Source organism: Dreissena polymorpha, chromosome 6 (genome assembly GCF_020536995.1).
Source record: "Dreissena polymorpha isolate Duluth1 chromosome 6, UMN_Dpol_1.0, whole genome shotgun sequence".
NCBI classification, from domain to species: Eukaryota; Metazoa; Mollusca; class Bivalvia; order Myida; family Dreissenidae; genus Dreissena; species Dreissena polymorpha.
The window spans coordinates 32,715,545-32,787,633 of NC_068360.1; the positions used below are offsets into that span (position 1 = coordinate 32,715,545).

At 33.5% G+C, this 72,089-nt stretch overlaps 4 protein-coding genes across 5 annotated transcripts; 1 reads left to right on the plus strand and 3 right to left on the minus strand.

Annotated features, from left to right (window-relative positions):
- Positions 1-408: 408 nt before the first annotated feature.
- Positions 409-22,660, minus strand: LOC127834707 (COMM domain-containing protein 10-like). 2 transcript variants are annotated; one of them, XM_052360729.1, is made up of 7 exons: positions 22,594-22,660; positions 10,993-11,083; positions 9,503-9,613; positions 8,159-8,230; positions 6,711-6,794; positions 4,826-4,973; positions 409-2,180 (listed from the first exon to the last, which is right to left on the minus strand). In XM_052360729.1, exons 1-7 carry the CDS (start codon positions 22,623-22,625, stop codon positions 2,119-2,121), a joined length of 600 nt encoding a protein of 199 aa, XP_052216689.1. In that variant the 5' UTR covers positions 22,626-22,660; the 3' UTR covers positions 409-2,118. The 2 variants fall into 2 exon arrangements, with proteins under 2 accessions (XP_052216689.1, XP_052216688.1); XM_052360728.1 differs by having other exon boundaries at positions 4,800-4,973; positions 22,594-22,659.
- On the minus strand, positions 17,203-21,296 carry LOC127834708 (uncharacterized). Its single transcript, XM_052360730.1, has 5 exons — positions 21,142-21,296; positions 20,036-20,105; positions 18,785-18,844; positions 18,401-18,454; positions 17,203-17,641 (listed from the first exon to the last, which is right to left on the minus strand). Exons 1-5 carry the CDS (start codon positions 21,160-21,162, stop codon positions 17,511-17,513), a joined length of 336 nt encoding a protein of 111 aa, XP_052216690.1. The 5' UTR covers positions 21,163-21,296; the 3' UTR covers positions 17,203-17,510.
- A 4,751-nt stretch (positions 22,661-27,411) lies between the features above and the next one.
- On the plus strand, positions 27,412-46,455 carry LOC127836590 (fibropellin-1-like). Its single transcript, XM_052363249.1, has 16 exons — positions 27,412-27,932; positions 31,280-31,437; positions 31,798-31,928; positions 32,262-32,418; positions 32,704-32,875; positions 35,561-35,703; positions 35,905-36,019; positions 36,151-36,305; positions 37,598-37,713; positions 38,996-39,250; positions 39,509-40,903; positions 41,816-43,507; positions 43,649-43,766; positions 44,070-44,220; positions 44,857-44,954; positions 45,288-46,455. The coding sequence occupies exons 3-16, from the start codon at positions 31,898-31,900 to the stop codon at positions 45,535-45,537; spliced, it is 4,848 nt and encodes a 1,615-aa protein (XP_052219209.1). The 5' UTR covers positions 27,412-27,932; positions 31,280-31,437; positions 31,798-31,897; the 3' UTR covers positions 45,538-46,455.
- Positions 46,456-52,265: 5,810 nt separating this feature from the next.
- Positions 52,266-54,595, minus strand: LOC127835567 (heat shock 70 kDa protein 12B-like). Its single transcript, XM_052362002.1, has 3 exons — positions 54,333-54,595; positions 54,035-54,152; positions 52,266-52,753 (listed from the first exon to the last, which is right to left on the minus strand). Exons 1-3 carry the CDS (start codon positions 54,480-54,482, stop codon positions 52,266-52,268), a joined length of 756 nt encoding a protein of 251 aa, XP_052217962.1. The 5' UTR covers positions 54,483-54,595.
- Between the last annotated feature and the right edge of the window lie 17,494 nt (positions 54,596-72,089).

Genomic DNA, 72,089 nt, shown 5'->3' on the forward strand with positions numbered 1-72,089 from the left:
CGAGCTAAAAAGGCAAACAAAACAAATATCCAGTCAAGGTGGTAAGTGCCATCCCTGATTAGCCTGTCCAGATTGCACAGGCTAATCTGGGACTACACATTACAACATGCATTAAGCCCAATTTTTCCCAGAACGAAACACAATTAGTTTTCAGTCTGTATACTTCTTTTCAACTAAGGTCGCAGTGGCATACTAGAGGTGATGATGGGCCTTAAGACAGGAGGACCGGGGTTCAAATCCCACCTCGTTCTCAAGAACTTCGCATGAGATACCGAACACTGGTTCTTTCCTGGAAACAGACTCTAGTGACTAAATACATGTACATTCTGGGCTTTCATTGCAGTCTAGGTTAAATAAATACGCTTAAATTAAATGAACGTGAGTGGGAAACATGCTCGCACAAAAAGAAACACAATGTACTTTTATTTGTGATAAAAACAATACAAAATCAAATTTAGGAAATTATTGCACTGTAAGCATATGCACACTTGTTCAGCTAAATTAAGTGATACCAAATATCAAATAAAAACAAGAGCTGTCTCCATAAGATGACATATCCCCCAAAAAAACGCTTTGATAGAAGTTATGAGCATTTTTCGAAACCTTAATGCAGATTTCCAAACCTAAACGCGGACCCTAAGTTCAAGGTCAAAGTGAAAGGGGTCAAAATGCCTGTGCGTATGGAAAGGCCTTGTCCATTTACACATGCATACCAAATATGAAGGTTACATCTGAAGCAACATAGAAGTTATGAGCATTTTTTGAAACATAAACGCAGATTTCGAAACCTTAACACGGACCCTAAGTTCAAGGCCATGGTCAAAGGGGTAATTATTTCTGTGCGTATGGAAAGGCCATGTCCATATACACATGTAAACCAAATATGGAGGTTACATCTGAAGCGACATAGAAGTTATGAGAATTTTTGAAACCTAAACGCAGATTTCGAAACCTAAACGCGGACCCTAACTTTAAGATCAAGGTCAAAGGGGGCAAAAGTATGTGCGTATGGAAAGGCCTTGTCCATATACACATGCATATCAAATATGAAGGTTACATCTGAAGCGACATAGAAGTTACATGTATGAGCATTTTTTGAAACCTAAACGCAGATTTTGAAACCTAAACGCGGACCATAACTTAAAGGTCAAGGTGAAAGGTTTCAAAATTTGTGTGTGTAGGGAAATGCTTGTCAATATAAACATGCATACCAACTTTGAAGGTGACATCTGAAGCGACATAGAAGTTATGAGCATTTTTCGAAACCTAAATGTAAAGTGTGACAGAATGACGGACAGACAGACGGACGGTCCGATCACTATTTCCCCATCTTTGGGGGCATAAAAACAATGGGAAATAAAATATAAACAGCATATATAAACTCTGAGAAATCAAACTTTAAATTTTTGTAAGAAAAGTTAAAGATAGCGTAACACTTGGTCACATAAATTTGTGTAAAAAATCTAATGATGAACTGACCATTCACAATATGATATCTATATTAAAAGGGAAATAATATTGCAAGTGAACCAGTTTAAGTATAAAATTTAATAAACTTATGATCTGGGTCAGATAACAAAAGTTTTTCTTTGAACTACACGGTCTAGTATTACCTAGTAGTGAATTGTTTCAAGTGTTGTTATTGATAACAGACCATCAAAACATCCTAGAAATGGTTAATTTCCGAGAAATGTGTCAAGTGGTAATTAACTTACTTACATGTTAATTAAACAGAATTATTCATCAAATTCAGACATTAATAGAACACTGTCAAATAATAGAATTGCATGCAAAAATTATAATATTACAATATTATCATTTAGAAAATTCTACATTAAAAATAAAACATTTGAATCAAGTCATGAAACATCAGTAAAGAGTCCATAAATTTTCCTGATTTAAAATCTTTTCATTTACACCCCTTCGAATTTTAAAACAGAACAATGCCATGTAATACTGTATTTTTCAATAATTTAACTTTTTCAAGAAAGCAACAATTATGATGCTACCATATCAGAATCCTACATCCATTTAACACCATTTAATAACATTATACAGTAATGACTGGCAGCAGTCTATTTGTCCCTGATTATGGTCCATGAAGCACCCGGTCCTTGATCAAAGATGTCCTAGTGCTTTCATCAGCTTAGACCATCCAACTGCTTTTGTATCATCTCTAACTAGAATCAAGAAAGATAAAACTTTTAGGCCGGTAATGGTAACATTTATGTACAATTTGATAACACTGTCTTTCATGAAACTGATTGTATATGTATTTTATTACATTGAATTGATACTGGGAAAACATTGAATAACAAAAACAAGAGGGCCAAGATGGCCCTAATTCGCTCACCTGAGAGGAGTCGGTTCATTCAATCTTTGTCAAAAAAATGACCTAGTGATTAAGTGTTTGAGCCAGATGAGTCAGATACGATTATTACTTTGATTTGCATCAAGAAAATCATTATCTTAAAATACTCAAGTATTAGGTGAACAAGCTGTGTTTGTGAAACACTATGTCCCCCATATATTTGACATTTGACCTTGAAGGATGACCTTGACCTTTCACCACTCAAAATGTGCAGTTCCATGAGATACAAATGCATGCCAAATATCAAGTTTCTATCTTCTTGCAAAAGTGATGGCCAATGGTCAAGTTTCATCATTATTGAACCAAAACTCTGGCGTATGTAGTGTTTACAAGGTTTTTGTAAGATTTGACCTGGTGACCTATATTTTGACCCCTCATGACCAAACATCAAACTTTGCTTACAAAAATACATATTAAGATCAAGATTAATAAAATCTGAAACAAAATTGTGACCTCTAGAGTGTTTACAAGGATTTTGTATAATATAATGAAAATTTGACAATCTAAGGGAAATAATTCTGGCATTTATTATGCGATTTTGCTCATTATCAAACTTGACTGAGACCTTGTGGCCATATAGCTTCTCAGCATATTTGATAAAGAATGCTTGAGAAATGTGAATGCGAATGCTAGAGTGTTTACAAACCAAATGAGGATGCACGACGGACAAAGACCAATCCTAAAAACCTCTCCTGAGCAATCAGGTGAGCTAAAAAGTGTGTATTTTTTTCACCGATCTGAGACATTTTCCAACTTATCCGAGATATCAATAAAATTAATGTCTTGACTATGTTTCACGATGATTAGACAAAATATGTAACTCCTAGAGTGTTCACAAGGTTTCTCTATAGTCATATAAGGAAAACTACCCCACCCCTCCCGGCGGCCATGTTTTTTTACCAATCAGGACCATTTTCAAACTCATATAAGATATACATTTGTAAAGACAACCAATGTTTTGACCAAGTCTTATGATGATTGGGCAAAAATTTGACTTCTAGAGTGTTCACAAGCCTTTTTTATTATATAAATATAAGAAAAATGCCGCCCTCCCCGTGTTTTTCAACGGACCAGAACCATTTTCAAACTCAACTTTCGTATCTAGGAAACAATCTAGGAAACAAACGCTCTCACCAAATTTCATAAAAATTGGCCAACAATGTGACTTTTAGAGTGTTCACATGTTTTCACTACATACATATAGAGAAAACTGCCCCGCCCACTGGCGGCCATGTTTGTTCATTTGTTCGTCCGATATTTTAATAAAACCAATGTTTTGACCAAGTTTCATGATGATTGGGCACAAAATGTGACTTCTTGACTGTTCACAAGCCTTTTTTAATATACAAATACATGTATAAGGAAAACTAAGCCAGTCCACCTGGCAGCCTTGTTTTTCAACAGACCGAAACACAACCAAATACATTTTTCACTATCACAGATGTAACATATCCATACTAATAATATACAATTATATACAATCTTGATGTTTGTTATTTCAATATACTTATCTGGTTTAAAAAAAAATAAATATACAAAAATGGTTTCTTTTAACAATGTGTAAATTAGATTTATGTCAAGACAAGGTTTTTTAGAGTGGTAAATGATTCTGATTTTATACTTTCTTAATATAGACACTGATTACTAGGTAGGTGTTGCAAAATATTAAACACTTAATTCTAAACAAGAGCTGTCTCCATAGGATGACATATGCTCCCGAAAAACGCTTTGATAGAAGTTATGAGCATTTTTCGAAACCTAAACGCAGATTTTGAAACTTAAATGCGGACCCAAAGTTCAAGGTCAAGGTCACAGGGGTCAAAATTTGTATGGTGTGCCTTGTCCATATACACATGCATACCAAATATGAAGGTTGCATCTGAAGCGACATAGAAGTTATGAGCATTTTTCGAAACCTAAACGCAAAGTGTGACGGACAGACAGACGGACAGTGCGATCACTATATGCCTTCCTTCTGTGGCATACAAAAATATTATAGACACATAATTTGATATAATTTTATAATATCAAAATAAAATTTAGATTTTATACTAAAATTCATACAATTACAAGACAAATTTGAAACATATTTTTTCTACTTTTATACTACTAGCATACAAACTAAATATTATACCAATAACATATCAAACTTTTTGTACTAGCCCTACACAAACCATGTTCTAAACCAATAATATTAGCCTCATTCCAGGAAAACTTGGCTTAAAGCTTGTGAGTAAAGTGTTGTGGTAGATTAGCCTGTGCAGTCCACACTAAGTCTCTAATAAACGAAAATCCATTTTAGGCGGAAAGTACATCCCTGATTGGCCTGTACAGACTTCACAGGCTAATCTGTTACGACACTTAAAGCACATGCCCAGTTTTTCCAGGCTCATGTATCAACCTTAAATCAAACTAACTTTACACAAACCTGATTATAGAACTGGTAGAGCTCACTGTGAGTGAACTCCACGCGTATCTTCTTCTTCCCCACCCCCTCCTCACTGTCCCTCACACCAAGTTCAAACATGGCATTGGGGAGCTTCTGTTTGCTCACGCTGGACTGGGCAATCTGCAGGTTGAGCCTCCAGTTGATATCTTCCAGCTGGGCGAAATATAAGACAATATGAGTCACATTCTGGGAAAACAGGGCTTAATGCAAGTGCGTAAAGTGTCTTCCCAGACTTTTTAAAAAGAAAAATACCATGAAAGTGGAAAGTGTTCCACTGATTAGCCAGGGCAGATTTCACAATCTGTGGGCCAACACTTTATGCACCTGCATTAAGCCCACTTATTGCAGAAGAAGGCTAAAATATCTACATGTAAGACGAGGCCATCCTTATACAGATCATCTTATACTCACAGTTTCCTTATACAACTTCTTTAATTTAACTTCCAACTGGTTTCAACCCAATTGTATGATTCATATTATAATCATATAAAACAAAAGTTATAACCGACCACTTGATATTTTGGGAGTCAAACTCTGCAAATGTGCTTAGCAAAAACAAATTATACCAAATACTTAAACATTTTATTATCACCATTTGTACAAGTATATCAAGTATATACAAGTATTTGGTATAATTTGTTTTTGCTTTATTATAACATTTAAAAAAATATATATTTCTTTATTGAAAATAATTGATTGAAATTAGAAAAATAATAAAGTGTTTGTAACACTTTTCATCCATAATTTAGCAACAACGCTCCTTACCGAGACATGTGTTTAAATGCAAACGCCTATAATTGGAAAAATACGAAAGCATTGCATTGCTTTTATAAGTTATTTAGCAAAAGCATGTAATACCAAGTTTGAGTTACCTTTGAAATGCAAAAGCCAGCATAGATAGTGGTAAAGGGTTAGCTTTTTCTTTTAGAGGTCCCTCAGCTAGCAGCTTTAAAACCCAGGATCAGCTCTTTTTTTATTTTAATATTTTCCTCTTGATTTTATTATTTTAAGCTATTCTGAATAATGCAGTTTTGATAGTTAATTAATTCAATTACTTTTTTCTATCATTCAAAAAACTGTAAACAAGCCCCTTAAATCAGAGATGTTTGTAAAACATGTTGCCTGAATGCCCAAACTAAGACAAATTATAAATGGTTTTGATTCCCCAAAATTAAACCATCGTCTAACCAGGCTGACATAAATAACTAAGCAATTTCATGTTACAAGCCCCCGACAGGCAAACTTATTTACTTACATGACACTTTTTCACATAAAACAGATTCTATCACAAGGCACATGTGACCTTGACTGTTGAACTACCGGTATGAATCAATTCCTTTTCTTTCCAAATAAATCGTTACTACTTTGGATGACAGTAAATCTAAATGGGTTAATAGCCTGTGCAGAAACAAAACGATCTGACTGACCAACCGACAAATAGGTGCACTTCTTCCACTGTCTTCTACCCCCACTTCTTTCACACACAACAATCCCATGAAGGTTCATGTTTAAATCTGTTATGGAATCTGAGATATAACCATGAAATAACTTTTTTTAAGAACACGTTGGGTTATGGTATTTCTGCATGGCACTTTTCCTCATTGATATAACCCGAAAAAGTTACATCATATGAAAACAACAGAGGGAAAAAACTCTGACTTTAGAAACTGTAGGGTTATGGTTCTTGTGTATGCAAATTCTTTTTTAATCTCTACAAACCCATGAAGTTTTATGTTGAAATCTTATAAAGTTTCTGAGATAAAGCCCTGAACAATATTTGACTGATGGACAAACTGACGGAAAACGCCAATTGTATATCCATCTGCCTTTTGCGGGGAAAAATAGTGTAATACCAACCACATAATTATGCTGTATGTCATAAGCCAATACCTGACTAGGGTGCAAGGTCTGTTGTCTGAGCTTTTGAAGGACATCTCGGCCATTTGTCGTCCATACAGAAACAATAGCCTCCACCTAGCCAACAGCAAACAATTTAATACATAAGTTATGTTATAAATTCATCAAAAAAGGTTTGCAATACTGTCTTTTCAGAATATTGAAGTAAAAATTGATTACATTTTACACATTGTGTTTACCATATATTTTGTATGCATTGTTTCCAGCTTTTTTACAGTTAGAAATAAAGTCTTTACAATGACTTAGGAGGTTTTATATGAATTGTTTTGTTTAAAAAAAAGTAATTACATGCATTCTGCAACTAGTTTTAAAGTGTTTTTTTTTTAAATGCTTTTTTTATTTCTATTATATTTTCCTATGTCTCTTAAGCTTTGTTCATCAAAGGAGGGGATATAGTTTCGACTTGAATTAGTCTCCTTACAATTCTGTTGCTCTTACCATTAAGTAGTTTAATGGTAATTAAATTTGAAATATACTCTGTTTTATTGTTTTTAATTTGAATTGTTATGCTATGTGGTTATTTCTTTTTTAATTTAAATGTTTCCTTTATAACTCTAGGCATCAAAACATTAAAGCGTTTTTGTTATGACAGTGCTTATTCTGTGAACCCAGATTTATTCATTGTTGTCAGCATCTTTACCAGGATATTCATGCTTGTCAGTTAAGTATTTTAAATGTATTCATTGTGTTTATGTGCCATTGAAGGGAATAGCCCTTGGCCAAGTGTGAGGTTTTGAGCTCCATTAAACCCAATTAAAAGGTTTGCATTGACTGTTCAAAGGTAGTGATGCCAGTTTTATTTATTTTTGTGCCTTTGTGGTGTACTTGTAAGTCATATGTATAGCATCCGTTGCGTGTCATAGTCTTTGCAATTGGTTTTTGCTACAAATAAAGGACCACATGCTATTTTAAGATTTCTTTCCAACTACAATGTAATTGAGCTTAAGATTCACTATATACATAATTTAATCATTAAATATTCAGACATTTATTAAAACACATAAAAACAAAACATAGGTCCAATCATTTACTAAAACAGTTTTCAAAAGATTATCATAGCTTCAAAAGAATTAAAATCGTATAAGCTATTGTTAAGCACATAAAACAAGAGGCCACATTACAACATAAACAAAACAACATAACATGAAAAAAAATGTCGAAATTGCAGTAACCCAGTACCACTCAGAATTGTATTTAATGCGTTTGTAGTCTTTCAAAAAATCTATTCAAATAAAAAATATTCCTTAACATTTGAAGTTTTAAAGGCTACATTTCCAACCCTAAGATATTGATGAGCCACAAACAGCATAAAACCTAAACAGACTGTGAGTTACCTGCAGGCTGTTCTGGTTTAATGCTGGTTGCATATAGCCATTTTGCTTCTGAGCGGGCAAGGGGATACACAACACTATACAGCCTACCTTTGCCTGCTCCAACTCCAGCTGAGTAAGCTGTTGAGACAGAACAGCAGGCTTAGCAGCATGGTATGCGGCCTGGAAAAACATATTTAATGTTAGGAATACAAATAAGCCTTGCATATGCATGTGTGTAAAGTGATGTCCCACATTAGCCTGTGCAGTCAGAACAAGCTAATCAGGGACAAAACTATCCACTTAAACTGGATTTTAACTAAGAAGAGACTTACTTCAAACAAAAAATACCATAAAAAAGTGTAGTCCCTAATTATTCTTTGCAGACTACACAAGCTAAACTGAAACAGCAAAACTCTTGATTGTATATCAAAAGGATAATGACCAAAGTTAAGAATTATCAAGCATGTTTATAACACTATAAACTTCTCTACTCTTTAAAGATTTGACAACAAGAACCTTAATTTTTTTACTTTTGTTATTAAACAGTAGATAACATGATTATGAATTATTAAACAAGTTATAGCCCCAGCAGCTGACCCAATACAGTAGACTCTGCCAATACCGGACTCTCTGAATACCGGAACTCTCCCGATTCCGGACGGTCGGGCCAGTCCCGTATTTTCTCCTTCTATTTCTTTGTTAATAAATGTTGAATAAACCGAACTCTCTGAAAACCGGAAACCGGACGGGTATCTCTGTAAATTTGGTCATTTTCAACGTAAAATACATTGAGTATACCGGACGGTCTAAATTCTCAAGATGCCCGAGGCGTGAAAATGACAATACCTAGTCAGCACAGCGAGTGCGGTGTCACACATTTTGCTAGCGCTATTATCAATAATCGGATTAAACAAACCATAAAGGTGTCAAGTCGTTACCGCGATTTAAGAGTCCGATTAAGTAATGTAAAACAAACTGTGCATGTCTATAATAGACGTGCGGTAACACCAAAAAGTGATTGGCTCAATCGTTTTATTAATTATTTATTGTCGCCTATGATAAACAATTTAATTAAAAAATTAATGCATGCCGTTGCGACGATCACTTTCTTGTGATCTTCTCGGGTATTTTAAAAGATCTTATAGCCATGTTTTAGCGCTGAAATGGTTGTTTGTTTGTTTGTCATTTAAACTGTTAGAAATATGACTATTAAATATCCAACCATCTGTATGCAAATTCATTCAGCCAAAATTGATTTGAAAACTGAAAAACAGCAAACATTTTCTCAATTTCTTGATAAGTTTTCCAGACCTCTACTACAATTTGGGCAGGAAAGGTGGGTCAAAATGTTATAAAAAACACTTTGTAAATGACGTTCTCATATTTTATAGAAGGAATTATATTTTGCATTCACTGCAGAATAATTATAATAACAAAATATAATAAAAATACCTGCTGTAACAAGAACTCAAGAGTCTGTAACACCAATTCCAATTCTGGACCATCAATACCTAAAGTTTGTTGAAGCTTTTCTTCCTCTTCTTCAGAAAATGTGCGCTCATCCTAAAATTATTGAATTAAAAATGGTTTGGTGAAAAATGGTCTTGATTAGTGATGCAAGAGGTTAACCGGTCAGCCAATCAACCTACACCATCAGTTAACCAGTTACATTTTTGGAAAAGGTTAATATGATTAATTTTTAAATTATGCTTTTTCATGGAATAAATTGTGCAATTTTACTTATTGCACAGGACATACTGCCAACTTTCACTGAAATTACTTTCTTTTGTATAGACAGAACATGTACAAGCAAAAACACATTTGTTTAAAGTATACTTTCACCTTTTTACTTTTTTAGGTTGTTCAGTTAATCAGTTAGTAACCGGGTCGGTAAAATTTTAACCGGTGATTGTCAGTTTTAGGAAGAATGACCTATAATAATAATTTTATTGTGAACTTACGTAGTTTTTTAAAGAACTTCAGTACAATTTGTCTCATATTGGGTTGCCAGGGTAAACAGCCCAAAACGTGGGACTGCCTTGCCAAAATTGGGATGTCTAACATCTATGCTTTTAAGATATGATTTTACTGTATTATATTCTAAAAAAGAAACTCTTTGCTCTCAAAATGGGCCATGCTTGCAATTTTAATTGATGCTTCATGCTTTTTAAGTAGTTATTCTTCAATGCTCTGAGCTTTAATGATTACATACATACAGCTCACAGTTCTTTTTGATAACCAAATTTCGTGGTAAAAAATGAAGTCTCAAGTTTGTCCATAAAATCAAATTCAATCAACCTAATACATTTTAACAAACACTGTACACAATACCTGTTACCATCGACATCAATTTGCATGTTTTTGAGAATAAATGCTCAAAAGAAAAAGTTGATAAAAAGCAAATTAAAACTGAAAATTGAAGTTTTAAATTGAGAATTCAATCTATCTTACGGAGGTTGCAGAGATAGTCAGTGTAGCCCTATAGGATTGATTTGACACAAGATCTATCTTGCCAAGGATTCCAAAGATAGTGGTTATTGCTAAACCTTACACTTTTTTGTTAACCGTTAAAGCGTTTGAAACTTTGAAATTTGGAGTAATAAAATTATTTTACAAGCACACTGCATCAAGTAAGTAATTATAATTTGAGCATTAATGATAAATTTATAATCTGTTCGTGTTTAATTATGCAAGAAAATATTTTATGTTGCTGACTTTACCTATTAAAGTGCCGCCTGGGTTCCATGAGGCCGAATTTACATGAAAAATCTTGTTACCAGTTGCAACTCCCAGCGACCATGATCTCTAGGATAATATTCAGTTACAAATCGACTGAATAAATATTTATGTTATGGTTACTTCCTGTTGGACAATACATAATAAACAAACTACAAAACCAACAAAAGACTTTAATTAAAATGGGACAGCCAATCAAACTATACCTTGAGATGCAGTCTTTGCATAATTCTTGAAAGCACCAATCGAAATTTTCCATCATCCAGCTTGTTTATCAATGCAACGGCTTTCTTTATACTGAAAATTACACACACAAAATAATATGTCAAACAATACATTACATTGAACAACTTTAATATTTAAACAAATTAAACAAGACTATTGTCAAGCAATATAAGTCCCCTACCGGCCCCACCATTATCAGAAATTCCATATTTTTTTTATAAATATTTGTTGCCATAGCAACCAATGTTTTTTATTTAGGAACAAAATGAAATTACGTGCATAATGTCCATATTGCCATCTATCCATGTTTCAAGTTTCATGAAAAAATATTAAGAACTTTAAAAGTTATCGCAGGATCCAGAAAAACCACCATTTTCAGCAGTATTTCTGGTCTATGTGTTGCCATAGCAACCATAATTTTTGACGTAGGAACGAAATGAAATGACGTGCATAATGGCCCCGTTTCATAAACGTTCGTACGCACGGTTTCTTACGTAAGTATACTTACGCAGTTCGTAAGAAAATCCGAGCGTTTCATAAAGAAATACTTACGCAACCACCCGCTACGAATTCGTAAGTTTCAACGTAAAAGTTACGCAAGGGTAGGGCTGTCGTAGCGTTCTTAAATATGGCCGCCGCGTTTGTTTTCTTTGGTGACGAGCGACGGAGACAACGGGTTTTTCGCCCTAGAATGGACATATCCCATTTAAGTGATATTGAAATTATACAAAGGTACCGCTTGAGTCGGGAATGCATTGATTATTTGCTTGAATTAATGGGTGAACACCTGAAGAGAAGAAGTGAACGAAATCGGGCAGTACCCCCTTTAACGCAGGTTTGTTAACTGATTTTTCATTGATGAAGTGAAGTATTTTGTTATAATTTTATGCTGGATTCAAGAAATGCTTACATTTTTTACTAATCTATAGCCTTCTACAGGTTCGGTATATTGTTTAGGAGTTACTAGTTTTTCCCTTGACTGCGAGTACTGTTTCCTGTGTCAGTAAATAGGTCAACGATTCAGTCTTGTCAGATTTGTGTTGTGAACTACCTATAAGTGGATCGACATATGTTGATATTGCTCATCATACTTTTTTATTTTATTCGGTAATTAAAGCATTCCTATCCGAGAATGGATCTACGATGAGTAATACCTAGGGTAGTAAAATAATGTGCTGTGAGTGTGACAGTGGTAAATTTTAAACATGTTAAACCATGGACACAGGCCAGTTCTTAAAAACAAATCGATCGACAGTTGGAATTAAGCATTTGGATTTGGATATGGCTTGGATTGTAATTTAAATGGACTTATTTATTGTGGATATATGGAGCTATTATGAAAATATCGTTTAATTATGTGTAAATTTCATGTTTTGTCATTATGTTGTTCACCAATTTGACAAAATGTGGGTTTTCATTTATTAAATGAGTTATTTTGATTCAACGATTGCCCTGCACTTTTGTCATTGTATGGTGAGTGTAAATTGAAATAACGTCATCATTCAATGGTAAGGATTTGTTGAATGTATTTTAATGTATTATCATTTAAAATAGAATAGATCTATTTCACTGTTTTAGTAGTAGATCTAACATAAGATATCATTTATGCTCAACATTTTGTAAACCAATACCTATAGTGATCCAACAAGAAGAAAGAAAAACTGGTGTCATTATTCAAATTAATTATCTGTTGTGTTCATTTGTTTTATGGTATTCAAGTTAATGATAGTATTATAAAAACAATCGTTTGTGTCTGGTCCCTTAGGAGTTATCTGTATAATGCAATAAAATCTGCATACCAAAACTCAAAATGTCTCATGATTGTACTATTTAATGCACCTATAATCTGTTTTAAACAATGTATACTTGTGAGATATGCAAACACCATATTTGAAAATTTTATTTCATGAATTCGCTCTAAAATGTATTGTAGCACACCAATTTTTTAGATTTTGATTGGCCTAAGATACCTTGCAAAGGGTGATTTTTACTCAGAAGTTGGGGACCTTCACGGTGTCAGTAAAAGCACAGTATCAAGGGTGTTGGGCTCCTTTTTGGATGTTCTTAATGAACAACTTGACAACATCAAGTAATGGTTTAACATATTAATTTATTGATGAAAAGGGTAATCATTTTATGTAAATTAGTTGAAAACTTATAAGTAAAAATTGTCAAGCACTAAATAGAATAATGTGCAATTTTGTCATTAGTACTGGTAAACGCTTATTTTTATTCCATTTTCAGGGCTCAACATTAACCTAAAAACCAACTTGCCCTGCTGGGCAAGTACTTAGAAAATATACTTGCCTTGAACGTTAAGCCACTTGCCCAAACATGAAATATCACATTAACTGTAAACCTCATGTTTTTGAATAAAGATTAAAATGATACACAACAAACCCTTTTTAATTGTTGCACATTTATCAAAATGAATGCAGCCATAAAGTCTGAATTTAATGCTCTTTGTTCTTTTTGCACTTTCCTCCAGGGCAGACAACTAGATTATAAAATAACTTGCCCATACCCATCTTTGACTTGCCAGGGGCAATAGGACAACTGTTAATGTTGAGCCTGCATTGTACCATTATATATGTTTAAATGTCAAAACCTAACTGAAATGATGCTTGCTGCTGATAAAACGCACACAATACAACAGCTGTTACTTATGATGTAAGATTTATCTACAATTATGAAAAGATATACAGACAATTTGCAAATAGCTATACTTCTGCTCTCTTTTTTTTAATAAAGACTTCATTTTGATGAAAATGTGTGTCTTAATATTTCTTAAACTAATAATAGGAAACAAAAACAATTATGCCAGTATTGTTGTTTGTCAATTAGAGAACAAACTGTAATTGATTATAATTTCATTTTTAATAAAGGTTTCCCATGAGCCCAGAAGAGCGTCAAGCCATCAAGCTTGAATTTTACCAAAAGTCAAGGATTCCTGGGGTGATTGGGGCCATTGATGGTACCCTTGTACCAATAATTGGCCCCCATGAAAATGAAGAGGTGTTCAGGAGTCGGAAAGGGTTCCATGCACTGAACGTACAAGCAGTGGTGGACACCAAAACCATGTGAGTACAAGAAATAATATATTATGTTACTGGGAAGGCTTGTCTAAAACTGTCTCCTGTTAAGTGTCCCCCTTGATTAGCTTGTGTGCATTGCACAGGCTAATCAATGTGCACAGGCTTATCTGAGACACCACTTATTTGACATTCAATAAGCCACTTTTCCCTAAAAGCTGCCAATATGTCAAGATTTAAATGACAAACTGGCCAATCTTGTCCCACAAGCTGTTAAACACTATTGATTAAATAAACACTGCTGTCTGCACTCTGCAGTATACCAGTGGTAGAGAATAAACAGGCAGATATTGTTATCGTTCCTAGCGTAGCTAAGCCCAAGCATAACTAAAACCAGACTGATTTGCAACGCACAGTCATAACTTTGGTCCTTCACAAGCAAAGAACTAAAATGACTGCTCATTTTGATGCTTGGCATTGACCGTTCCAAGGCGGTGACCCCAGCTTTTTTCATATTTTGTGTTTATGTTTGTTTGTATTGTGCTGTATTGTGCTGTTTTGTACTGTTTGGGCAATCGGTCACTTGCCTTAAATAAAGGACCAACTAATTGTTTTTAATGAAAATTCAATACTGCTCCAGCAGCTGGAGTTTCACTTCTTTATATTATTATTAGAAAAAGTGAAGTACAATTTGAAATGTTAATGCATGTATTTTTTCAAATGTTTAATTATTTTGCATGTTATGCCTTAGTTAATGCTATAATTGTTTTAGTTTCAGAGATGTTGTATCCAGGTGGCCAGGTTCAGTGCATGATTCTGCTATTTTCAATAACTGTGGTTTGAAGGTAAGATTTTCATGTCAGTTAACAAACACTAGTTAAATTGGATATTAAATTAAATTATTAGATTTTATGAACCAATTTTATACTGCACCATTGAACGTTAATATTCCTTTTAAATAAAAGAATTCACCTTTAATGTGATTGTCTGATTACATAATTAATCTCATGTGCACTAGACTTCAATATTATGTAATACTTGTCTGGTCATTATTGAACACATACCACATTACAATGTTTAATGTTTTCGATGCAAATATCAATTACATTGAACTTGTGTTATCGAATCAGAGTGTATAGACATCTTGTTGTATTTAATTCTATAAATTTGCATCAATTTCAATTACAGCAGTATCTTGAGACACAACAAGTAGGTTGTTTGTTGGGTGACAGTGGCTACGGGCTCAAGACATTTCTTTTAACCCCCAAACTGAATCCAATTACCCAGCAAGAAGTGCGCTACAATGCTGCTCATAGGCGTGGCAGGGTGGTGGTAGAACGGGCCTTTGGAATGCTTAAATCCAGATTTAGGTATTATTTTATTACTTTTGAAAAAAAGTTGATTGATGCCATTGAAAATTATCTGTATATATATACTTAATCTTGTACTTGATGACAATTTTTTTTTCTAAATCATCCATCTATTTAACAACTGATGTCAATCAATTATTGTTATATCCATATTGCAATGATACATGCACCAAATGAAAGTTTGTGTACTTTTTTGGGTTTTTGCTTTAATATTTTCAATATAAGAACCTTCATATATAGGTTGTTGTCACTATATTTAGTGTTTTTTTACATAATATTTGGTATTCTAGCCTTTTAATAATCAAATATTTCAATCCCTAAATTGATAAAATCAAATGATTTTTTTTAATTAAATACAATAAATTAGTGGTAGAAAATGTAATTGGCAACATGAAAATGTGTTTGTGTTGCTTGCTTTTAAAGATGCCTTCACAAGTCGGGGGGATGCCTCCCATTTCAACCTCAACGAGCTGCAAAAGTTGTTGTGGCCTGCATGAGACTGCACAATCTTTGTGTGCAGTTCAATGTTGCAGTTCCACAGATGAACGACACAGAGAATGATGAAATTGATGATAATATTGTAGGAGATGGAATAGATGTGAATGCACAACAGGCTAGACAGCTGATAATTGATAGATTTTAAAAGTTGTCAACATGTAACAATACTTAAAACCCATAAGGTGTGGGCACATTTGGGAAAAAAATACTTAAATGTATACACAGTGATTGATAAAAGTGTTTTTTTTAATTTAAATGTATTTGTCTGCCAATATTTCCCTTTGATTTTCAAACAATTTGATATGGCACATCTATTCCATGTCCTACACTATTATCATTTGGAAAGAACAATGATTTAGATAACGAAATCACTTTTATTCAGTTCATTGTATAATCATTCATTTCATTGTATAATCTGTTGATAACTTATGAAGCATTTTTTACAGATAAATACTGTGATGAAATTATAATAATAATTATAATTTAATAAACTGAATATTTTGTTCAATATGGTTGCATGCACATCAATAAATGAGATCAGCTTTGTTCATCTCATTTATTGATGTGCATACATCGATATTGACCGATAGGTTCTAACAAAAATAAACATATATTGTCAATTTTTCATCATGTTCATCTTGTTCATCTTATATAAGGAAACATTATCAATGTTTAGAAATATAAATTATAATATTAAAAGGTTTAAAGGAATGTAACACATAAACTTAACAAAAGCTGTATAACACAGCGGGCTCGACTATGGGTCATCTTTGATTCTGTTGTCACCTGAAAACAAGGGCTGTTTGTATAACATGCATGCCCTAAATCTGGGCTGTCGGTTGTAGTTAGTGCCATTGTGTAAATACATTTTTTGTCACTGTGAACTTGACCGTTAACCTAGTGACCTGAAAATCAGGAGTCATCAGTCAGTCATGATAAATGTACCTATGAAGTTTAATGATCCTAGGCCTAAGTATTTTTGAGTTATCACCCGGAAACCACTTTACTGTTTTGAGTCAATGTGACCTTGACCTTTGACCTGCAAAATAAAAAGTGGTCATCTGCCAGTCATAATATCAATGTACCTATAAAGGTTCATGATCTTAGGCGAAAGCATTCTTGAGCTATCATACGGAAACAATTTTACTGTTTCAAGTCACTGTGACCTTGACCTTTAACCTAGTGACATAAAAATTAAAATGGGTTATCTGCCAGTCATGATCAATGTACCTATGAAGATTAATGATCCTATGCGTAAGCATTCTTGAGTTATTATCAAAAAACCATTTTACTGTTTCGAGTGACTGTGACATTTACCTTTGACCTAGTGACCTGAAAATCAATGCGGGTCATCTGCCAGTCATGATCAAGGCACCTATGAAGTTTCATGATCCTAGGCATAATTGTTCTTGAGTTATCATCCAGATATCATCTGGTGGACAGACGGACCAACGGACAGACCAACCGACAGACATGTGCAAAACAATATGCTCTCTTCTTCGAATGGGGGCATAAAAATGACTTTAACGTGAACAATATTCAGACGCCAACATTTTGGTGAGAAGTGCAGCCCTGACCATTTCATTAATAGTCGAGCTATTATTCAAATACATTTGTAGTTGAATGCTTAAGCTTTTTAAAACAAAGTGACTCTCTTTTTAAATGAACTATTTCTTCAAATAATTCCAATTTCCTTCTCTCAATTGCCAGAAGTTCATCATGGCAGTCACCTGAAATACACATGTATATTATTCACATAGAGGATATTTGTTGGATTCGGTGGATTATCGATTTTAATTCACAACATTGAGTGATCATAGAAAATATATATATGTTATATGATCATGAGTGAATTAAAATCGATATTCCACCAAATTCAACAAATTTTCTTTTTATTGTATGCTTTTTTTCTCTGTTTATATACATTGTTAAAGAGTTTAACAACAGAATTTCCCTGGAATAATATTGTCATTAAAAACAATAATTATTGTCATTTCACAGTAAACAGTGAAAAATTGATAATTTTCACTACTTGAAACAGTGAAATTATTAGTTTTAATTCACTGATATTTCTCTATAAACCATCGGAAAGCACAAAATAAATTTGTATAGCCAATTTTTACACATGCAAGGACATGTGTATGTAATAATTCATAGACACTGTCATCATTATTAAAATGTATGATCGCAAAGCTCCATTTGGCAGAGCCCTGGACTTCAAAGGCAATTATCATATGTGCGTCCCCAGCACAGCCACATTGGTAGTGAAATTATCATGATATTACTTCTATTGCCACTTCCGCACAACATCAGATGATATGCAATACCTGTAATGTTGTTATTTTCCAAAATATCAATTTAATATACTATGATTAAAGTATGCAAGTTGAAATTTATTGGAAGTTACTTTAGTTATTAATAAACAAACATCATGACAATAAAGTTAGAGTATATCTTGCTGGTTTTTTAAAATAAAAAATGATACATACATTTCCTTTTCTTGTTGACCCTTTTTTTTTTCATTACGGTGTCTGTGCTTTTTTCTGGAAATAAAAAAACAATTTAGTTTTCGAAAAGCTATACAAATGTATACATACATTTTGGAATATAACTCTATATATATTTAAGCAATGTTTTAGCAAAATGCAATTCATTCATAGAAAGCTTAAGAAGTAGTTTCAATAAATTTAGTTAAAATAATCTCAATAGACAACAAATAGATTGAAGAAATGTATCATTGTTTGTCAATATTAACATTTATTGATCAGCGATTGTTATGAAGAAATTCATCATTGTCAATACTAACATTGATTGATCAGTGATCGATACATTATTTAAGTATTTTTGTACCATAATAATGCATAATTTCTAACCTCCCGAGATTAGTGAATAGGATTCACTGTCTGAATCTTCGAAGAAACCTTCAGGTTTATCTAAAGAAACAAAAAAACATGTACAAACACACCTATGACATAAAACAGGTGTGTTTTGTATGTGTATTGTTTTTTTTTTATTTGAAGATAAAACAATATAACAAAACAAAAGTATTTTTTCTTAAATTAATAACTTTTAATGAGCTTGTTTAAGGCAGTGAGTCTACTTTATATATATATATATATATTTGTAAAACTGGTGATAATTATTATAGACACTTTACTACACAGCATGTAATTGTAATGTTAATGTGTCTTAAAAGATTATTGACATTGTTTATTGCTGATTATGTGTTAACATAATACCACATGGATGTTTTGTATCTATCATGTATTATTTTTCCATAATGTAAATTCAAACATAGCTATATGTTTTCCATAGTTGGTTCCGGCAATGTTTGTTAACATTTTTTTTAAATATTTTTAGTTGTATGTATGTTTGTGAGAAATGAAAAAAGTGTTAGTCAAGACAATAATAGTAAATCATTTTCCCATTGTGCATTTTCAGGACAAGCTGTAACTTAAATCACCTATGTGGTATTTTATTTTATTATGGGAGCTTTGTGTCAATAATTTGCAATAGTTGGAATTATAATCGTTGACTTATACAAAATTTAAATGAAAAGTGTGTTTATTTTTGTGTTTTCTTACATTCAGTTGATAAATAATTCCTTAAATTCTAAACTTTTGATGTGCAGTTTGATATAGGTTTGCATAGAAAAAATTGATGCATTAGGCTGTGTTAGGTATTTACTAATATCAATTGATTTATCAATGAAGACAACTACAACCTTCACTTCAAAAATCATTGTACTATTTTCCAATTTGCTGTGGAATTTAAAAAAAACAAGAGCTGTGTTTGTGAAACACAATGCTCCCTACTGCGCTTTGAAGCTGCATGGCAGCTATTTAAGACACATTTAATAATTTTGAATGTAAAGGTAACAGTGACCTTGACCTTTGACCTAGTGACCTCAAACCATGTCTGATTGTAGATCTAAATGAGATGCACGCACATGTGAAGTTTAAAGAACATAGACCCAAAAGTTATCATTTTATGAGCAAGGTTAAGTTTTGGGACAGACACACACTTAAAATGTGTCAATCACAGACAGACAGGTAAAAAACAATATACCCCCTGACCATTCGATCTGGGGGCATAAAAATGTACATAACAATTGAAAATTTTACCTATTGTGAGGAATGTGTCAACGCCCCCAGTGATACCCATTGTGATGCAGTCTGGGAGTACAGACAGGACCTGAAAATTACTTACACATTTTTTTAACGCAAATCATTGAGGTACCTAATTGTTTCCTCATAATGTATCAATCTTCAATAAGGAATTTTTCAAACGTGAACATATCCGTTATGAGTAAAGATATTGATTTAAAATTTTACATACGATCATTTTACTGCATTCTATGCAAGCTCACAATATAATCATTCATGTTGATTTGACGCTTTAGCACGTGGGGTAAGTGTGGTTCCATATTTTTGCATGTGAAAATTTTGAAACGCGATTTAATTCCAGATTTATTTCAGTTTAAATATTTTAGGCGTGTTCTTACAAAAGGAAAACAAAAAATAATTTACAAAACAATAGAGCTCATATGAATATTCAGGAGCGCAATCGCTCACTTTGCATTTAATAGTCTACCTTTCCCACTTGCTGAAGCATACCATAGTAACGGATGATTGATTGTAGCATTTGCTTGCATATATTGTATTTAAATGGACACAAGTGATATTGTACATAAAAAGTATTACCCATTACTGAGATATGTAGGTTTTTAAAGTGTTAAGTTAGGAAAATCACCAAGTGTAGTAAAAGGCGACATACATATTCCAATTTAATTTCAATTTCATAATTATAAGCAAGTTTTTACCCAATAAAAACATAACATCAATTAAAGAAAAACCAAAATGGCTGGTATGAATATTCAGGAGGGAAATGGTTAAGTTGGAATGTTGGCAGGTTATTGAGAAATGTAAGTTTATGCGTTTTACTTTTTATTTTGTTGTTATTTAACATGGTACAAGTTTGCGAATTTGACTTTTGAAATGACGTTTTAAATTTGTTAAGTTTTACATATTATTACTTTTCAATTCATTCAAATTTTCAGTCATTATCAGATATGTGTTGAATTATTCTTGGTCCAAATTTTAACACAAGCCGTTAAAAAATAAGGGAGCTATATTGATATGATTAAGTGATGCGTTAGAAAAGTCTCCATGTGTACTATCCAGGGTACGTTACCGCGATCTTTGATATACAACAAAGTGTGAACACTTACGGTGAAAATACGATAGATCATACCAACTGTACAAGTTGGGCTCTCTAAAGTTTAACTGAACAGTGTGTGGCTGAAAACTGCATATTCTTTCAGAAGAATAACATTTCCATATGTCGAGACTCAACTGTCAAAATAACAAATATGGCCGACTTGGGGACTGTTCATAACGGTTGAAACGGACAACATTATAACGGTCTTGGAGAAAAACAAACACATTTCAAAGAGAAAATTACAGATATATAATTACAATAAACTCAAATACACAAATACCTTTTCCTGTAAGGCCGACAAGGGCTTTGGTGGCGGCCCTCCCCCAGTCTGCACTACGACAGACTTGATGGCCATTGCTTTTGTTTTTGTTGCGGACTGTAATAATTTAATTAAATTTCAACGTTCATACATATCGCTTTAATTTCGTTTCAAGATTTTTATACGGATTAAAATGATCGTAAATTCTTCTTTAACTAAAAATGTTTTATTACCTTTATATCTGACCACTTCTTCTTCACCTTCTTCGGTGGTCTCACACACGTTCCTACGCTGTTTACTCTGAATGTATCGATAAATAAACATTTATCACTCAGAAACAATACAAAAATACTTTATTAAATGAATTGTATTAAATACTGATCTTTATTTCTAGTATTTAATATAAAAACACAATTAACTATTAACCTAATATTAAGTCAAAATGACTCAAATAAAAATATGATCATGATGATATGATATTTCAAAGATCTATAATATGGTTTTGGATATGTCAACAACAAACCTCTCAGTTACTCTATCCCAGAATACCGCATTCATCTCGCCGAGCGATTTTCCCGAACATAGATCAATCAACACCTCAATCTCTTCTTCGCACCAGTTTGATGCGCGGGTGGCCATCTTATCTAACAGTCGTCTGACATAGCGCGCCAACTAACTTCAGAGTGTTTTACAACCTCAGTTTGAAGATCGCAGACTGGTTTAACGCTCGTTTAATTCGTAAGAATTCTTAAGTCTGCGAACGTGTTTATGAAACGTTCGTACGTATTGGCGTAAGAACGTTCGTAAGTATTTATCGCAGAATACTTACGTAAAACTAAAGAATTGTTTATGAAACGGGGCCAATGTCCATATTGCCATCTATCCATGTTCCAAGTTTCATGAAAAAAATATTAAGAACTTTTAAAATTATCGCAGGATCCAAAAAAGTGTGACGGATGGACGGACGGAGACAAAACCATAAGTCCCCTCCGGTGAAACTGGTAGGGGACTAAAAATAATAATAATCCGAAAATATAGTAACCGGAAACTGTAGCACTTTTAGTAAGTGAATTATTCATACTTTAAATACGTGACAACACTTTTAAACATAAACAACCATAAAATGAGAGTGTGATTGTTAGAAACAAACCGATGATTGTTGTATGCACTCGGGCTTGATAAAATCGCAAGTGATTTTCTTACCTAGGGGTGGATGTAAACATTAAAGCCGCCATCTTTTTGTAAAATCTTATTGTTATAAAGTTCACAACACGGGTTAAGATCTACTAACATGAGATACTGACATTTGCAATGCACTATGAATAGCAGGCAATTTATTGCACAAATCAATCGTACGGAAGATTCCGGTGACAGTCGGCCACTTCCACGATAGGTTAAAGATCTATCAATAAGTTAAGATTTATTTTCAGTCGCAAGAGTGTATAAAAACAACAAAACATAAGCTCAGGCAGCTTGTACAACCGACTTTAAAACATGATGAATATTGATAACAAGTGTATAAAAGCTGAAAGACTGAAGACAATTTGTAATTAAAAGGCAAATATACATAAAATATATAGCATGTTATTATAACATCAGATATGGTTATTTAAAAAGTGTAGATTTTTCTGCTTAAAAGTCAGGTAATTTTTTAAGAACAAGAATAAAATATCCACTAGATTTCTTGTAAATAGGTAATATTTCAACGCATAAATAATACAGCGTTGTTACTTGACATTTTTCATTTTATAAGCACATTTACGTAAAAAACAGCACATTTAGTCACCAGTAGAAACATGTTTATTTACAGATCTTTGGATAAGTTCATCTCGGCTTTCTTGTCAAAATTGTCCAACTTGTCATACATTAGATTTTTATTATTGCATGATAAATTGTTAAATTGCCGACACATAACTCGAAAAGGAATTAACATTCTTAAATATATTTTCCTTTGTATAGTATAATTGTTCGACTCGAACTGATCTTTATTTTATATTTTGTTGTCTTAAATACACGTCGATTTGTTCGTTCTGATTTATACGCGTATATCAAACCATCTCCTATTTAACTAATACACACCAGAACTCGAAATAGTTATATTAATTTGCAAATAAAAAATCAACTTAGTTATGATAAAAGACTCTGACAAAGATAAGCGATAGTGTTTTCCTACCAAATTTTTGGCAGATTTTGTTCCTGACAAGTCTATGCAGTCCAGTAGGCTAAATGGTTAGTTGACGTTCAACAGAAATTTAATTGAAACAATATAATATTAAAAGGCAAAGTAAAAGCCGTCTTCCAATCATTTTAAACAGAATACATTCGTTTATCTTACCCATATGTACTAGTACCCGCTGAAATCACTGTGCTCCGACCCTTATCAGGTGTTATCAACATACAGATTCAGAAAACACTGAACTCAGTGAACCATGATAAGTCACGAGACAATGCTATAGATATAGACATGAGCCGCGTCATGCGAAAAAAGGTCTTAAGTCGAATGCAATCGCGCTATTTGGTCAGGCGCTACGCTGTCCACAATTTACCAAGGTATCGTGGTCTCTTCAGCGGACAGGTTAGCTTCTGAGAAGAATACACGGAAGCGCAGACTTCTCTGGAGCTACGCTCGCCGCATATGGAAAAAGATCATTTTATTTTTAGTATGGCATTTCCTTATGTTTGAGGCATTCGGTAAAAAATGTTACTAGTATTAATTTTGATGTTTTGATGATACACAGTTTGTTCAATTTAAAAGTTTTATCATTCTCTTTAAATCCGACAATGAACAACTTTTTGTAAGAAACTTAATATTGACTTAGTTTGGAAAACAATGATATTTAGGTCATGCACTAGTTCATCTAATTTATTACACCAAACTGCGTATGAATATATATAAATACGCCTCGTAAAATTTCGTTATCAATCTCATTGTTATGGATAAGTTGATAACTTAAAACAATGAAATACACCGTAAAGATTTCTGTTTATCTTATCACTAATGAATACACCTATTGTTATAACTTCTTATCATTTTTTTTAGTATAAACGCAAATTCAAATGGTGTTAATAATTTAATTGTTTATGGACTACGTTGAGGATGTATACATTTAACAGCGAATTTCTACGGTGGATAATACATTCTTTAATAATTATTTCATGCTCGGAGAGTGTGCTGGTAAAATAGTTGTGTATAGACTTCTTATCCTAATATAAAGTTTAATTGTGTGTTTTTGCGCAGTATTTAACCGTTTTCAGCCACAAAACGGCGTTAAGTATCTCACTTTACACCTTTCCATAGACGATAAATATTAGCGGTTTATCTAGACCAGGTGGTTATGTGTAAATAATGTGTATATTTGAGAATGATGATGATGTACTGTTGAATAAGTATATGAACACTTTATTTGTGGTACGCTAAATATTATACAGCAGCTTAAAGGGACCCTTTCACATAAAGGTAAATTGACAAAATTAAAAACAAAATGTTTCAGATTCGCAAATTTTCGTTGTGGAAACTGTAATACTGAACATTTACCATGCTTTAAAATATCCATTATATGCATCTTTTGACGATTTAAAAACCTGAAATTATTAATCGTTGCAACGCGAAACGATTGAATAATTTGGAGAGTTCTGTTGTTGTCGTTATATTTTGTGACACTAAGAGGATTGCCTATATAAAGTTTAACATACAGCATTCGTTGTGTGAGCACGGATGGTCGAGTGGTCTAAGCAATAGGTTACCACAGGGGTCAGTGGTTCGAGCCCAATTGAGGATTTCTGTTTTTTTCTTTCTTTAATTTTAATCTTGTTTTTACTAGAGCTTTTTAGATCAAATGTTTACATTTATCAATATTAAGCATTGAATGACAAACTAAAATACATGCCAAAAACTGTGAATAGGTCCCTTAAATTAATTAAGCATCGACACATTCCAAAAGGAGTGTGTGTTTGTTTTTGGAACTTCAACAGTATTAACACCAATCTTGTTCGTCACTCGATTTCGTAAATCATGTTTTTGGGGCAGAATTTAAGAATAAGGATGATAATTCAGGTGACGTCAATTTGTTACTATTCATATTTATTGGTTAAATACAATTCTTCACATGGGAACAATATTTTAAGCTAATTTAAACATGGAAATTTATTGGGAACTAGTCATTTTCTTCGCTTGCTACATACATGATCATTTGTGCGTGCTAGAATTGAAGTGTTGTATATATGATTTGATTTGATTTGTTGTTGATTTGAAGCTGCTTTATTGTGTTAGGATGGCATACAATTAGTTAGGCAGTAAAATAGCACGCGGCTCAGAAAAAAATCCAGATTGCTCCTGGCCAGTAAACAAATTCAGGTCAAGACTATTTTGTAGTTACTTGTCACTAAATTGAAATTTGGTTTAGTTATAATTACACATTTGATCTTGTGTTCTGTGTTCTCATAGTTAAGTCTGCAGATTCTTTAGGAAGTAATGCTAGATTTGTAATGTGGATGACAATAGTTACGACCTTTCTTACAACGAGTTTGTTTGACAACTTTATATAGATACATCACAAACTGGATAATTAAGTATATTTAATAAATGGACCATATGTCGTTGATTTCTAATAACTTTAAACGTGTTTTAATAGATAACCGATACTTGAGACACTAGTACTCTAAAAGTATGTGTATAGTATGCGATTCACTCGTCTTGTTTTGGAATTCACGTAGTTTTACTTTCTTTTTGCACATGTTTATTTGGTTGAACTCGTCTTAGACGCGTGTCTGGTTTGCGATTGATTCTGGAGTGTAAGGTTCGACCGGCCTAAAAACTTTTGGAAATCAAATGTTTTGCATAAACCGATTAAGAAAGTGATCCCAACATTAATAATGTTATGTTTATTGGTAGTGTTCTGTTATAAAATAAGTGAATTAGTGTTTGCTATATTCAATGACAATGCTTGACTCAATATATTGTAGAGATAAAAATGTATTTTTGTTTGTATTTAACACGTAGAATAATACTGATCTCGATGTATGCAATCCGATATGTATAAAACATATTACTGTTCCGTAAGCTATGACATTATACAAGATTCGGTGCAAAAATGGAAGCACCTTGCATGCTATTCTGAGTACTCTCGTTCGCAATGTCAACAATCCACATATTTTTTAACTGGACCAGCATTGATACTAATGCTGCATCCCGTTCGTCAAAGTAGAATGTCTTCTTGTTGTTTTTAATTACTAGTAGGGCGATTCATTTTTTTAGACCTAGATAGTTAAATCATCTTTCAATTTAAGAGTTTTTTGATTGCGCGTGTCGTTTTTTCAGGCATTACCTGAAGCCGATGGCAATGACGGACACATACTACTGTTTGCAAAGGTTGTCAACTTTTCCAATCCAAATGAGACCAGTTTCATCGGTTCGGACGTTTGCTCTCAAAGAAGATGCTGTGATCCCATAGAAAACAGTTCTTCGTCCAATGACGTGATCTGCCAGGAGAGGGATGTTTGCGATACATACTTTGTTCTCTGTATTGGAAGGTTGTAACCATTATAGAAATTTCCGTGTTGGTATTAAGCCGTGTATTTTAATTTACTAATTGCATATCTGTACAATGTTTTACTATTTGCGATCTAAGGATTTTTTTCTCCACACTTGAAGCAACGGTGTTTTGTTCTAAATCGTGCTGCACTAAACTCCAATGAACTGTTTTATATACACGGACTTGCGAATTTTAGTTGCGATTAAAACATGTTCGTGTTTTGCTGTTAATAAATAATCAGGAATAAATGAACAATATAATTATCTAATTTACAAGTTTTAAAAGGCTCCTTAGAGAAATTGATTTGTTCCCGAATAAAACAGTGTATGTTGAAAAAAATGGTAAAATACAAAACATTTTATGATAACAGGTTATACATTTAAACAGTATCGGTTATGATAAATGCGAAAATCAACAATGTGCGGATTATTTCTTAATTAAAAACAAATTCCTAAGTTTTCTTTAAGGAGCTTTTCGAATACGACTACCCTGACTAAGATGTATATACAATTAGCCGCGTCTTGTGCAAATGGGTCTTATGCAAATTGAGACCAGCGTAGCATCCTGACCATTCTGCGCAATCCCTAATCTGGCCAGGAGCTAGCCTGACCGCTAAAGAGAACACGAAAACGTGCATTACTTCTTAGCGACAAGCGTTGTTATAGACCAGACTGCGCGAGTGCACAGGTTTATCTAGAGCTACGTTGGCTGCATATGGTATACGACCCATTTTCGCGATAAGCGGATTATATAAGGTTTTAAATAATACGTTTTTTTCATGTTCCATCACATATGATTTGTCCATATAAATTATGTTAAAGATATCATATTAGCGTGTTTTAATTTTAATCATGACTTGCGCCGTTTTTTTTTTGGTTTTAATTAAGTTTATTGACGAACATTAACGATGGCTGCGTTGGTGTTAACATCACCACCTTCGATGGGTTTCTAAAACGTGCAGATGATGCCCGTTTCTTCCCTGTTGTTCGACTGACTGACTGGATTTCTGAGGTAAAAATTCTTCCTTTGAAAGCACAAAACAACGATTAATAAAAACATCAAACATGTTTTGTTTTATGCTTTCCGTCGGTTTATAGAGACAAATCAATTAATTAAAACTGATAATTTACTGTTGTGATAATATTCGATATTTTCACTGCTATACTGTGAAATGACTTCGTTTTCATGACGTTACGACGTTATTATTTCAGCAAAACTTTATTATTTGCAAGCATACAATAAAAGGAAAATAAGTTGGATTTGATCGAATATCGATTTTAATTCACTTGTGCTCATATATGGCATCATATATTTTTTCTATGATCACTCGTGAATTAAAATCGATATTCCACCAAATCTAATAAATATCCACTATTTCATTCATCTTTCCGATGATTTCCACAGCAATATCAGTGAATTAAAACTTATAGTTCCCTGTTACAAACAGTGAAAAATAACAGTGAAAACTATCGATAAATTTCATTGTTTTACCAGAACTTTTTAGATATCTTTGGTTTCCCAATTGTGACCCCGATGGGCTACTACTCTGCATTGAATGTTAACAAAAACATACGGATTATCTTCCTTTGAAAATACATGTAATAGCATTTCGGGCGCCCTACTAAGAATTATATTGTCCGAAATGGCAACATTCTGTGATCACTCGTGAATTTAAATCGATATTCCATCAAATCAAACAAATATCCTTTTATTTATTCATACAGATTCTAAGGAAGGTGGTCAAGGACGAAAAGAACGATTATTACGAATATAGAGAATACTAGGTTAGCGTTGAATACAGAGAAGTTTATGTTGCGAGGCTTAGAACGCCGGGAGCGCGAGCCTTGGCGAGCGCTCTCGGTGTTCGAGCCGAGCAACATAAACTTCTCTGTATTCAACGCTAATCCTAGTATTTTATTTATCCCATTTGGGTTTTTTCAACGTGACATTTAACATGAATAGATCTAATAACCTTAACAATAATTTTAATTCAGTCTTAAAAGCGCTGAAAATCTAACGAATGTAACCATGCGTAGTGATATAAATGTATTTGTTTTGGTACGCAAAATAGTCTTTAAAAAATTCACACACAAACTGTAAAACAAGTAAAAATATCACCATATGCCTCGATTCAATTTTACGCAGTATGCGAATTGTAACACATTACGATCGCAAAAAAAAGATTTTACTTTACTATAATTCATTTTATTTTCGAAAGAAAATGATCAAAATCCAATATGGCGGCGATTGCTCCTGACAAAATGATGTCGATGTCAACATAATGATACATGTACACCATCGACGACCTTGACAATTTCGACAAGTAAACAGACAATTGCAGCGACTGACACTTTATTTGACTTAATATACAGGGCAATATGTTTTCCGACTTCGGACGACGAATTTAAGGATGCGCAGAACGTGTATTTTTATATAATGTTATGGGTATGCCGTGTGTGATCCGATGCATCAATTGCGCCCATGTTAAAATCATTTCCCCGAGAACAGGGATCGACAAAAGTACAAACAAAAACCAAAACACGTTCGAACTAGTATCTTACCTTTAATTATCCTTTAAAATCCATCTAATAATCCATTTAACTCAATAATTGACGATTTTGCATCTAGGGTCTTTAATAATTATTTTAGCATAGTTAAATAAAGACCCTTATGCCATCCTATCACTTTATTCAAATGAGTTTACGAACTCAATACAATTTCTTCTTAATCACACGCTACGTCATGTACTCTATGTACATTACTGCTGTTAAAATGAACCGGAGCAGTTTATCAAATAATAGCCGTTGGTAAACTCGGTTGCACTTGCAGATTTTTCATACAAACATAATTATGTTTAAACTTGCACAATGTTTTATTTGTCTATGGTAAATGCCCCTATTGTACAAAATAATTTAATATATAAATACACAAAGAATGGAAAACATCCCATTACACAACAGATAAATAAGTGGATAATACCCGTGTACAAAATGGGACGTTCCGAATTTCAGTGTGGTGCTATTTTTACCATCTTATACTTTACACAGCTCTATGCCTAACGTGAATTGAATCGGAAAGCAAATATTGCGGATTATTTATGAATTGTGCGATATTTGTATGGCTTGTTGAAGATTCTTAAATGTCAAAAGTATATGGATGGATTATAAACAATGTACATTACACGAAATAAGGAAAATGTGATAAGTTGACAATTCAAATATGTCGATATACAGTACATGTACATTTGAAATAAGACGCGTTTATAATAAATCGTCAAAAAAAAATAATTGGGGAAAATGACGCAATAAGAAGTATGTCATTTTATGACGCCATTATATAGCTGATTCATTATACGGATGGCGAAAAATTATGTCATCAGACTAGATTTAAAGGTTGAAGGTCTCATAAGTTTGAAGCTAAAGTTTTCCTGAATTTATTTCTTATGAAAAATCATTCAGTGGTAAAGTAAAAAGTAGTCCGTGCACGCGACAGGTATATCCCACAAGGTTTAATACAAGCTAGTATATTCCATAAGGTGTTATACCGTCAATGTCGCGTTGAAAATGGGATAAAAATACTTAACATACCGTAGCATATATTCCCGACATTATTTCTTGTATGCTTTCCGGTGGTTTATAGAGAAATACCAGTGAATTTAAACTGTTAATTCACTGTGAAAACTAACAGTGAAAATTATCGATAATTTTCACTGTTAAACTGTGAAATGACATTGTTTTCATGACGTTACGACGTCAATATTTATAAAAAATATAAAAATGCTCATTTGTAAGCTTTGCAACTCGTGAAAATATCATTTTTATGATCAATCGTTAATGAAAATCTATATTCCAAAAATCCAACAATTATTCTCTATTTATTAATGCTAAAAATTGTTCCTGTGCATGATTTATGTGCATAATACACTTACACATTATGTACGCAAATAAAACATATGTGTCTTGTTCTGAGAAAACTGGGCTTAATTCATGTGCGTAAAGTGTCGTCCCAGATTAGCCTGTGCAGTCCGCACAGGCTAATCAGGGACGACACTTTCCGCCTAAACTTAATTTTCGGTAAGAAGGGACTTGCTTGAAACTAAAAATACCATTAAAGCGGAAAGTGTCGTCCCTGATTAGCCTGTGCGGACTGCACAGGCTAATCTGGGACGACACTTTACGCACATGAACTAAGCCCAGTTTTCTCAGAACAAGACACATATGTCAATTAAGTTTAGTTTTCCATCAAAATACATTTAACCGAATATGGATCGATCCTTATATGAATTTTAATGCATATTTCAATAATGGTTTTTCGTCATTCATGGCGTTCACATGGCCTTCAATGTTGCCTTATTCTAGGAAATCAACATAACAGTTTTTGCTCTCGACCACGATGATATTAATGGAACAAACATTGACATAATCGACACATTTACTGTCAGCAGATTTATACCTTTGGAGCCAGGTTTTTGGTATGGTCCTTTTATAGACATCAAAAGGCGTAGCAAATATACATGGTAAGTACACTGACACTGACAGCAATATAATCTGACATATGGTAACTGCATGCTACCAAATGCAACTGCTATGTAATAGTTCATACTGCCCTAACGAGACTATTATTTTTCAATCGGCCTTCGCTGAAATCAAAATATTGTTTTCATTACATTATTCGAAGTTTGGGTGTTTTTATTTTATGATTCAAAGGAAATGTTTCTATGTTAATTAGATTCCGTTTACATTCGTCGATATTGTTATGTTTAAAGTAATCGGAATTTATAAATAAAATTATTGTTGTGATACACATGTATGATGCGAATATTATATGTATATATCTTATTTCGAATGCTTATTGTATACACATGTGCACATTGAAGCATCCACGTACAGTTGAAGGTGTTTTGCGAGTCATACTACTATGGTCCGAGGTGTGAGAACTTCGTTTCCCTCGACCACTACCATTCTTTGGGGACAGACATGCAGCCAGTTCTAGACTGTGGCGAGGATGGTATCAAATTTAACTTGATAACCAATATTACAGTGTGAAGTGCACAGATGAAAAACATGAATATACGATACATGAGTGGACTCTACAATGCTCATCGCATTGCTTCAATGCTAGGGAAAATTTAGAGTTTTAATTTAGTCTAAATTAATCTTTAAAATATTAACACTGGTAATACAAACATTAATTTCGACTTTAAATTGTGATTTCCGATGACTAGCGTAATAAAAGAGTTGTCGTGTATGTATTTGTTTTTAATTTTTGCTCCTTATGGTCGCTTTCTTTTCACTATACATGCATCGAAAATCGCAAAGTTTCTGCATGTAAAAATTTCAGAATGGTCAGTAATATACATAGAGACCGTTGAACCTTATATGTACCCAGCCGCGGATTTGAAGTGGAGGCTTTACAAGTTTCTTGTCGAGAAAGTGTGTCACTCAAGGACTAATAGCATCGATATAATTCTCGGCGACGTTCGATTTGATCAGAACAGGTATTATGTCATTCCTGTTCTTTTTCATTTTCTTTTAATATTAAGATTTTCCGTAATAATCGATCTAATACATCCAAGTTGATGAACAAGTATTATTTAATAATACTGAATTTATACAATAATTAATGCCATGTTATTGTTTTAGTTCAAAACTTCGGATTGTATTTAACGGGAGTTGTTCCATACACAGTAGTCTACATTCGGAATATGTTAACACAAAGGGCAATCAGATGCTGTCCTTTATTCTGAATCAATACATAAATTAATGCAATGTTAATGTTTTAGTTCAACACTTCGGGTTGTATTTAACGGGATTTGTTCACAAAGCAGTGGTCATCCGGTATATGTTAACACAAAGGTAATTCAGATGTTGTCCGTTATGGAGAGCAGCGAGATCGGATCTTATTTCGGGGCAAACCTTACACGTATTGACAGGATTCACCAAGCAAATTCAGACGTATGTATTTACAACACTTTTCTTCATTTAAGCGTTTCTAATATTGTATGTGAAGTTAAATTAAATAAATAAAAAATAAATAAATGCAAACACTCTTAATTTCGAAATATTACGAAATTAAGATGTACTCAAACTTTGTTGTTTTTTAGATTTATAAAGAATGCCTGATCTGTAAACTTATACAATCATACATGTTGGGCTGAACTTCTTATCCATTGTATAGAAACATCGTCTTTATTTGTCTGTATTTACTGAGATGAATGAGAAACTAATAGTAAATTAGACCTATCTCTTAGCTTTTTTAGTATGTTTACTTGTATGTCATCCGAGCGTTCATTCTCAAGACCAATTGTTCACTGAATCAGGTTATTCAATATTTTGGATTCGTCTCTTAGACTTTAGGTCGAGTTTTGTGTTTGCTTGTCGTTTCACTCGTCCAAAAAAGACAATTCTCAATAAATTGTATGCCTTCGGCAGAATATAGGATGCAATGTAAATGTATATGTTTGATAAAAAAGCCATGAAACAAAATGCTTTTTGTATAGGATATGCAATATGTTTTATTTTTAAACAATTATTTTATTCTAAATAAATATACATCTTTAATTATTGTGACAGTTTATATTTAAGGTGTCTTCACCTTTGCCTAAATAAATAGTATCTGTTACAATTTACACAGAGAGATCATGTAAATTGGATGCTTATGGCCACTTGGTCTTGACAGGATACTGTAGGGTCAAACAGACGTACTATTCGCCATTGCCAAGTCGAGATGTGAACTCTTAGATACTGTCATTTGCAACATTTACATATCAACGCGAATCCATAGCTAACTGAAATATTATACCGAGTGCATTTTTCCGAAGAAATGCTTTAGTTTTAACTTTTGGGGTCTCTTTTTTGTCCGCATTGCGAGTTTCGTTGTCCGTTTTGCGCCGTCTATCAACTTACTATAATAGCAAAATAATTTTACAAACTTGTTGCTGTAACAACGCCTCATTGGATAGTAAACTTCTTTTATTTGTATGGTAACATAGCAAAATAACTTCAACAAATAGATTCTTTAAAACAAAAACATGCCTTTTTAGGTAACATATTGGTCCTCAACAATGTTTGTTCAAATCATTTTTTGGTCTCATTAGTAGATGAAATGTTTCATAAAGATTTATATAAATAAAGAACTTTAAAAATCTTTCATGAAATCACACGTCAAAGACATTTTATATTTAGTATATCATATCAGATTTTGGCCCTAATGTTGTTCAAAGCATGTCCCTGGGGTCCAAACAATCAGTTCAGCAGGGTTTAACATTTAATATAGCCTTTATTGGTTACAAATAAACAAACAATCTTTAACATTAATTCTCTGAAACAAAAGTACGATCTTGCGCTGAAACATTTGGCATGTAAAAGTGTATACTTGTCACCTGCTAAGTTAATCTTAATCATTCCTCTGAGGTAATAATTGCACACACTAAGAGAATTATATGCTTTAATTAACTAAGACTTACTTCAAAAACTACTTTAAACAATCTTTTTCACTAAACCACCAAGCCACTGTTATGAGATTTAGAACATGACGACATCATCTTCTTGTTTAATGTTTGTTCAAATCATTCTCGTAGAGTCACAGTCGGCTACAACCCGGGAAGAGTGGGATGGGGTGGGATCAAAAGCTTTATGAATACTTTTATTGCAAGAAATTTTTCTTAACAAAATATTACATAGGTTAACAATCTAGTGCCATTTTTGCCCTCTTTTTTTGTTATTTAGATATATTACACCTCAGAGATATTGTTCCTTCCATATCTACATGACCGGTTTCAGTCTGTTAAATGCGATAGAGAAACCTAAGAGTATATGAACCGGTCACTATTCTTTGTATATGAACCGTTCGGGGTTTCACACCATTAAATTTGCACTGTGTGGAAGCATTTTGTTGTACAGCATTAACACTATTTCAGCTTTAACAAGAGTAAATTAAAACTTGATTTAGAATAAACGACAAGCGTACCTCAATGCAAACGTAAATCCAATGTTTATACCAATAAAGTCGAAACGATATTCACTTCCATTTTCTATATATCTTCCACCCCTTTATCGAAACTTATTTTAAATCCCACTTTTTTATTGTACTCCTATTGAAGTTTACATTATGTATGATAAACACACAATCCGATATACGTTTTGCATTCGTTCGATGCCTTAAACAAATAACTAACTGTCAAAAACATCCAGAGAAATAAGCTCCAACTGGAATGTTTCGTCAGAAAAACTACGTCACACGATACTTACGACATCGTTTGCGCATTCAATTTGCATGAAAAATAAAAGTACGGAAAGCCGGTACGACACTGTATGATGGTACAGGGGACACGCTTCGGTGCCATATAAGAAATAGTAAACTCCACTTCGGTCCCAATGGCATTATAGTGGGCCATAGGGACCTCAATGGGGTTTACTATTTCTTTTTTTAGTATGTTTACACCTTGTAGATAAAGGTTAATTAAAGCATGAACCCATGAATATTGGTTTCTTAGAAGCGTTTTTTTATTATGTACCATTATTATGACGTCTAAAAGTACTGTTTACATTATATATCTTCCAACTGAATATAAAGCCGTGCATGCATTTTAATTATAACATACGCTGAATATCTTTTTTAAAGATATTTTCTGTTTCCAGATAAAGCATTATCTGCTTGTGAAATTTGTTCATTATTTCAACCCATTGGGAATGGTATATTTTGTCAATTCCTCACATCATATTGAGACATCCTGCCCTCTGAAAGGATGTCTACATACCATCTCTTTTGGAGGAACAAATCGGTAAATACATGTCATAATCTTACTGAAAAATATATCAACTAAATAACAATTATGTTGCGCCTACTTAAATTATATTAATAATATAAATCTTTGAATCTATATCAACTGATTTTGATATAATTGTTCTATTTTCATGTTATATAACTTATGGAATACGATGAATATGTAATTGGTTAACATCGTAACCTCAATTTGTTTCAGAACGCGTTCTTTGGAAACCAATCTTCGCACAAGCGACTTGTTTGCATGCTTCGATATTATGAGAAGTGAAAACGAAACCATCGACACCTCTAATATGGTGATAGACACAGATTGGGTGTGTATTTAATCAACAAGTACTCTTAATAGTATGAGCGTTACAAATAATTTCGTAGTCTGGTTAAATAATTTATTTTTACTACAACCATGAGCACATCATCTTTTTATTAATTATTTCGGTTCTTGCAGAATACAGCGACAAAATGGAAATTAAACGTATCTAACTCAAAAAATGCAAATTTTCTGATCGACAACATTTTTGATCATATATATATTACCGGGAAGACCTTACGGAGTGCCTTCGTCCAACGTGCTCTGTTACACGACAATGCTACCGGGATAGGGTATGATATAGACAAACTTGTAGTTGAATATGCGAGTTCATGCATGCACTGTTTTTTATAAGGTGTGTTTGCTGTTATGAAGAACATTTCGACTTACACAATAAATTTCAAATTAAACGTTAATGGTAGTTCACACACCGGTAAGTGGTGCTTTTTTTCAAATAATTTTTTTAAACATTTTTTCTTAAGAATTTCAACTAGTGCATACAAGACAGATGTTTATGCTGCTCATGGCAATGTGAAATATATCAGATGTTCTTTATCTAATAAGCGTGTGTTCGTGTTTAAAAATGCTTTTTGTACTGCATTCATATATACGGTTATGCTTCATGCAACGTGAAATGTTGTCAACTATTTTAGAACAATTGAATGATTTATTCTTATGCCTTAAGTTATCGGCAAAAAATGCAAGAAAAACTGTCTTGAATGCACTAACGCATTTTGCAAATGTATTTCAATAACTTGAGATATTTCAAAAATAAAATTCTTAACAGTGTGTTTACATCCAGTCCGTGTGTAAGACCCTTAAAAACCCCGTTGATTATGTACCTTGATAATTAATGCATAGTTGCCGGTATAAGGCTGTCATTTAAATCTATTTGACTCGAGTATAAGTCAGTTGACACATATGTTGCTTTTTTTCTTGCAAATTCTGCGATTTTCTATTACCAAGGCTCGTGGTTTAAATTTGTCTTCGCTTAATACGCCTCGCCGTTATATTATTCTACGCCTCGCCTGATATATTACAAAACGTTCTGACAGTAACCTGTTATTCTCTCTATATATGTTGTATGGATATAATTGATATTTCATAGGTGAAATTCTATTGATGCATTTTGATTTATTAAATCGAAAACAATTAGTCGAATTAATTTTTGCATTAATTAATTTGCATTCAAAATAAAACAGTATATTATATACGGAGAGAGAAATCAGTTTTTTTTTACAATTTTCTCACAAATTAACTCAATGTTCATGTTATTGCATTATTTTTAATTCATACTTATTCTGAAAAAAGTATATTGTTCAATTGCGAATAAAAAACTTAACAGCGGCGGTGACCAATGATTTTTATTTTATTTTTCCATCCACAACATATTATTATAGCTAAATAACAAAACAATATCAAATTCTACGTAAAAAAAGTACAGCAAAAAGTACAGCATACGTCCTTAACTTCAGATAAATATCAATACGCACTTAAGTATAACATATATTTGTAACAGTCCCAAATGTTTACATTTTCTCTGTATAGTTGACTCCATTGGCATTGTTGTTGTTTTTTGTTACAGTATTTCATTTGACGTCATTTATTGGTGCCCAATTGGTAATACAGGTAAAAATTGCGAACAGCTATGTACTATTGAAAATGGCTGCTTAGACGCGTGTACTGCTTCAAATAATAATGGTAATTATTATTATTATTATTATTATTATTATTAGTATTTCTTTTTTTTAATTCCATTTTTTTTTATTTCCTTCGTAAACATAATACACCTAGCATATAACATAATACATAATATGTCAAATATACACACAATTAGTATGTTTGTTTCACAATGTATTACTATATAAAGGCACATAGCATTTTTGAAGACTATGATTGTTGTAGATAAAGCATATGTATTTTGCCTATTACATATTACTAGAAATACATACATTGAGCAAAATGTTCCACAAAGTTTTTTATATTACTTGTGATACATAGCATCTATGAAGACAATAGTTGGTGTGAAATAAATATGTTTGAGTAAGTTTCAAACAATATTTTAAAGTTTGCAAAAATGGTGTAATGTTACACAGGTCAATAAAGGTTATAATACAAATATATAAAAAAGAAAGAAAAAAGGGGTGTTTGTTGCTTTAAGGTAGGTGTTCTTATGTAAGTGAGTATGTGTAAAGATGTTTTTAGGGTAGGTGTATTAATTGGGCAAAAAAAAAAGCGCTCAGCGAGTATTAAAAATATGTAGTTCGTTTTGTGTTGTTGCGATTCATTCCTCGAGTTTAATTCTAGTATTAAAAAATAGTACACAAGTTTCTACTAGTGGTGTTGTTTTCTCCTGTTTGCATTTAAAGATAAAATATTAAGCCTACAATATTATGAAGTTAATGACATGTGAATTGTTAGCATCAGCTAGGGTCAAATTACAAAAAGATACAGTTGCATAATTTAGCTCCAAGTTTTCTAACCTTTCTAACTTGTCGTAAATAAAGTTTTTTATATCCATTCAAAACTTTTGAATAGGATGACAATCCCAGAATAAGTGAATATTCGTTTCTGTGTGCATATTACAAATATTACATAATGTTGATGGAACGAGATTGCATTTATGGAGGAAAGAATTGTTTGGTAATTATTATTATTATTATTATTACTATTATTACTATTATTATTATTATTATTATTATTATTATTATTATTATTATTAATTAGACTGATAACGTTTTAATTGATATTAAGAACATAGTACTAAACTTGTTAATTTCACGTTAAACGTCAATAGTCTGATTTTGAAAGTTCCGTTTTCATACACAATCCCATCAACATACATGGTTTAATGATCAAAGATAATATACGGCTGTGATTCTATTTATCTTTATTATGCTCATTGTTACATATTCGTCAAATGAAACGTTGAACATAATATTAAATGTTAATTCTGGAAATATATTTTCCATTTCAAAACTAGTTTCACAAAGTGTCAAAGGAGGAAACAAAGAGTTTCGTTGTGCGGTAACAGGGACGTGTGTGGAAGGAAAATGCGTTTGCGAGCACGGATACGCTGGCCAGACATGCAACATTCAAGTAGATTTCTGCAAAATGGGCGATACGGAGAACCCATGTCTTAACGGAGGCTCTTGTATGCATGAGCCTGGGTTTTATAATTGCAAATGCTTAGATGGTTTTACGGGCCCAAATTGCGAAGATCGTATTTCAAGAAAAGGTGGGTTTTAACATAGTCATACTATGATGAAAATCTGATCTAATGTCACCTGACGTTTTTGAACTTAATTCAATTTTATTAAAGAACAACACCGTGAAAAGCCATAATAAGAGGTCAATAAAAAGAAATATAATTATAGAACTATGTAAATAATTGCTTGATATCTATTATGTTGAAGACAAGAAATATACAAACATAGCAATACTTACAACAATAAAAGTTAAGAATTCGAATATAGTCGTCGTTATATTGTTGCAGATGATAAATCGAACACAAACATCAGCGGAATAGAAAAGTGTAGCAACGTTGGTCTCAGTGCACGCGACTGTTATTCTAATCCATGTCGTAATGGAGCCACGTGTATGGATGGAAACAATACTTTCACATGTACATGCGCACCAGGTTTTACTTGGATTAATTGTAGTAATAATATAAACGACTGTTCACCCCATTCATGTCATAATGGAGCCACGTGTTTGGATGGAAACAATACTTTCACATGTTCATGCGCACCAGGATATACAGGGATGAATTGTAGTGAAAATATAGACGACTGTTCTTCATATTCATGCCATAATGGAGCCACGTGTTTGGATGGAAACAATACGTTAACATGTACATGCGCACCAGGTTATACAGGGATGAATTGTATTGAGAATATAGACGACTGTTCACCTCATACATGCCATAATGGAGCCACGTGTTTGGATGGAAACAAAACGTTCACATGTTCATGCGCACCAGGTTATACAGGGATGAATTGTAGCGAGATTAACGACTGTTCACCTCATACATGCCATAATGGAGCCACGTGTTTGGATGGAAACAATACGTTCACATGTACATGCGCACCAGGTTATACAGGGATGAATTGTAGTGAGAATATAGACGACTGTTCACCTCATACATGCCATAATGGAGCCACGTGTGTGGATGGAAACAATACTTTCACATGTACATGCGCACCAGGTTATACAGGGATGAATTGTAGTGAGAATATAGACGACTGTTCACCTCATCCATGCCATAATGGAGCCACGTGTGTGGATGGAAACAATACTTTCACATGTAAATGCGCACCAGGATATAAAGGGATTAATTGTAGTGAGAATATAGACGACTGTTCTCCTGATCCATGCCATAATGGAGCCACGTGTGTGGATGGAAACAATACTTTCGCCTGTAAATGCGCACCAGGTTATACAGGGATGAATTGTAGCGAAAATAAAGACAACTTTTCACCTCATACATGTCATAATGGAGCCACGTGTAAGGATGGAAACAATACTTTTACATGTACATGCGCACCAGGTTATGCAGGGATAAATTGTAGTGAGAATATAGACGACTGTTCTCCTCATCCATGCCATAATGGAGCCACGTGTGTGGATGGAAACAATACGTTCACCTGTAAATGCGCACCATGTAATACAGGGATGAATTGTAGTGAGAATATAGACGACTGTTCACCTCATCCATGCCATAATGGAGCCACGTGTGTGGATGGAAACAAAACTTTCACATGTAAATGCGCACCAGGCTATAAAGGGATGAATTGTAGTGAGAATATAGACGACTGTTCTCCTGATTCATACCATAATGGAGCCACGTGTGTGGATGGAAACAATACTTTCACATGTACATGCGCACCAGGTTATAAAGGGGTTAATTCTAGTGAGAATATAGACGACTGTTCACCTCATTCATGTCATAATGGAGCCACGTGTTTGGATGGAAACACTACTTTCACTTGTTCATGCGCACCAGGTTATACAGGGATGAATTGTAGTGAGGATATAGACGACTGTTCTCCGAATTCATGCCATAATGGAGCCACGTGTTTGGATGGAAACAATACGTTCACATGTACATGCGCACCAGGTTATACAGGGATGAATTGTAGCGAGAATTTAGACGACTGTTCACCTCATACATGCCATAATGGAGCCACGTGTGTGGATGGAAACAATACTTTCACATGTGCATGCGCACCAGGTTATACAGGGATGAATTGTAGTGAGAATATAGACGACTGTTCACCTCATCCATGCCATAATGGAGCCACGTGTGTGGATGGAAACAATACTTTCACATGTAAATGCGCACCAGGATATAAAGGGATTAATTGTAGTGAGAATATAGACGACTGTTCTCCTGATCCATGCCATAATGGAGCCACGTGTGTGGATGGAAACAATACTTTCGCCTGTAAATGCGCACCAGGTTATACAGGGATGAATTGTAGCGAAAATAAAGACAACTGTTCACCTCATACATGCCATAATGGAGCCACGTGTAAGGATGGAAACAATACTTTTACATGTACATGCGCACCAGGTTATGCAGGGATAAATTGTAGTGAGAATATAGACGACTGTTCTCCTCATCCATGCCATAATGGAGCCACGTGTGTGGATGGAAACAATACGTTCACCTGTAAATGCGCACCATGTAATACAGGGATGAATTGTAGTGAGAATATAGACGACTGTTCACCTCATCCATGCCATAATGGAGCCACGTGTGTGGATGGAAACAAAACTTTCACATGTAAATGCGCACCAGGCTATAAAGGGATGAATTGTAGTGAGAATATAGACGACTGTTCTCCTGATTCATGCCATAATGGAGCCACGTGTGTGGATGGAAACAATACTTTCACATGTACATGCGCACCAGGTTATAAAGGGGTTAATTCTAGTGAGAATATAGACGACTGTTCACCTCATTCATGTCATAATGGAGCCACGTGTTTGGATGGAAACACTACTTTCACTTGTTCATGCGCACCAGGTTATACAGGGATGAATTGTAGTGAGGATATAGACGACTGTTCTCCGAATTCATGCCATAATGGAGCCACGTGTTTGGATGGAAACAATACGTTCACATGTACATGCGCACCAGGTTATACAGGGATGAATTGTAGCGAGAATTTAGACGACTGTTCACCTCATACATGCCATAATGGAGCCACGTGTGTGGATGGAAACAATACTTTCACATGTGCATGCGCACCAGGTTATACAGGGATGAATTGTAGTGAGAATATAGACGACTGTTCACCTCATCCATGCCATAATGGAGCCACGTGTGTGGATGGAAACAATACTTTCACCTGTAAATGCGCACCAGGATATAGAGGGATTAATTGTAATGAGAATATAGACGAATGTTCTTCTCTTCCATGCCATTATGGAGCCACGTGTGTGGATGAAAACAATACTTTCACCTGTCAATGCGCACCAGGATATAGAGGGATGAATTGTAGTGAGAATATAGACGACTGTTCACATCATCCATGCCATAATGGAGCCACGTGTGTGAATGGAAACAATACTTTCACCTGTAAATGCGCACCAGGTTATACAGGGATGAATTGTAGTGAAAATATAGACGACTGTTCACCTTATCCATGTCATAATGGAGCCACGTGTGTAGATGGAAACAATACTTTCACATGTACATGCGCACCAGGTTATAAAGGGATGAATTGCAGTGAGAATATAGACAACTGTTCACCTTATGCATGCCATAATGGAGCCACGTGTGTGGATGGAAACAATACTTTCACATGTATATGCGCACCAGGATATAATGGAATTAATTGTAGTGAGAATATAGACGACTGTTCACCTCATCCATGCCAGCATGGAGCCACGTGCGTCGATGGAAACAATACTTTTACGTGTACGTGTGCACCAGGAAATAGAGGAATTAATTGTAGTGAGAATAGAGACGACTGTTCACCTCATCCATGCCATCATGGAGGCACGTGCGTCGATGGAAACAATACTTTTACGTGTACGTGTGCACCAGGAAATAGAGGAATTAATTGTAGTGAGAATAGAGACGACTGTTCTCCTAAGACATGCCATAATGGAGCCACGTGTGTGGATGGAAACAATACTTTTATATGTACATGCACACCAAGAAATAGAGGAATTAATTGTAGTGAGAATATAGGCGACTGTTCTCCGAATCCATGCCATAATGGAATGACATGTGAGATAAGAGACACAAATTATACATGCATATGTTCATTCAGTGATGCATTCATTGATAGTCGTGATAAAAATTGCACTCTCACATCGCTTGTCAATATTGAAAAACATTGTGACGTTTTGTCGACGTGCGTTTTCAACATTCTAAACGGATATGATAATCAATGTCAATTACACTATTCACATAAGGATTACTCCTGTGGTCATATTACTGCGTGTTTGGTTGGATTCACAAGCATTTGTTTAAAAATGGGTAAGACCTTTTATTTGTTGCTTCATTATTGATTTATAATTACACAATTACATGATAATGCGATTTTTACAGGCGTCACTTAAGTATTAAAATGTTTACTACATTGTGTCGTCATTTGTTTTTCTCTTTTATATGTGAAAGATGACCGCACAAAATACATACTTGACGCAAGCGGTAGAATTTTGAATGCATTATCAACAGATCCCCTTTTACAATGTGTATATCCGAATATATCCGTCAGAGTCATTTCTAGTAACAGGTGCGTACTTCACATTAATATTCAATAACTGCACCGGATACAATTAATCAGAAGTATATTGTTGAAAACCTAAGCATGTGTGGCTAAAATAATAAACCTTAACAGAAACTGTACGTTTAAGTATACGTTTCAAATCTGGGTTTAATAAAGTACTTAATTAATATCGATGCATAATAACTGTTTTAAGCAAAACATAAAGGATGTACATTTATTTCATATGTACGAAAATATCGTTTCTAAATATGCTCTCCTATTCCAGAAGCAATGTATTTTATTGTGTCAATTATGTTTAATGCCTCCCAGAACTGCAATTATTGCGATCATGTGCGACGGTGTGGTGCTTGACGGCCACCGACTGAAGATTTTCCTATCCAAACACCCGTTAAGCGAGATATTTCAGAAAGCGAACAATTTGTCTGATATCACTCATATAGCATCTGCGTCAACTTTGAAGGTATTTTCTTTATTTATTACACAAATTTGATGAGCTGATTAACTATGTTTTGGTCACATTTACACTTAGGTACTGTTCTAACGCAACATTTTTCAAACTTGAATATCTCTTTTATGATTGAAGGTTTTGAATAAAAAGTTAATATGTGCAAGCTCACAATAAAGGCATTCATCCGTGACAAATTAAGCTAGTGGTGTAAGCATGGTTTTATTTGTATTGCACGTGGAACTAGAAAAACACGATACAAATCTAGTTTGGTTTCAAATAAGTTAATCAAGGTGGGTTATTACACAAGGAAAACATCAAATTAAATTGTTAAAACAAACGATGTGGCTCGTATGGATATTCAGACGTGAAACCCTGCGATTGGTATGTTGCAGGCTACCTACGCAATATGCTAAGGCGTCCAATCGTCACCGATGAATGTTTTTATCGTGAGCTTGAAAAATGTAGTATATACTAAAATTTACATTTTTCTCAACATCGTTATTCATAATTTATATAAAAGTATAGACTAACAGTTGGAAAAAACATTGTGTCTAAAAAGTCTTAAACGTTTGATATAAGTGAATAAAACGAGTAAATGCGTTTGTGTGTTTTATTTTAAATTTTTATTTCTATGAAAATTTCATTAAGATTTGGCTGAAAGACCACGTGATCATGATGGCAGGAATTGGTGCTGGCATTGTGTTTGTAATAAGCGGACTAGCAATTGCAATACGTATAATTTACAGGTCAGCAATATTTGTTATCTATTACTTAAGAAAGTACATGCATCAGTATTGAATTGAGTATGTATCTTGAATGCATATTTGATTTTCACGTAAACAACTGCACATATAGCACCTTGTTAATATGATACGAGTAAGTTAAACTTTAATTCACCGGTATATATTATTTCAGAGTTTGTTTTTAATATATTAAACGTATCCCGAGTTTATGATGAAAAACGAATAGCAAAATTCAAAGCAAATCCGTTGTAGATGTGGGATAACTCTAATATATACTCGTGTATACGTACGTTCATTAAACTATTCTAACGGACATATTTTTACGGCTTTATGTAGAACTCACTACCCGAAAGAAGCAGTTTACACAAGAAGACTTGCAGAAGGTGGACCATATTTCAAGTTGGATAATACTCAACTCGAACGAACGGACAATGATAAACCTCGCGGCGCAAAAGCTAGACAGACCACCGAGAATACGTTAGAGAGAAGAGGGGTTTTGAACGAAAGTCAGCTTTCCTCTCGCGATGATACGGACCTTGTTATGATGAAAAGAACATTAGTGTATCATGAACAATATGGGGTTTAATACGAATCAAAGACAAATCACATGACATACGTATCCGTTTAGTGGCACTTGGGCGGAACATCAAAAATTACATTCACACAAATACTATATATATGTTCATTTAAACAAATGAGTAATTGTTGGAAAAACTTTGGCCTTTTGTGAACAACAGTTAAAAATACCTGTTATGTTGTGAATTAAGCCCTATATGAAAAGGGTCACTAAATTTGCTACAACGGTGTCTTTTTATATTGAACTTATTTATAGTAAACAATATACAAACATGTAATACCATAATAGTGTTTTACATACAAATAACCATTTTTAAGTGATGTGTTTTATGTATTATCCTGTATTGTTCGGCCAATTAGGAACGTGTCCTTAATGAACAGTGACTGATGAATTCCAGATGTTTCTGGAAAATCATTTTTCCTTTACCTAACGTTGATCGAATGTTTTAATAAGAAATCGAGACATCGTTTTACTATGTAATACATTGATGATTTTATTTTCCACGAATTATAACATGCTAAATCCGATCGATCTGAAATAATTTTGCTTCATTTACACGCTGTTATCACAAGTCGGTTACATGACTAAATTCACACGCAACTACCAGGGACGGTTGTTTAAGAAATATAAGAGATATCGGTGATATATACGTTGGTCGTTTTTTCCAAACAATTTGCGTTTAATCTGCGATGCAGTATTTATCTTCTATGTTGTCTTGGAGTTCTCTTTTATTGTATGGGGGAAATAAAAGTTTTCGATTTTATTTGAAAGCCGTTGCCTTCTTAGTGTCATCTGCATGCTGGTAAAGGGTATAGGTCTCGCTCACAACTAATTTAATAATGAAGCAGTACTATGAAGTGTTCTGAAAAATATAGATGCCATTTTTTGTATATCCCTCTCAGTTGATACTTTTTGCTTCTGATTACATTTCACATCGACATTGTAATACTTCAATACCTCAACATAGTGCCGACAAAGTATACGAACTTTAACACGTACATATGATAATGGTTTCATAAAAAACTATGTATAACAATTTGTGCTTGAAAACAAATGTGTAAACTATCTTTCATATGATTTTATATAAATACCTGTACAATATGTGTTTTCATGCCTTACAAAGCTTAAATTTAGGCTGAAACAACGTTTCTATTTTTTTTGTCATCGTCATAACTTTATGATAATGCGTTGTGTGATATTTATTTTGAAAAAAACAACATGTACATAATAAAGTTCGTTTACGTATTGCTTTTAAAAACGTGTTATAGTCACCTTTTTGAAACTGAATAAGATTTAATGAACGATTACAATTAAAAGTTTGTTGTGTTATTATGGTCTATTTATATCCGCTTGAACATATCATTTGCTAGTTTACAAGATCAGTGTCATATATATCATTTCGTGGAATAAAAATGATAATGCAATTTTTCGTTAAATTATCATACGTTTTCGAATATATCAAATACATGAAGAAATAATAATAATCCATAAACAGAATATTAAGATAAATTTTTATTAACACCTACTAGTCTCTTTCTTAAATAAAGTGAACAATTGCCTATACAATACAGGGTAAAAACTAATATATGACCATTAACAACAAGACATTAACCGACTTTAACATGCCACAAAATACTCCTTAAAGTCTGACTATTATTGATTTTGCTTGTTGAATGTAATATTACAATTATTTGAGTTGATGAGCAGACAACATTTATTTGGCAATATACGGATTATTCAAGGGTCAATTTCGAGATATGATACAGGTGATCTGACTGGGTATCGTACTTAGACACAATGCACCAAGTTTGATTTTGATACGATTAAAATGTGTTGCTTTAAATTGCGGACAATGTGGGTTTCGTCGATATTAAATAATTCAATGACCACAGCCTAACAGAGCTTCATGCGATCTTGCCGATGCAAAATGTCCACTAACATCAACAAATTTAATGATAACGTTTTGAATTTACCTTCAACGTCCAAAAATGCTAACGTCTATTCAATGTTTTCTTTAAATGTAAATGTCATATAAAATATAATAATAGAGGTGTAAACTTCAAATTTACTCAGTGAAAATTAAGTATTTTGCGATTATGTATTTATTGTTTGAAATATGAACGCTGTCCTTCAAGTCAAACTGTTTGTTAACACTAAGCTTAATATCATAAACATCTGTTTTTAACTTTCAAAAATGGATTAGTCACCTTTAGTTCTGATTATAATGTATCTTACTAATTATTTTATATAGACATACATAGTAAATTTAATATTTTATAAACACAAATTATCATAATTTGTACCTAAGTACTAATTAGTCAGTTTTTACAGATTTTGTTTGTGTTTTCGAGATTGTTGAATCACATGCTCATTACTCTTGGTGGGTTCTTAAACATAAAACGGAAACAAAGAAAACATCAAATTAATAAAAAAAATATGGCTCGTATGAATATTCAGGAGCGCATGCATGCTACCTTCGCAATATGCTAAAGCGTGCGATCGTCACGGATGAATAGTTTTTATCGTAAGCTTGCACAACATGTATTATCTAATCACATGTACAATTTTATCTCAAAATCATTACTCATAAATGATATAAGAGTTTATAAGTTTGAAAAGCGTTTTGTCTGAAAAGTCTCCAAGTAGGCAGAATGTCAGAAAAGTCTTACACGTGCGATATAAGTTAATAAAACGAGTAAATAGGCTTGTGTGCTTAATTATACACATTTATTCCGATGTAAGTTCATATAAAAAACTGGCTGATGGCCCACGAGTCATGATGGCCGGAATAGGTGCTAGCATTGTGCTTGTTGTAGTTATTGCGGACTAGCAATTGCGATCCGAATCATGTACAGGTATGTTTTTCTTCACGTAAAAGAAAAAAATGTATCTAAAATGTATATTGATATAGCTATTTCGTAATAACCACTCATACAACACAATTAAAATCCAGGGTATATTTGAAGCAAAATTTGAGCTTTTATTAAACAACAGATTTTATCATGTAAGAAGTCAGACTTATCGTCGGTCAACAGTGAAGAAGACATTGAACAAGAGAAGTTGAATACAATTGTTAATGTGTTATCACGACGCTGTTTCATGCTTAAATTTTGTTCTGACCCTATGTAGGACACTTCAGTCGACAGTCAAGATTTTCTGCAATATTTTTTTTCTTAAACCCAGCACGATATACGACACTCAAATCTTGATTATCGCATGTCGAGTTCAAATGTCGAGTGTCATATCGTGCGTCGCTTTAATGTCGTGCGTCCACCTCGAAGGTCGACACGCGACAATGAACTTGGCACTATCCAGATTCCGTATGATCCGGGTTCCGTACGTATGTCATATCGTTTGAATCAAAGATTGTTCGTGACAAACTAACGTTCTTTTCATTATGAAAAGGCCCACGTGGACTATGAACTTGGCCCTATCCGGATTCCGTACATACGTATCCTATCGTGGCGTTCCGATGATACTCACATAGATGCGTAAATAGTAATCAAAATAAGAGAGCCAATTTTCGAACAAAAGATACATTGACTTTTTATGTAGCAAAGTAAGCACTTTATTAAAAAATATATTTAAATTCTCGTCATTCGCTTCTTTTGTTTGACTATATTATGGTAAACAAATTTGGAAGTTTGTAAATAATTGAACTTGTTTTACGTACAGTTGATGCATACATTGAATTTATTTGTCACATAGCGAAAACATAGATTATTATGGATAACATGTTTGTTTTGGATCAAGTTCCACATCGTGTCTACTTTAATGGATATCAACATAGACAGCAAATGTTATCGTCAAACTAGACAAGGATAATGCGCAAAGTTATTACAAACTGCTTGTTTCACTTATAAGTCATGTATTTGGGTTAGCACATGCAGCCCATTAATTGATGTATAAGTTAATATTAATAACAGGCTAACGCAAATATACGTAAGTTGCATACGTCATATTACCTCGTTATCTTTGGACACGTGAATTTAAAAACGTTCCCATCTGAAATTGCGAACGTAACCGTTGAATGTTTAAATGTATTTAAATATATTAACTTCAGTAGGGAAGTAAGAACGCGTTAAAAAACCGAGCAGATAGGTCACACTTATTTGATGTCGCTCTTTTGATTGAAACAGTTCTGCCATCGGTTTCACATTTTAACGATATCACTTACAAATATTTGTTTTGGCAAACATTATTATCTTCCTTGTTCATTATGTATTCACAACCTGTTATTGTTGATTCATTGGTGCCCTAAAATGTAAGCTGTCGGTACTTCGACAAGGTTTATCTGTAGGCGAAAGTTTACATCTAAGTCCATTCGGTCCTGATCGTTCTACTATATGCGTAAACAATTAAATTTAGATACACGTTCCACCTAATAAATATGTGTGTCATTGAAATCATGTCCAGTCGATGTTGTCCGCTTACTTGACGTTATGACATCGCAAGGGAGATCAAGTTCATATAACCTTAAAAAAAAATCAACTCGTCGTCTTTCAAAGTATCTGGTTTTGACGCAGTTTTAAATGATCCTAACATCAGCATATGAATATAGAGATCTTTTTATAAGATTTGATTTGAGTTTACCAAATAATACGGGTTTATATTTACTTGCTTAGAAAAATGAAATGGTTACATCATCCTTTTGATTTACTTCAGATAGTTTGTACTCGAAAAGGCTGAAAACTAAATGTTCTTTAAGTGGGTTATCATTAAAATGTTAAAGGTATTGGCTTTACATAGATTTAAAACATTAAATAGCTTATTTAGATCTCTTTCATTTCCAACTGAACGGATAGAAAATAATGTGATGCTTATTACATCTGATCAAATGAACTGCATGCATATGGTTTTAACAATTTATTTTTAAAAGATCTATCCATTATTTAAAATGTTAAACACGTGGACATAATTCTTATCTCCGTATGGACAGCGAATAATTCACATATGAGTGAATTGATTGAGCTCAGTATATTTGCAAGTTCACGATAAGTTTAGTGTTAATTATTTTACAACAAATATTCAGAGATACAAATGTTACAACATAGACTCTGAAGGTTGCACTTTATACGATAAACAATATCCGCTGATCATGTAATTGTGTTAATCGCCTTAAGCTGTTCTGTATCGTTTGCAACGTTATAAGTTTATCATTTGTGTTAACAATTGCATGTAGTGTTTATTTTCATTTTGATTTTTTCAAAATATTATTTCTTAAATAATTACGGTTCAACTGATCTCTTTGTGGACCAGTTTAAGGAATACGCAGTTTGTAAATCAACCAATTTCAATAACTTTATCTTTGGGTTTTAACGCGATATAAAATGCATTGATAGACTTTTATTGCATAGCTTTTTTTGTAAACAAGTTTTGTGAGAAGGAATGTTCGTGAGAAGGAATTTGTCGATGTCGAAATTTAGAAGGATTAACTCGCTTCTTATATGTCTTACATTGATTGCCCACTTAAAATGAACATACATCTTTATCTGTCAACGAGTTTCTTTTAAGTAATACCACGCTATTAAAATATCTTCCAGGTCAGGTTTACATTTCACTTCTGAAACTACTCGAAACTCTATGTCGTAAATTTTTCGATCATATATCTAAACGAAAACTCCCAGATCAAATATTTTAGTCAATTGCCTTTAAAGAATTCATATTCGCTTTATTCTTTTTTCTTTGTCTCGATCGCCTCTACTCTTTGAGTCTGGATTAAACAAGCAAGGATAACACTGGTGGTACTCGCTATCGCGAGTAATTTTGTACGATGGTATATAATTTAAGTTGATACTGAGTATGAACTGACAGTTAAGTCCGTGGTGTGATAGACATTGTGCTCATAGTATTCCAGTAACTGAATTATGTCCTGCTTGAATAAGAGGTAGGGAGAGAATTGACGGGTACATTATTAGACATCCAAATCACGCATATGGTTAATTGCATATCAACTGATTGACATATTTGTCAAGCAACAAAGCCAGTCCACCAATTTGAGGAAAAATGAATATAATCTTAATAAAATAAATATTTTAAAGACAATAACTCGTTTGGTTTTTCTATCAAACTTTGAAGTCTTTACATAAATAATAACCAGTATCGTCATGAATTGTAAGAAGTAAGAGTACTGTCAAAAGTGGTTCATTCCGCGTATCTATAGCGAAAGTTTTATTTGTTCAAGTCAAGTGTTAAAGTCTCCACTTTGCCAGTCTTTACATTCTCACAGAATACATGCAACTCTGTGTCTCCGAACATGAACGTTGTCTTAATTGTCTGTTCCTTCAGTGGAATGTCTGTGTTGTTGACTATTTCAATTAGACCAAGTTGTTCACATCCAGGATCTGTTGTGAATGCCGGATCCCTGTCTTTTGTCCTGTTTATTCTAATTTTAGAATGTTCAGCTTTAGGGATGGACAAATGTGTTACTACTTTGGAATCAACTTGCACCTCTTCATTCGATCTTACAAAAATCTTGAAAACGTCTTTGACTCCCCATTTTCCGTCTTCGTATACTTTCTTTTCGGCAGGATTTTTTTCTCGTCATATTTTCAATGTACATCTATCCCATACGAGTAATCCATAACCCTGGATGAAATGATGTCAGGCTTTTGTCCAAACATCACGGCTCCCTTCAGCACGGCAAGACCCGCCTCTCCAGAAACTATCATCTTCATCCCAGGAAGTACTTCCTTTATCCTATGCTGTACGTATGGACTCTCCGCAAACCCTCCAACTTAGACGATAAGACCAACATCTTTCATTCGTTCTTCTTCAAGAACACGGCTTATGTGGTTCACTGTCTTGGACACCGGCTCTGTGAACCAACTTTGCATGATTGACGAGTCGACACTAAGTTTATCTCTTCCTTTTATGAAAACTCGTTTACCGTATTTCAAAGATTCCAGTCGGTCGGATAAAGATTTATGACACTGCTCCTCAGCAGTTTCCTTGAGTACCACTGGTATGCGAAATGTAAGGTCGGTCTGAGAATCAAACTCGAATTTCCTCTTCTTTACCTCAAAGTCACGAATGATATCAAAGTAATCGTACATGTCTTTACTTTGCAAGGCATTTATGGCCAATGTCCCATATACTTCTTCCATAAACGCTATGAAGTTTGCATCGACATATATTCCGCCCCAAGGACCGCCGCTAGGGGCATGAATATTCGTCAGTGAGCAATCACTTTGTTTTTCGTGGACAGATATGTCAGCAGTTCTACCTATCAAATACAAATAAGGCAGATAAAATACAAGAGTAGTAGCAGTAGTTGAAAAAAGTATTACTATTAGTGGAAGTTGCCGTAGTAGTAGTAGTAGTAGTAGTAGTAGTAGTAGTAGTAGTAGTAGTAGTAGTAGTAGTAGTAGTAGTAGTAGAAGTAGTAGTAGTAGTAGTAGTAGAAGAATAAGAAGTATTAGTTGTGGTAGTAGTGGTAGTAGTAGTAGTAGTAGTAGCAGTAGTAGTAGTAGTAGTAGTAGTAGAATAAGTAGTAGTAGTAGTAGTAGTAGTAGTAGTAGTAGTAGTAGTAGTAGTAGTAGTAGTAGTAGTAGTAGTAGTAGTAGTAGTAGTAGTAGTAGTAGTAGTAGTAGTAGTAGTAGTAGTAGTAGTAGTAGTAGTAGTAATAGTAGAAGTAGTAGTAGTAGTAGTAGTAGTAGTAGTAGTAGTAGTAGTAGTAGTAGTAGTAGTAGTAGTAGTAGTAGTAGTAGTAATAGTAGAAGTAGTAGTAGTAGTAGTAGTAGTAGCAGTAGTAGTAGTGATAGTAGTGGTAGTAGTGGTGGTAGTAGTAGTAGTAGTAGTAGCAGTATTTGTAGTAGAAGTAGTAGTAGTAGTAGAAGTAGTAGAAGTAGTAGTAGTTGTAGTAGTAGTAGTAGTAGTAGTAGTAGTAGTAGAAGTAGTAGTAGTAGTAGTAGTAGTAGTAGTAGTAGTAGTAGTAGTAGTAGTAGTAGTAGAAGAAATAGTAGTAGAAGTAGTAGTAGTAGTAGTAGTAGTAGTAGTAGTAGTAGTAGTAGTAGTAGTAGTAGTAGTAGTAGTAGTAGTAGTAGTAGTAGTAGTAGTAGTAGGGGTAGTAGTAGTAGTAGTAGTAGTAACAGGAGTAGGAGTAGTAGTAGTAGTAGTAGTAGTAGTAGTAGTAGTAGTAGTAGTAGTAGTAGTAGTAGTAGTAGTAGTAGTAGTAGTAGTAGTAGTAGTAGTATAGGTAGTAGAAGTAGTAGTTGTTGTAGTAATAGTAATTGTTGTTGTTGTAAAATTGGTGGTAGTTGTAAAAGAAATAGTATTAGGAGTATTATCGGTAGAAAAAGTTGTAGTAGTTGGGCTACTAACAGAAGCAGTAGTAGTAGTAGTAGTAGTAGTAGTAGTAGTAGTAGTAGTAGTAGTAGTAGTAGTAGTAGTAGTAGTAGTAGTAGTAGTTGTTGTTGTTGTTGTTGTAGTAGAGGTTGTAGCAGGTGTTGTATTAACAGTAGCAGTAGTAGTCGTAGTTGCAGAAGCAGTAGCAGATAAGCATTACCTCCTAAGTCGACGACCATGAACTTTTGTCCCAATAACGTGTGACCGAGGTCCTCACAACAGACCGTGGCTGCCTCGGGTTCCAGGGCCAATTTTAGACGGGCGCCATCGATTCCAGCCTAGGTAGAGAAAAGCAATATTAAAACTTAATATGAATTTTTACCTAGTTTTTTCAGGATAGAACATATAATCTAGGTATTAGACATATGAACATGGCATTTGTACAGGATATACTTTGAAGATATTTACATAGAGAAATATATGATCAATTGTTAATTCATTTATAAAATGTTCTGTACCTCAATCGCTGCTTCTCTCATGAACTGTTTGGCAGCTATTTCCCAGATAGCTGGTACGGTTATTATGTATCTGATGTCAGTTTCTCTTGTCCCAATCGTTCTCATACTCAAAGCGTCCAACAGGTGTTTCTGTTGATACTTGAGCGACATTGTAAATATCGGTTTGGCTGGGAATCTTTTACCTTCCAAATCTTCAACTGTTGCTGAACGCGAAATGCGCTGAAACAGAATATGTTTACAATTCAAAAGATACTCGGAGTGGTAAATCATATATAATAAGTCCCGTAATTTCACACCCGACATCGACTGAGATAACTTGTTATAGTCATTTATTTTCATAACGAGAGTGTAACAAAATGTTTTAACAACTTTAAAGCGTTCACAAATAATACACAATAACCCGTGATTTAGAGAAAAGTTGTTTTGATGAGGATTGCATACTATTCTCACATAAAACATTGAACATTTTTACGTATAAATATATTTTGTTTTTTACGATGCTGCGAAGCAGCTCGTCTAAGTTATCATACCATGAAAAAATTCTTCACAGTGGCGACTTATGTAAAAGACCGAGCCAGTCCGATTGAGATAGCTCGATTTTTCTAATCGGCATCCCTCGCTGATTATCATTGATAAAGGTATAGGAAGCTAAGCATATTATGGGAAAAAGATTTAATAATAGTTTGAAAACGTTAATTTTAAATCAGTTATATTCAATCCATTATATGTTTATAGATTAAGGAAACACCTATGCATTTTCTGTAGTGTATTTGACATTTGTCGTGATTTAGTATATACATTATGAATTAAAACGTGTATAATTAACTTTCAACGCGATCATGAGTGTAAAGAAAACGAATTATTTCGAACCTGTCATTTGTAGACGTTGTAGCGACTAAGGTATATAAACAGCATAATAGCCGTATGACATCTGTGAAACTCGTTCTTATGCGTGCTTTCTCATTTTGCATATTTAATAAACTTTTCAAACAGAAACTACAGAGTCACATCAGTGCACATACTATGTTTGATAATTCATTCGTTTGTTGGATATTGTTTGCTGTTTTAAACACATATTAGGTCATAGCGCGGAGATTTAGTTAACCTTACCATGTGTTCATGGGCGAACTCACGTATTCAAGTGCTCTTACGACTATGTGCTCATACCTACTTTCGGGAACCATCATGAAATTATTGCCGTACTTAACGAACAAACATGCCTAAGCTTATTGAATTAGAGAAAAAAAAACAATAATCAAAAGAGAAAAATTATATGTTCATGCACATGGGCATGTGAAATCACGTCCGTACACATAGCATCATTAATTTAGGAAAGGAAACAAGGAAATATAAACTTTGGTATGATATACATGTGAAATTAAAGAGCATGGTGTAATTAAAGAGCATGGATTGTCAAGTTTTGAATATATATGCTGAAACGTAATGTTATAACAAACGATTTACTGTAACAGAACGATTTTTTTTAAAGATAAGTGGTACAGAAAATACACGTTGAATATCTTTTTAAAGATATTTCTTGTTATATTTGATCGAGAATGTAACCCGCCTCTCAGTTTCGCTGAATGGATCAAGTTCCCCACGGGTACTACTTTCCCGTACCCCCAATTTATTTTTCGTACCCTACATTTTTCGTACCCAATTTTTTTCGTACCAATTTTTTTTCGTATCCACATTTTTGCTCGTACCCAAATTTTGTTTCGTACCCAATTTTTTTTAATACCCAATTTTGTTTTCGTAACCAAATCTTTTTTCGTGCCAAATATTTATTTTGGCATGTTTTTTGTACCCAAAATGTTCGTTCCCATTATTTTCCTACCCAAAATTTTCGTACCCACATACACAATTGTGGTGATGAAGATTGATTAATAAGAGCTATTGCCTTCAGAACTTTCGTCGTAATCATAAACATTCTTAACAACCATAATTATGTATTCGATCATGACCACATTATTATTTTACTGACATTTATACTTACAATAATGATCATTCGTTACATGTGTTAATTAGAGACCATGGTGCGCCAGGGACATTGAAGTAAATAATAAATGTGACGATTTACCTGATTGTGTAGAACCATCTAATATATTCTAAACAGTCTCCAACCATGGTGTTTTCCGTCCTCTGCCAAAGTCGAATACTTGTCCTCGGCGTCGAATCAAAAGGAGTCAAACTCGCCATCCTCATTGAGAAGAACACTTCTTGGTGTTTTAAGTGAGATGAGTTTACCAGACCCGGCAGTCCAATTCTTGTTAGTTTTGACGTCATTTGGAGAGTCTTTGAATGAAAATGCGTAGCCACTGTACGTGGTTCCGAAGTCGAAAGCGGCCACAATCAAGGATTGACTTCCGGTAGAGATAACTTTACCTAAATATAAAATGTATGGTATTTATTATTTTTATCACTAACCATACTTTTTATGTAGCACATGTATGGGATAATATGTTAGCATTTCCACTGGCTTGTTCTATTGAAGGTAGTGGGAGCCTAATGGGTACTTTTCCAGTAACACAAGTTATTATTATTTCCACATAACTAAATAAATATACATAAGTTGATTGTGCTAGTAGGCACAGCATGAAAAAAGTGTCATAAAAAGCAAATTTTACCGTCGATCTCCAATAATATGTGCACTCATTTTGATTAAATGGCCACAAATCGTTCAGTGACAAGAATCTTTAATTACTTTTATGTCACTAGTAGTGGGATGGAATGCATATATTTTACATATTTATTTTACACAATGTATTTTCTACATACTAAATAAATTTCAGAAATCTCGAGAAATTACACTTTGAGTATGCATACCACCATTCATTATCACGGTACAGATTTCAGTATATATTTGTATATCACATCTACTTGGGTGTTTTCTAGTTGCTTATACACTCTATAATATGATGAAAGTTTGCTAAATGTAGCTTAATATTGATATAAACATACATTAAAATATTACAATATCAAGGTCACCAAACGTGTAAAGGCAACCCATGCATATAGCCGCACATCACCACACAAATGTTTAAAGCCCATAAACCCTCAAAAGCAACGACTATGTCGTTAAATATTTCGACAACAAAAGTTAACATATAGAAAAGCTATGTGCCTTATAGCATTAACCAACATTTTAACGCTAGATGTGGTCTGGTAACATAGATTTAACATGATACAAAATGCTCTTTTTGATTTTGCGGGACAATATATTCAACACATGTTCATGTACCAAGTAATTGCGATAAAATAAAATGGAATATGGTATGCCACAAAAAATGTATCTCGTTAAATCTATGTTACAATACCACATCTAGCGTTGACAATATGGCTATTTCTACAAGGCACACTTATTGTGTATAGGTTAACGAAATAGTTTGCGAAATATTCGTTGATTGTGAGTATTGGTGTAACTTTAAGATATTTCCAATTGTATATAGAAAAAATATATTTTGTGATGGAGACATTATCCAAATTGTCACAATTTATAGACGTAATGAAATTAGCATCAACAGAGATTCAAGCTTCTGTTCTCGGCTTCAGCAGAATTCGGCACTGATGGTTTCATAACTTCGAACCCGTATTAAATTCCACCACAGCAATCTGAGTAACGTCCGGAATCACTGTACCTCGAATTGTAAAAAATGCACACATTGCATTGTTCATGAATTCAATGATCCCATTTATGTTTCATACTGACGACTAACAATAGGATTGTTTGTTATGAGTAAGGACAACAAGCACTTCACAAATAGAAGAAACCTTCATATCAAATTATCAACATACAAATATGTGTTGCATGATGTAATATGATGCAACGTTGCAACTCTAAATAATATAACCGTTTTGTAAATAAGTTTTATTTATTGCTCATGGTAACATTGAGACATATCCAACACCTAAATAAAAAACAACCAAACTTTAAGTCAATGTGTGAATACGTCACCAAAATTCTTGATAGATCATGCTGGTATCAAAGTTAAAACATCGTAATTCATAAGCTAGAATTATAGAAAATTATTTGTTTATGTATATAAAATGTGAATAAAACATACCTTAACGGTAATGTGTCTGCGACAAACTGTCTTCATTTAACAGCAGAACAACGTTGGTTATCGGTATCACATTCTTTTTTGTGTATGCAAACCGCCTGGTCTATTTTACGCACTTTCATTTTGCAACAAAATGTCAACAGGCGTGATGTCCTGAACGATTTTTTTTTTATCAAACGAATTTATTAAAATAAATTTAATTTACAAGTTAATAAATCTTATGGAGATGAACACCTGAAGTTCTAAAATAAAAACACACATTTATTTCGTGTGTTGAGGTTTAAAATTAAAACGAACTCATTTATTTCGTGTTATAAGTATTATTTCCGGAATTTGACTAAGATATTAATTCGTTGCCAAACGCTTTCCGATTACGGCGTTATTGCCCGAAAACTACCGATCGCATTAAGTTCCTCTGCCTTAATCGATAGAATTGTATGGGCGATATGAAAACACGTTTCTCCAGTAAACCACATTTAAAATTCACATGTCTTATTAAAATAAAATCTGCAATTCTCTTTATATGAATTCGAATCGATCTTCTCGAAATATCAATTGGCGTTTGGAACAACATGCTTGTACTTTTGTACACCTTTTTGGATTTCAGCTGCGCTTCCTCCTCAATTATTTCAATTTCACCGATTCAATGCAATCACGGTCCAGTAAGATCAACTGTGTCTTTGTTATAGGTTCATATGCATAAATGCTGTGCGCTAATCTTCATAACGAGTACGATTTTTAAGATATATAAAAAAAACTGCTCCATTAAGTCAATCTTGCACTTTAATTAACCATACGCTACTCTTTATGGATTGTGTATCCTGATGTATTCGTTGTACTGTATTGAACAGGCAATGGGTCATGTTTTTCCTCCAGAAGTATAACGAGTTTCATTATTTATTGAATAAATAAGACATGGGGTATGAAAATGACTCCGCACTGATTTTATTCTTTCTGGTGATAAGGTAGATACAGATACAGAGCCATGACACAATTTCGATTTCCACTGAATACTGGTTACACATGACAAGATCTTTAGCCATAGAGGAATTCTTTTATGAAACTCTGACAAATCGTTATCTAAAATGTCAACATTGCGCTGCTTTTTTGTAAGTATGTCAGTTTAACGCATAACAGCCTGTCGAAAACTCTATGAACCGATACGTTACTTGTGCCCCGTTGATAATAGGTTCTGTTCATGCGCTTTATTCAAGTCTTAATAAACCTATATTGATTTAACTTAATCGAAATCATTTCGTTTTGTAATGATATGGGTTTCGAAAGCGGTTCCTTTAATTGATATATATATATATATATATATATATATATATATATATATATATAATGTCGCTCGGATGTATTGCATTTAACGTTTCTTTTCTATTTATCTGCTAAGCATTAAAAGATTTGATTTATATAAATGAAACAAAAACACATGTTCTTAAATATGCTGTTACATAAGGTCTACAATTTCATCTAAAAATAAATATCTTTGCTCCAAAATAATTTGTTGTGGTAAATAATTTCGGGATTAAACTAATGCCTTGTTTCAAAAGTTTACGCTATTACGTTATTCGTGAGTGTAGAGTGTATGTTCTTTTCCCCGGGCACTTAAAAAACCAGTAGCGCCTCTGAAATCGGGTTGTGTCTTATATCCTGCTAGAATTTCCACTAACACCTCTTTTGGAGCGGAGAGCATATACTCCCTTCTCAAATACAGTATACACATTGAACCATTCATTATGAATGTTTTAGTAGTATCGCAATCATATGTTATTCTTACAATTATTATGAATGTATATGCTAAACCGCAACATAACTAATGAAATTGTACAACACATGAGTATGGTGGTGGCGCTTATGTGCCGCTTTACTGCTTGGTGCATTGCATGGATGCTTTGCATAAAGTGTTTAACATGATTGATGTCGACTTTATGTAGCAGTCCGTTTGACTCTTAACTCGAACCATGTATAAATATGGAATACACCTACTAAAGAATCCATCGATAGCCAGCCATTGACACAAAACAGCACATAATGAAGATTTAAGGAGCCAGGTATTATAACAATATATTGATTACCCTAGCAAATTAGTAAAACAACTTATTGTAAGCATATACATATAGCGAGAAAAAACTTTTTTTATTTTATTTTTTTATCAAACTTTAAAACAAAAATTAGATGTAATTTCTAATAATTTTCCCATCCAAAGCCAGTATCCAACTAAAAGCATATTTTATATTATGCCTACTATATAATCCTTCTACAAAGTTAAAGAAAACGCAATTAAACATTTTGACAACCTGCTGTCATGGGCAACACAAGTGTGGATGCTGCATAGATTATTTCATTATAAATTTGTTTGGAGGCTCTGGGCGGGAGCGGTGGCGGGGGCGGGAGCGGAGGCGGGGGCGAGGGCGGGAGCGGAGGGGAGTGCGAGTGCGAGGGCGGGGGCGAGGGCGGGAGCTGGGTGCGGTCTGACCGTGTTCGGCTTGGTCGGTGTGGGTGCTCCTGTTAGGGGACGGCAGGGTCGACGCACTTTGAACTGAAACAAGACGAGGAAGACTTTAATTACTAAAACAACTTAAGTGCACCCTCCTTTTTGGCTCCAGACAATACAAAACAACGAAAACACAACCTGGTGCAAAAAGCATATAATCCGTCGCAACAAAGTAATATAGTAATCATATATCTGGCGTCACAATAACTATACATAAATTATGTTAGAATGTTTCTTCACAACTTATATTAAAGGCAGTAGCCTACTTTCCAAACCATGAATATGCTGCTGAACGAGTTTAAGCTGAATCAAACACATATTTCCTTATGTGAATGCATGAATCATTCATATTGTTAAAACACTCATTAATAGGGTTTACATATGTTTTAGAATATTTATCGATAACTGGTTTTGAACTTTACTCTAGTTTTTTATTTAAACAAGTGTATTTATATAAATCTTCCTCAATCAGAGTTCCACAATAACCATTTGGAGTAATTCGAATTGCCTTAAACATGAACATTTGCACAATTTTATTAGAAGTCAAATTCTAGCTGCACATATTAATGGCAAAACATATACACTGTGTCGGATCGTATCTAAGAGAGCTAAGACAACAAACACATCGCATCATTGTGTATCAACTTTATACAAATGATATTTTTGACAAGATCTGTTCGGTATGTGATTTGATCATTTCTATATTTGGCCAATTATGCTATTTTTGATTACTATAGCCTTTTAAGGTAATTGTATAATTATTTAACAAATAGTATAAATGTGTACGCGTATTGCATATTGTCTCTGTTAACTGAAAGGCATTTGAACATTGTAAGTACAATGCATTGGGGAATAGTAAATAGCACATGGTTGAATACCATTAACGGTTATGAGCGGGTATGGGAACAAACCCAGGTCCTCTTCGTAAGAGACGGATGCTGAAACCACTTCGCAAAAGTCATTTACATTTTGAATGCCTTTTAATAAAAACTTATTGTTGGTAAGCACTTTTATTCCGGATTTGAAATGTATCGGTTAGTTTCGCCTATGTGGTAATAAAACAAAAACTACTAAATAATAAAAAGTAGCTGCACGCGCGATTTGATGCGCTTTTATAACAATTCACTTAAAATATAGTATACAAATGATATAAACTAGGTGTTTTGAACCATGTTTCAACAATTTTATTACAGGCAGTTCTATCTAATGATATAACGTTTGTATTGGTTTGAGAGAACAAAATTCATTTTTTTCTTGTTTCCGAATTGTGATCGTACAGCTTTAAAGGCTACAATTTGTTGTTATGCACGTATTTATCTACCAAAGAGCATTAAATTGGTAAAATGCTTTATTAATCATAACAAACACATTTCAGCAGAGTTCAAAATATATGAGTACAGTGAGATACACAATTAATTGTCTATCTACCCACCTGAATCTGAAATATTAGCCTTTGAAGGCTTCTTGAACAACTTTTTAAACATGTTCATCAACTATCCTCTTAATGCCCTATTAAACACGAGCACATTTACAACAAAGTCTTCACAGTGTTTGTCAGAATAATAATTTCAAGATAAAAGTAATTACTTCGTTGTTATCAATTTGCGTACATTCGCCAGTGCAGACTTACATGCATAAAATTTTATTCGAAATAGATAAAACTCGTCAATCCTAACGGTATCATTAAAATTTAAATAAGATAACGTTATGCTCCCTCAATAGATAGCAAATATTTCGTACACCTAGTTTGTGTTTAAAACTTGAGAAGAAATATGGCTTACTTGTATACATTTTATATTTAATATCTTTCATGGATGGACCATATTTCTTTGTCTACAAATAACTTTAAACGTATCACCTAATTGTTTTAATACATTTTCGATATTTACGACACTAAAATGTGTAGTAGTCATTTCCTGATTGCATCTTTTAACTGCATTTCATTTGTGATTGAGTCTGGTGTAAACATCAGGTCTGGTTAGCCTTTAAACCGGTTAAAATGCCGTTTCATGGCGTTGGCCCCAACGTTAATTATTCTATATTTAATTATCTGAGGTCGCCTTAATTAAATCGATATGGTGTCCGTCTATCGACCGGAGTGTCACTGGTTTGATCCTCACGGTGGGAGCGATCATTAGATCCCCTAAAAAACACCAGTACTAGTTCTAGGCACAGGGAACGGGCTCGAGATCATTTTAAATAAGAAGTAAGTATTTGCAATGCAATCAAGCTTAATGACTATGTTTAAACTAAACTAATTATTGTATTTTATGTTCTGTTAAAACGGTTATATAAAACAATACGAATTTCTCACATGTTTTAGTTGCTAGAGTTTCACTGTTTGTATTATGTGTACACTTACACAACTTACACATTAAAAAAGGGTGACCTTTTTAGGATGAATACAACCAGCGCATATTTAAATAATAATAAATCTACTTTAAGGATAAAGTGACTTGAAACTTTATACAGAGATCGCTAGAAAGTTCGAACGTAAAACACCTATACACGTAAATTCGTGGATTTCTGATTAATTATTAATAAATAGGATTGACACATTATGACAAACCCGTTAACAACAATTTTCTTTTGCTTTTGTTCAAAGATCCGTTTGGTATTTATTCTATGAGTGTAGTTGTAAGATTCATATTGATAATAACAAATACAAATATTGTCACACGTTGCATTATTGGTTGTGTAACATACATAAAGTTTATTATATTGTTGAACTGCTGATTTTCTTTATACATAGATCAAAACAAACTACTGATGAATGCAAATTACACATTTGAATAAATTTGCCAAATGTTGACGCTTTCAAAAGCATTTTTACACACATCCATTCTCAATAAACTTAGTAATTAAAGTTAAATGAACAAAGCAAATGTGTTGTGTAAAATCAAGATACGCTTTGAATGTTCTGTTGTTATATATTTCGTTTAAAATAAGACAATTGATGCATAATAACGAAATATATATATACCGAATATGTCCATGCAACATGATTGACGTGCTTTTTTACATTCTACAAATCAAATATAGTCCACAACACGGAGGGCCAAAATTGTAAGTTACGATTTTCAAATAATAACACTCTTTGCACATAGTTAATTATTAAAATTCAAACCATACCTTAAACATGTGCGGATGATGCGTGCTTTGCAATGCTGCTTATTAAAAGAGGAATAATTTAAAGTTGCTGAGGTTGTCCTAAAACAGATAATACAGTGAATTTGTATCCTTCGTTACTTACAGCCAACCAATCGTTCAAATTAGCTCTCATTCATCGACAATATATTTCGGATTTAAATAGCAACAATACGAAACAAGGCACACAATTGTCACAAAACCAGGTTTTCAATTTGTGATGAAGGGAGACAATTGAAAATGTGCATTGTTCCTGATTGTTCCTAGTTACCCCCCTTGTGTCAAATTCAATATATTTTTACCTTTGAACTCAAAGTATGACATTTACTTTGGGGATTTCGACGTTATTCTTTCGCATGACACACCGTCCAATAATTGGGAACAAATGTACCGAGTACTTTTAAATTTTCACAATAAATGACATAGTTATGGCCCGGACAAGATCATTTATGGCCATTCAGACCATTGAACTCAAAGTGGGACCTTGAAGTTTCAGATATCGACGTTATTCTTTCGCATTCAACACCGTCCAATAATGTTGAACAAATGTGCAAAATAAGATTAAAACCTCACAATGAACCACATAGTTATGGCCCGGACTTCTCCATACAGCTTCTCATGAAAACTCACAGATTCAAGAAATGTATTTCTCTTCAATGGATGCTGTTCACGGTGTTCATTTCTTCTAGACTAACTATGTTCCCCTCTTGGCCTTCTTCCTCTAACAGCTTCATCTTCTGTCTGCATTATCATTAACATGTATTCCGAGGTTAGAAGGTATCCAATGGAGTATAATTTTGAAAGGCTCAATAGTTTGTAGTGCTGCTGTGAGGCGAAACAGTTTGTTGGCTGTTGCACCTCCCAGGACTGACACAGCATTTGCTAGGAAGACACTCTGTGAGTCTTTTGAGAGAAGGTCAACATCTGTATTTGTGCAGTCAAGAAAATGTTAAAATTGTTGATACCGACAATGGAACAGTACGTTGAAGAATTATACAATTAATCTTGTACAAACGTTGAAACCGATTTTTAACTCATATATTGATCTTGGTTAAGCGCTTCCGATGTTGATTTATTTTAAATATAATCAATATTAGAAAACATTATTTCATTTTTCAATATATTTTATTTTATTTTAGTTTTTTTTTGTTTTAATGATTTGGTCATGTTGGTTTGATTTAAAAAAACGGTCATAAATTGATGATTTTATTCTCAAGCAGTTTGAGTTTTATCTCATTATATTTAACACGTGCCATTCTTTTTTTGAAAGTAACATTTACTTTCTATAAGTACATGAACGAGATTAATAAGACATTGAAGCTTGAAGCAAAAGACATCTACCTACAAAGAGATCTTCCAGAGTACAACGACTTCTTCAATTAACTGTTGACAACGGAACTGAAATCCCAGACAAGAAATTTGATTATAAAGTCCATCTGCCAAAGGTACTGGCAATGATAAGAAAGGAACGTTAAATGTAACTGTTACGCAATTAACAAATACCTAATACGGATTAAATAACATATTAAACATGTTTTTCATAATATATTTTTGATAAAGTCGAGCGCTAGTGCATGTAAAGTATCGCTCCTAAATTGGATATTTCACGCTGTTCCATACATAGATCTTTCATATAAAATAGTATGTCCAAACGTAGACAAAGTAGCATGTTGAAACAGCAGTCTGTCAATGCAATATATTTAAAGACCCAATGTTTACGTGGACAATTCGTGTAAACGGAACAATCTTAGTTTTTATTAAGCATGTGTTACTTTTTAGTTTGCGTGTATACCTGTATGTTTTAATCAGTTTCTCTATGCCCGCACAGGTTGATGCTCCTAGAGGTCACATGGAAGTGCATAGAATTCAATTTGCGTACTATTGTAAGAATTGATGACCTTACGTTCGCATACTTTCAAATTTAATTGTCACATACTGAACTTATAATTAAAATATAAATGACTATCGCCATATTGCAATTTATAAACATTATATAGACATTAGTATATAAAAAGTGGAGAACCTGTTTCGGGAAGTGCATGCATGTTTATCTGATATACCAGTTGTTGCATTTTCTGATTAGATTGTTTCAAAATATCTCTATCACAGCAGGAGTGTATTGACCATAGCTGATATTTTTATGTCACAAAATGTTAACACTGTCTTATCACAACCTTATGTAAATACAGCTGTATCCACTATTTAGTGAGAGTAAAATTTAATCACCTAAATTATTTGTGTATTTAAACTCAGTAACCTGTCTTGCTGGATATCTGTCGAAATGCATCTGCGAGAAACAAACCGAAAATTGGCAGGATATTGTGGGTTGTTTAATCGATAAAAAACAGCTCCAGTCCTTGTTCCGCGTTGCTTAGAGACGGATATTTGAAGTCGATCAGGGTGCATTATGCAGGAATGTTCTCCATGACTGAATGAAGCAAACCACGTAACAAGATGACAAGGTATTCAATAAAAGATAATGTATAGTAATGTGATTCATTATCTGTGTACCAAACGATCAACATGTTTGTAATGTTTGAATATGTGTACTTGATATTCATGTAGTTGTACATCTAGATAAATGCATTAAATAAATTAAACACAACGTTTTACACGAATGCACTTGTTATTTTTTTTACGTGCGTGATAAAGTCAGCTTGTAAACTACTATGAATATTTACTTTCAAACATTTTTGAGAATTAAAAAAACACAAATTCTTGATAGAAAAATGTTTGAAAATAGGTTCAGATTATTCTCGAGGGGTTGCACAGCAATCCCCATACCGACATGGCTGCGAATTGCAAACAGTTCGTTCGATATCAACAAGGTAATACATATTTTATACATAACACCTGAATATGCATGACATGCAACAAAGCAGCCGAATATGTGCTCATACATCATATGGTTAATATATACCTATACTTTTAAAGAGATTCAGTAAACAATTGTCAAGCTTAAATGTACCTAAGAATACTAACACGCACTCATGGGTTAAAGGAATTATATATAGTCAATACGAATTATATATAGTCGAAAAAGTGTACACGCATTATTTCGATTAAATCTATCACTTTGATATTGTGCATTACATATTAAAATGTTGACTACGGAATTTAGGATGTGATTAGTAACCAAAGTTAACCAAATATCGTTTACTTAGCTTGGTTAAACCACTGATGTGTTTTTAGTTTTCGATTAGACCGTAAACAGATGCATACAGGACGAATTTAACATATTTTAAACTTACAAATTACGAAATGCATGTTATTGCATATTCTGTGTTATAACTAACTTTTCTTGAACGCGAGCTGCAAGCTAGTAAAGGGATTTTTTAATCTTTGGATTTCGAGTATTAGAGGGACTTGTAATCGTTAAAAAATTTGGTTTACATTTCTTGTATTGAATGAACATTAAAATGCATAATCTCGTTTTATATAAATACTTGTCCTCCTTTTCAGAGACAATGACGAACAAGGCACTTGCTGGCCTTGCATCTGCTGTTACAATGTCACCAGATGAGTTGGCGTCTGTCCTCAACATTCAACCGGAGATGCTGCAGACGATAAAAGCAGACCACACGGGAGTTGACCTGATTGTGCAGATACTGACCGAGTGGAGAGAATCGGACGATGCCATTTATCTTGGTCACAATGCTTTTGCAGAGCTTCACGCGCTTATTTCAAATTAAACTTTATTGTGTCGTGTAAAGCACTCGGTTGAATGCTTACTTAAATAGAAAACATGTGTGTGTGTGTGCGTGCTTGCGTGCAGATTGGTGGGTGTGCGGGTGGGTGGGCCTTCGGGCGGGCTCGCGTGCGTGTGTGCGTGAGTATGTGTCTGTGTATATGTGTAGCATTAAATGTAAATGGCAATCGGACGATTGACGAAAACTGTATTGCCCTATTTGTTTATAAGTTCATTGTTTAATTGGCTACATTTAAAGAAAAGAGTTTAGTGTGTGAGGTGGTTTGCTTCGAAGCTTTTATGAATATAATAAGTGAAATGGAAATTCTGATTTAAATAACTTCTTTATGGAAATTTATTCGTTATTCCGATATTCGTCATTTTGTTTGTCATTTAAATATTTCTTACACTGTATTTTACGGTATGAACAACAACTGTTTATGTGACTCAATTTCCATTTTCCAATCAATTTTGTGTTTAATGATGTAGTGTAGTGTTGCAGGATTTTGAAATATATATCTAGGTAACATGTCTTAATGTATTTTTGTTTCTTTACGAAACTATTTTAAATCATTAACAAAGTGGAAAAGAAGTATTCTTTCTAAGACATTTAATTACACGAATATACAATCAAACACGCACGTAAGTAAAAAAACACTTAATTAAATGCGCAAACCTATAACAATTATGATTTGTTGAGTTTATTTTTCTTCAATTAGTCAACAATTTGATGGATGTCTTCTTTCAGTCATGGTAACACTTTTGCATAGTTTTATTATACACGTTAAATGTAAACGCGTGTAGACGACTGCTGCATTTTGTAACACATTGCCATAAGTATAAAATGATATAATTAAGATAATTTGGCAGGATTCGGCCCTACAAACAAATATAGGTCAAATTCATTTGAAAACGAAAATCCATTATTAAAATGACTGTTTGCGTGATATCCATAAAAACCACGGACAGGCATTGTTTGAATGAAACAATGTTACATTTGTGTGTGTGTTGATACCTCTGTGGATTGTTAATCTAATCGCTGACGAATGCACAGCAGTAGGAACGAAGACAAGATAATAGCACTGCGAATGTGAATACAGATTCCCAAAACCTGACGTTTTTCAAAAAATCTTTATAATGTCTTCACTAGATATACGCAGATTTTTAAATGTGTGCACGGAGAAGTTGTATTGCACGGAAATTGAAGAATTTCCTATACCATGAGTTTCGTACTGATATCTTGCATCATTTCTATCGTTAGTACAGAATACAGAAGCGTTTGCATATAATATTTGGATTTGATCTCTAAAATAGCGATACTAGAGCTGAAACACTTTTGCAATTTAAGCACTCTGTTCATAAGGCGTAATTTTCATGTTTGGGAAAACAATTCGTTAACGTCAACTGCCAATGCCATTTGACAAAGCGACATGCATGGGAGACGTTTTTCCGACGCGAAAGTGACAGTTCTAGTTTTTCATAGCTTTAACATGAATGACCATTTCATGTGTATCGGTTGCAACACAAACAACATTAAATATTAAAATAAATGAAGCTGAGGCATCGTCTTGAATCGGTCTATGCAAAGCATTGGCTAGCCTTAACTCGCAGAAGTCAATTTACTAATCAAAAAAAGGTGTAAATTAAGACATAAGTACTAGCCTCAGAGAATTGTAATTTTACTAAACATATTGGTATTTATTTATCATATTTTAATTTTCTATCGCTTTTCATATTAAAATAACAGTCTTACTAAATTTCAGAAACGTAAGACATTGTTTGAAACAAAAAGGGGGACTTATGTAGCCTAAGGAGAATAAATTTCAATCAATTAATCTAAATCGCATAAATGAAATAAAACATCACAACGATTTTCTGTGGTTCTTGTGACGTTGCAGCAGTTTCGACTTAGACTTTCTGGCATTTTTTATATTCAAATTTCTTGTTAATATGTGGTTAATTACGTTGTTTGCATCGTTTGTTTCGATAAAACTGATTTTGTATCAAATGGCTTACTAGGTATACTTGACTGTAATTAGCAAATATGATTCGTGTCATTTAAATAATAAACCAAACTTTAGAGTTATACATTAAGTGTATGTTCTTTTTGAGTATTCAATTAGTACGGAAATTGAACACACGTGTTCATGTGTAAACATTTGGCATTTAATTACGTAAAGAAATTCGTACTTCTTTGGAGACGTCATACATGGTCAATATCTGTTGCATTATCGCCCATAATGACACTCTAAAACATAATGTGTTCAAATTGAACGAATGTTTAAAATTAAGCACCCATTGTCTTTAGGATATGTATTACATAAAATGCTTACATTTGATCACTGCTAATCAATGTTTTCTCAGGCGGTACGCTACGCATTCGCGAGTGTTTAATATTTGTGTAATGTTTTATGTACTTGTAACAGGTTTGAAAACCTTAACAATATGATGTATGGTGTGATTATTTCTGATATGTGGTATCTTTCATTTAAATGTTTTCAACAATTAAATGCAGGTTAAATGATTAATATTCTGACCGTGCTATATGGAGATAACAATGCATTCAAATAGAACATTTTATCTGAAATATATTTTAGGCTGGGATTTTTATGAGGAGCTCTATGAACATATCTCCATGGAATTTAAACGAGTCTAAAGTGTTAACAAAACTCAATCAAAGGTAAACGTCACATAAATGTTATGCAATATTAACTAAATTACGTAACATTTTTTACAATAATGCCTAATCTATGCTTCACATATATTTAACTAACTGGGAATATGTTATGCTTATCTCAGATCTAGGGATTACAAATAAACAGGGTCATTTTAAACGAAACAACGGTCATAAAACGTGCATGTATAGTACGTTGACGATTTAACCGTCAATAAATTCTACGTTTAAATTAACTGTTATGTTATGTCATGACCGATACATTTATTTACCACAACCTATTTCAATAAAAAATGTTTTGGATGAATTATTTATTTTTGTTTAGAATGTTTAGAATGTTTATTAATTATACAGACGTGGTGATCAATATAAAATTATGTGTCCTGATTTCTTAAACTATTTTTAAAATAAAAGAATATTATATAATTTAAAATAAAAACAAACTTTGCTTATTACAAATCTAGTAAACGAAACTGAGCGGTTTAATTTTCATCCAAACACTTTATCCGCCATTCATTTACTTCATACCTGAGTTGCTCAGTACTGCTATGTATTTGACTACGTTGAAGGCAGGAGGTTGTTTTTGAAGTTTATCCAAGTTTATCAAAACTAATTAAAGTAAAACATAAAGAAAACTTACGATATACACACAGGTTGTTGTTTACAAAGAGATTTTTTATGGACTCAATAAAAATTAAACTAGTTATGCCATTGGTCGCACTTTGTTACAATATCACTAACAAATATTTGGCCTATCACAAATTATAATGTTACGTCGTTGATATACACCACCTGATATTTTGTATACATTGGTCTCCGAAATATTGTTCCACCTGCATGGCACGATAAGCTTAATCTTACGCGGAAGTTAATAACGGCCTTTATTACGGACATGATTCTACACTTTACCTGTAGATTTATGTACTTGTCGAACTAGTTTTTACTTTGACCAACTGATAACAAAAAGAACAAGGTTGCATTATCCATTTGATTAAACGTTTTTGCTAGTAGAAATGCGCGGCAATCCGTGTTCGCCTATTGTTTTTTAATTTGGGCCGTTAATTAAACAGTTTTACTAAAAATGTGTTGTCTCAAGAGCTCTTTAACATTGAAAATAACTTAAATATCATGTATTCCGCCTTAAACAAGGAGAGAAAAAATCGAATGCTAATAACAACTGATAGAACGCACCACTTGCACACATTTATAAAAGTACCAACAATCAATTTTCATTGGTGAATATTATATTAACTTCAGGATTCTTGTATGCTTAACTAATTCATTCAATTCAATGAAACAATTATCGATCTTTAAGTACGATCAATGCGAGGCAATGTATAAATCTTTATTTTTGATTAGGAAACCAGCTTTGAAGACCGGAAGTCCGAAATTGCACAGACAAAAAAAGTGTTGCATTTTTGTGGAAAAAATATTTGAGAATTGAAAGCGCAGCTTCTCAGATAAAAATCGACAGAGCGCATATGATAGTGCCCTATCAACATGGTAACACAAAACCGATTGTAGACAAGTTTAATTACTACGGTGGCAAAGAGACAGTGAAGAAATCAGCGGAACGGGATAAGCGGAAAAACAGCGAATTCCGCGTAAGCGACCAGCATTCCAAACAAATAGAAGATCGCCGAAAGAAACTGTTACCCTACTTAATTGAGGCGAAGATGAACGGAAT

Bases quoted from the DNA above. Each gene is read 5' to 3' on its own strand.
- LOC127834708 (XM_052360730.1), bottom strand. From the start codon at position 21,162: ATGATCTATCGTATTTTCACC. The intron at 18,845-20,035 runs GTAAAATTTTCA...TTGTTTCTTTAG, and splicing joins TGACACATTCCTCACAATAG to ATAAACCTGAAGGTTTCTTC. The intron at 17,642-18,400 runs GTATGTATCATT...TGTGTATTTCAG, and splicing joins GGTCAACAAGAAAAGGAAAT to GTGACTGCCATGATGAACTT.
- LOC127834707 (XM_052360728.1), bottom strand. From the start codon at position 22,625: ATGGCGGCTTTAATGTTTACATCCACCCCTAG. The intron at 11,084-22,593 runs GTAAGAAAATCA...TGTAATTTTCAG, and splicing joins ATGTTTACATCCACCCCTAG to TATAAAGAAAGCCGTTGCAT. The intron at 9,614-10,992 runs GTATAGTTTGAT...CAATAATTTTAG, and splicing joins TGCAAAGACTGCATCTCAAG to GATGAGCGCACATTTTCTGA.
- LOC127836590 (XM_052363249.1), top strand. From the start codon at position 31,898: ATGCAGCCAGTTCTAGACTGTGGCGAGGATG. The intron at 36,020-36,150 runs GTGTGTATTTAA...CGGTTCTTGCAG, and splicing joins TGGTGATAGACACAGATTGG to AATACAGCGACAAAATGGAA. The intron at 40,904-41,815 runs GTTATAAAGGGG...AATGCGCACCAG, and splicing joins CACATGTACATGCGCACCAG to GCTATAAAGGGATGAATTGT.
- LOC127835567 (XM_052362002.1), bottom strand. From the start codon at position 54,482: ATGTCGCTCAAGTATCAACAGAAACACCTGTTGGACGCTTTGAGTATG. The intron at 54,153-54,332 runs GTACAGAACATT...TTCTCTACCTAG, and splicing joins TGAGAGAAGCAGCGATTGAG to GCTGGAATCGATGGCGCCCG. The intron at 52,754-54,034 runs GTAATGCTTATC...TGTATTTGATAG, and splicing joins CATGGTCGTCGACTTAGGAG to GTAGAACTGCTGACATATCT.